Source organism: Hypanus sabinus, chromosome 18 (assembly GCF_030144855.1).
Source record: "Hypanus sabinus isolate sHypSab1 chromosome 18, sHypSab1.hap1, whole genome shotgun sequence".
NCBI lineage: Eukaryota > Metazoa > Chordata > Chondrichthyes > Myliobatiformes > Dasyatidae > Hypanus > Hypanus sabinus.
The window spans coordinates 41,740,246-41,812,334 of record NC_082723.1 but is presented as its reverse complement, the minus strand read 5'-3'; the positions used below and the strand labels follow the sequence as shown (position 1 = coordinate 41,812,334).

General features: G+C 40.8%; 1 long non-coding RNA gene across 1 annotated transcript; it reads right to left on the bottom strand.

Annotated features, from left to right (window-relative positions):
• Positions 1-14,284: 14,284 nt before the first annotated feature.
• LOC132407563 (uncharacterized) lies at positions 14,285-67,154 on the bottom strand. Its single transcript, XR_009516509.1, has 4 exons — positions 66,468-67,154; positions 65,719-66,392; positions 29,239-29,427; positions 14,285-19,885 (listed from the first exon to the last, which is right to left on the bottom strand). It is a non-coding gene; the product is annotated as an uncharacterized LOC132407563 (long non-coding RNA).
• Between the last annotated feature and the right edge of the window lie 4,935 nt (positions 67,155-72,089).

Genomic DNA, 72,089 nt, shown 5'->3' with positions numbered 1-72,089 from the left:
AACTGTCCACTCTAAGCATGGTGTGGTGTCTAACAGCCTCACAAGTCTGATGCTAGTTATAAACTGTTTGGCAACAGCCTCCTGCCCCATTTAAGCAGCATAATGTCCCAAATAAACAAAGGCAATCCCAGTCACTTTACCGATCATTTTCTTTTCTTTAAGAGTTGTTCCAAATAAGCAGCTGCCCAATTAACCAAAGGCCCAATTAACAGGAATCCACTGTTCATTAATATATATTATTTCTCAAATATTTAATTACTGTCTATTTTAGCAGTTCATTTTGTGCTTACTCCAGATATGCTCTTACCGTCTTGGCACCATTCTGCTATTTTGTACTCAACCCTGTAGTTATTGTTGTATTTATTATCACCATGCATATCTTGTTTCACATGAGCAAGGAATCTCATTGCACCCTGGTGAACATGACAATAAATTCATCTGAATCTGAATCTGAGAAAGAACAGGAGGCAGTGTAGATGAAAGAATCTAATGTCCTGGCTACGTCTTCTGTTTGTGCGAAGGATGTGGATGTGGTAACAGGGAAAGTTTATTTTCTGTAAAGGTACAGATGGTAGGTAATGCCAAGAATATCCAAGTAGATAATTCCAAACTGTTTCAGCTGGCAATATGAAGCATTTATTCTTTTCCTACTGAAGAATACTTGAGTGAGTGAATCTGGGCAGATCCATGAATATCCATGACTCTTTCAGATGACAATCAATCATATTACCTCCCAATTGACAGACTTTGAAGCAATACCTTAAATTTACTGTCTGCAGATCTGTGAGCAGAAGATTTATGATGGAGAGTGCCATCCATATGAACCTCTGAAGATCATGGTTAAAAAAAAATTATCCATATGGTCAAACCGATGTTTGACCAGTTTAAAAGCTGGGCCAGATTGAAAAGGTCGAATACAAGCCGAATTGAGAGCGTATCGAAGAGGCAGGGCCCAGGTCTGAAAGCGAGGAATGACCTGCAGATTGGCCAATATAAGCAAAGGCCAGATTGAAAACCTTAGGGTGTCAGAGCTGGAAGAGTCTGACGGGCCAGTGTTCATCTCACTGCTTGTAAGGTTTACTCGTCTCTGTGTTAACTGAGGCTGTAGCCTGCAACTAACAGTCTCCTGGACTGGCTGCAGCGGTTGTGAACTCATGTTCATGAATTTCAGTTCTGAGTGTTACTTATTTATTTTTATTGTTTGCATGAGTTGGGTTTTTTCTGCACATTGGGTGTTTGACAATCTTCTTTTTTAACAGGTTTTATTGGGTTCCTTTGTTTTGTGGCTGCCTGTAAGGAGATGAAACTCAAAGCTGTATATACAGTATACATACTTTGATAATAAATGTACTTTGAACTTTGAAAAAATAAAAAAGTGTGGTGTCAGTGTTTCCAAATTCTATACAAACACAGGATCGTGTGGTTTCATTGAAAAGGTGATATGACGTTATTGTTAATCGAGCGATACTTTAGGATATGATAAGGGTAGACTTCTGCAGAGTTGATGAGTTCTCTAAGCTTTGAAATTAAGTTGCATTCCTTTTGAACATGGACACAATGGATGTGTTCATGCTTTGTGTATTATAATAGATAATCCTAGTACCTACTGTACTTGACATTGTGGAAGATCATTCAGGTACTTCCAGTCCATAAGGACAAAGTTAAGTCCTCCCTGGGCAATTACCACTTCAGAAGTCTACCATCAACCATCAACAAAGAGAGGGAAAATGGCATTTATAGTGGTTAAAGGCAACGTTGACTCACCACTAATGTGCACACTGGTCGTCAATTCAGATTTCATTTAAAAGATTTTGCTCCTGAAATTAAACCTGGATCAAAAAGTTGGATTCCAGCGGTACCACAGGAATGAATACCTTCACAGTATTTAACCAGATGCACCTCCAGCATGCCTTCTAAAATTGAAAGAAGTTCAAATCAATGAAAGAACTCGCAAGACGCTTGGGGATGTTGGAGATTAGCTGTTTCATCTTTAGGATAATACCAGTGTTCTGTGCAATTTCCGCCTCTACAGAAAATAAAGAAATCTGTGCCAAAGATGGGAAGCCCATGCAGCAATCAAACATGAGCAAATGTATGAGAAGAAATGGTCTCATCTCACAAGTGCCCGGACAGTGAGCAAGTCCAACAGTGGCCTTTAAGCACCTCTCCATGACCTTCAGTACTATCACTGTCTGACTACCCACCCTCAAAGTTTTGTGGTTACAAAAGCTGACTTGGACCAGCCAAAAAAAAGAGAGTATCTTCAAGACTGAGTCAGTGCCTGGCTATTCTATGGTGACTGACTCATCCCCTGAGTTCATAAAGTCTTTCTCTCATCTGCAAGGTACAGTCAGGAGTGTGACATTTGCCTGGATGACTCAAGAATCTTAGGAGAAAAAAAGAATATAACTTTTAATGTTAATATTACAATTTAAAATGTATTACTAAAATGTTATTATTAAATTATTAATAATTTTATTATTAAAATGTATTTTTCATTTAAAATTAATTTACATGTTGCATTGCAACGATTTTGGAAAGTATCTGCAACAGCATCTGTCTAACTCAGAACCACCAACAACTAGAACGATGTTCACCAAGGTCATGAGGGCACTGCCACATCACTGTCGTCAGAACCGCCTAAACCTCAGAGTTCCCACCTGGTGGAATGCTCAAACATAACCGGAGTTAGGCACTAAATGAGGCAATACCTAGATCCCACGAGTGACTAAAAGTGATGATAGAAGTTCCATGATGGTTTTGTTATTCTTCTCCACACCCTGTGGCACACCAGGCAGCAACCTTGCTGTTTCTTTAGCATCTTGTCTGACACTCAACAGGCATGCAAGGAACCAGTAGGATTCGAACCCAGGACCACTTACCTCGAAGTCCGGTGCTGATGCCAGACTAATGGAGATGGTATGGCAGGACTTCAGTTCAAGTGAATAAAGGGCATCACATTATAAAAGCAATAAATGAAAACATTGCACCATTGGAATATTCTGAAAATATGTGAGAATATATCAAATGATTAATTGCTACATTTTAATTATTGTTCAAATTGCTATTACATTGAATAAAAGACTTTTCTTAAGACAATGCTCTGCACAGTCTTGAACCACACTTCCCATTTAGTCCAATGCACAGATTCTCACTATTATTGAGATAATAGATCACAAAAAATACATACAGGGAGAGGTGAGAAGCAAGATGCAGTTTCATTCTTACAAAATTGTACAAAATCAGCAGAAGTGTAAATTATTCTGAAAAAAAATTGCATCAGGAGGCATGCCTTTCGAATTTTTATCTTGTATGAGAACTTCAGATGCATGGAGTCCCATCAGTTAATCATATCAAATAAGTTAAACAACACCCAAAATCACTTCTGAAGCATTTTTAAAGGTATCAAACTGCTTATGTACTATAAATTAGCAACCTATAGGTACCTAGCATTTGGTGCTAACTGTTTAAGGTGGATATCTTTAAAAATAAATAGACATTGTTGATATTCCTCTTTATAAATAAAGCTTCTGCCTCCATTTAGAGGAAATTCTGTTTCTAGAGCGTTTAACATGCAGTTCGTCTGGGAAGAGAGAGAGAGAAAATGCATTTCACCTTTACTTATATTCCCACTCCACTTTGTTGTGATATACTGTATATCATTTTAATGTTAATTTGTCTGAAAACTGGCACTAAAATCATTAGTTACACCCTGCAATTTTTGTGAAAGTATATTGCAAAAGCAAAAAGTAATTATCAGAGCAAGCACTTTAAATATTAAGCAGTAAGATCTAGATGTATTTATTTATCACAATGGATTTAATTTTCTCAATATACAAAGAGAGTAAATATCCCAGATGAATTGCAATGCAAGTAACAGATCAAAATCACAATCAAATCAGAACACACGGGCATAGTTCAAAGTTCAAGGTATACTTATTACTTAAGTACATATATGTTACTATAAACACATTGAGATTCATTTTCTTGTAGGGATTTACAGGAAAAAATGCAATAGAATTTATGGAAAATTCAACTCAAAAAGATAAAGCTTGACAAACAACCAATGAGCAAAGGAAGAAAAACTGCAAATAAAAGATAAATCTGAAAAAATGAGTTGCAAATATTTCTTTGAAGGTGAATCTGTAGGTCATAGAATCAGTTCAAAGAGTTGCTGATTGAAATTGTAGAGTGATAACTAGTCCTGAATCTGATAAGGCCTCTGTTCCTCCTGCCCAATGATAGCAACAAGAAGAAGCCATGGCCTGGATGGTGGGGGTCTTTGCTGACGGTTGCTGCTTTCTTGTGGCAGCACTCCATGCAAATGCATTCATTTGTAGGGAGGGCTTTGCCTGTAATGGATTGGGCTGTGTCCGGCAGTTTCAGCATCCTTTTCTGTCCCTGGCCATTGATGTTTCCATACTAGCTTGTCCCATAAGGAGAGATTGAACAGGATAGGTCTATACTCTTTCAAGTGGAGAAAAACAGAGGAGACAAGCAAGATTCTGAGAGGAGGTGGGACAGAAAATACTCTCTCCCTTGTCTGAGACTCTAGAATCATGTTTCATGGTCATTTCGAATGAAGAAGAATATTTTCCTTTACATAGAGGTTTTTAAACCTTTGGGGATCTTTGGAGGATTATGAATGCTCATTCATTAAATGTAATCACGAATGAGATTAAGAGATGTCTCTTTATTAGTGGAATCAGGGAAGGAATATAGTGATATCAAAATGTGATAAAGTCAAATATAACACATAATATTATTGAATGGGTTATCTCCCTAAATGATTTACAGTAGAAGCATTGCATATGGGCAAATAAATGGAACATTTCAGAAGTTGAATCTTGTACTTAGTCCTCTTTTATTAACTAAAATTGTGGAATTTCTTTATCACCTTCATAGAATTAATTATTTGCTTTCTAATCGAACTGGTAATCACTTGGCACCAACACAAATGTCACCTTTATGAGTGATGTTATGTGGGGTGAAATTTTAAATAAAAATTAACATTCTGACTCAATCCTGCACCACAGGAAAGTTTCGAATTGATACATCTGAGTCAGAATTCAATAGTCATTGCAATCAATGTCACATCTTTTTTTTGGATGAATCAGTCTTTACTGATATCATGACCAAGCTTAAATATTGACATCGGAAGCAATTGAATTCAAGACTAGCACAATGATGTCAAACCTCAGATGAGTGATCACAGCACTTTGAGCATCCTTAGATGTCTGCAATATTTAATTGTAAAGGTATCTCTGCACGTAACCACTGCCAAAGTAGCAAAAGTTTAGCTGTGGAATAATAAAGAAAAACACAAAAATAAGCAAGCCTTGTAAAACAGGACAATCACACTCTTGATGAGCATGTGACAGTCAAAGGTGCTCCAGTCTGTATCATTTACACTGACTACACTTTCCATGAAGAACAACCCCCATTCAGGCAAAAGCCATGTAATTATGGATAAAGGGCGCAGCCTAAGCAAGCACTACTGGTGATAAAAGTGGATGAATGTTTGAACAGGAAGAATTGTCACAAGTATTTGTTAAATATCTTAAACACAAGAGATTCTGCAAATGCTGGAAATCCAAAACAACACACACAAAATGCTGGAGCATGCTAGCAGGTCAGGTGGCATCTCTTCATTGCCATAGATGCTGCCTGACTTGCTGAGTTCCTCCAGCATTTTGTGTGTGTTGTTTTGTTAAATATCTGCTCACTGATATCACTAAGCTTTCAGGTTAAAATTTTTAATCAAAGTTTGATTAGATTATTTTTAGGTGTATTGGATTTGATGGGCGGATGGATGAAGAAGGGGGGATTTGGGGGATACCAATATATTCACTCTGACGTATTGGCATTTACTCCTGGAACTGAACTACGTGACATTTCAAAGCAGCGTACTGCGTCATAAAGGCAGATACAATTACAATTACTCCTTAGTGATAAAGAGTTGATGGGCACATGAGAGAGAATGAGTGGCACTATATGAGAAATAAATTATTTCCTTACTGCCCATTACACCTGCTGGTGTTATGGGCAGCAATGAAGGTCCTCCATCTCTCTCTGTCCTGAGCCACTCAGATGCAGAAGGATTCCTCACTGCTGTTTCCATGACAACTTTGTTTGACCAGTTAGTGTTGTTAGCCCTGAGTTGAACCTCTGAACATGGAGGACCAATGGACTATACTTTGTCTTCCCTCTACCCTTTGACCTGTTTGGCATGGGCGGCCCTACCAAGAGCCGAAGGATAAAGCCCTGACTCCAGCCATCACAGCTCTCCGGGCCATTGAAGCACTCAAGCCTCCAAACCCAACGACAAGGCTGTGGACCTCTGGAGGAGAAAATTTATCACGCTGATAGCATTGCTAAGGTGCTGAACAGCACAGGACCCAACAGGCTGAGTGGCCTCATTCTGTGCTTTAACAATTAAGTATTCCTTTTTCATTACAGAATTAAGGAGCAGGAGAAGGAAGAGGTTTTTGAGTATGCACTGTTATTCATTTAGATTATGGCTGACCTTTTACCTCAGTGCCATGTTCCTACTCATCCCCATATCCCTTGACTCCCTTAATATTCCGTTATTTGTTGGAGTCACTGGGAAACATATGCTTATGTTAGAACGATTTTAATATTCTCAGATGGAAGTATACAACAATCATCAGCCTGACTCACAGCTGTGCAATTAAGTATATTAGTCACTTTATAAAAATAGAAAGGCAACATTACATTTTCCAATTGTTGGTTAGTCACTGACATTGAGAAAAACTAGGGAAAAACAAAAAAAGATTTGTACTAATATCTGAAATGCTTAACTTTATAATTGTAACACGTGATTATTAAAGAGGGATCAACTTGTCAGCTATCTATTTAATGCCTGAGTTAATGCAAAGATCAAGGTACTTATTGAATAGCAAAAAAGCTAGGAAATCACTAAATTGCTAGTGGATAGCCATGAAAATAAACTGAAATGTGCAGTATTTCGTCATCTCATGAAGGATAGTGGTTATCTTACAGTAGTGTTACACCTCATCCAGAATTCTGCAGCAAGATCTGGACACTCCTTCTTAGAAAGGGCCCATTAGCCCTGAAGAATGAGACACACAACTTCAATAGAATCAAAATAGAACCAGGCACACAAAAAAAACTTGCATGTTGAGGGAATTTTGTGCCATCCAGAATTTAATTCCCTTGCTGATAGAAAGTTGAAGGGTGAGGATGCGAGATATAATTTTAACTGCTAAAAATACAATGGAAATTAAAATCACTCTTTAAATACTCTTTCAGAAACACTTCTTCACAGGAAGTAAATATAAATCTGGAATTCTCTCACTAAAGAACTGCTAAATTCTGGGCTGATAGATTGCCACACGATATTATGCAACATAGATAGACATAGAGGTGGTTCAAGGGACTGAATAGCTCATTCCAATTTTGCGGTTCTACATCAAATCATAAGATTCCACCTCAAGCCAACGTCAATCAGGCTTTAGATGATCTGAGCAACGGGATCAACATGCACAAAACAATGCGCCCTAAAGCCTTCGCCATAGTTTTGGGGGGTTTTAACCAGGCCAGTCTAAAGAAATCACTGAACAATTACCATCAATAGATCATTTGCAATGCCAGAGGAACCAGCACACTGGACCATTGCTACACCACTGTGCTCTTCCACACCCTTGCTTCAGGAAGACTGACCACCTGGCTGTACTTCTACTCCCTGAGTATAAGCGGAGACTGAGACTGCAGCACCAGCAGTGAGGACCAAGTAAGTATGGACAAGGGAAGCACAGGAGCACCTACAGGACTGCTTTGAATCGGTGGACTGGACTGTACTCGGGGATTCATCCTCGAATCTGGATGAGTATGCTGCAGTTGTTACTGACTTCATTAAAACCTGTGTGGATGAACGTGTGCCAATAATGTACATTCCCAAACCAAAAGCCATGGATGAACCAGGAGGTACATTGTCTGCTGAAGGCTAGATCTGTGACATTTAAGTCTGGCAACCCAGGCCTGTACCAGAAAATCAGGTATGATTTGCAAATGGCTATTACAAGGATAAAGAGACAATTTCAAATGAGGTTGGAGGTGACGTTGAATGCATAGCAACTCTGACAGGGTTTGCAAGACATTAGTTCCCACAAAGTGAAGCCCAATAGCATGAATGGCAGCAATGCCTCACCACCAGATGAACTCAACACCTTCTATGCCGGCTTTGAAAGGGAGAATATAACTGCAGCTGTGAAGATCCCTGCTTCACCTGGTCACCCTGTGATCTTTGTCTCGGAGGCCAACGTTAGACTATCTTTAAAGAGGGTAAACCCTTGCAAGGCGGATGGTCCTGATGGAGTACCTGGTAAGGCTCTGAAAACTTGTGCCAACCAACTGGAGGGAGTATTAAGGACATTTTCAACCTCTCACTGCTACGGGCAGAAATTCTCAATTGCTTCAAAAAGGCAACAATTATACTAGTGCCTAAGAAGAGTAACATGAGCTGCAATAATGACTGTTGCCCAGTAGCACTCACATCTACAGTGAGGAAATGCTTTGAAAGGCTGGTCATGACTAGACTGAACTCCTGCCTCAGCAAGGACCCTAGACCCTCTACAATTTGCCTATCGTCACAGTAAGTAACGGCAGATGCAATCTCAATGGCTCTTCACATGGCAATACAAACATCAATGTCAGGATGCAGTTCATCGACTATAGCTTAGCATTTAATACCATCATTCCCACAATTCTGATTGAGAAGTTACAGAACCTGGGCCTCTGTACCTCCCTCTCCAAGTGGATCCTCAACTTCCTAACTGGAAGACCACAATCTGTACAGATTGGTGATAACATCTCCTCCTTGCTGACAATCAACTCTGGTGCACCTCAGGGGTGTGTGCTTAGCCACTGCTCTACTCTCTCTATACCCATGACTGTGTGGCTAGGCATAGCTCAAGTATCATCTATAAATTTGCTGATGATACAGCCATTGTTGGTAGAATCTCAGATGGAGATGAGAGGGCGTACAGGATTGAGATATACCAACTACAGGAGTGGTGTTGCAGCAACAACCTTGCATTCAATGTCAGTAAAACGAAAGAGCTGATTGTGGTTTTCAGGAAGGGTAAGACAAAGGGACACATACCAATCCTCATAGAGGGATCAGAAGTGGACAGAGTGAGTCGTTTCAAGTTCCTGGGTGTCAAGATCTCTGAGGACCTAACCTCCCAACCTGTTGACGCAGATATAAAGAAGGCAAGACAGCAACTACAGGTATACTTCATTAGGAGTTTGAAGAGATTTGGTACGTCAACAAAAACACTCAAAAACTTCTATGGATGTACCATGGAGAGCATTCTGACAGGCTGCATCACTGTCTGGTATGGAGGGGCTACTACACAGGACAGAAAGAAGCTGCAGAGGGTTGTAAGTTTAGTCAGCTCCATCTTGGGTACTAGTCTACAAAGTACCCAGGACATCTTCAAGGAGCCGCGTCTCAGAAAGGCAGCGTCCATTATTAAGGAGCCCCAGTGCCCAAGGCATGCCCTTTCCTCATTGTGAACGTCAGGTAGGAGGTACAGAAGCCTGAAGGCACACACTCAGCGATTCAGGAACAGCTTCTTCTCCTCTGCCATCCGATTCCTAAATGGACATTGAACCCGTGAACCTACCTCACTTTCCTAATATATATTATTTCTGCTTTTGCACGATTTTTAATCTATTCAATATACAAATACTGTAATTGATCTAATTATTTAATTTTTTTCTTCTGTACTATGTATTGCATTAAACTACTGTTGCCCAGGCCTGCGCCCTGGAGAGGACACTCCAGTAGATTTTCCAGGCGCAGATCCATGGTCCCACAAGACTAACGGATGCCACCACCGCTGCTGCTAAGTTAACAAATTTCATGACACATACTAATGATAATAAACCTGATTCTGATTCTGATTCAGGGCAACATACGAATGAGAAATACCAGTCATATTTCATATGTTTTATTGCAGAAAAATGTTATGCTGTGTTCAATTATTTCTTAAATAATGTTCCAATGTCCTGGACAATAATTACTCATCAACCAATATCAATAAAGGGCTGATCATTTTGATGTTGCAACTTCTATATCCTAATTGTGACTATAGTCCAGAAATTACCTTTTATAGCTGTGCCCTTGTTTATTGTTTTCTTCCTTCATCGATATGTTTCACTCAAAGCATTGCATCTGGGCTCCTTACCCTTGTTTAGTTTGCTTGTGGTGTTAAGGATTCTATCTTTCCCATGCTGTTCACTGTATCAATAGTAGCTGTAAAACAGAGTATCGACTATCCTGTTTCAAGGTGGAAAGGTCCATTCTTTTAAATTAATACATTAGTTTATGATTGTCATATGTACTGAGGTACAGTGAAAAAATGTGTTTTGCAGGCCTCCCTAACGGATGATTTTATCACATCAGCACATTGAGGTGCAACAAGAGAAAAGCACTAACAGAATTGCAAAGGTAGTGTTGCATTTACAGAACAAAGTCCAGTGCAGGGAGACAAAACGGGTAAGGCCTTGACAAATAGAATGTGAGGCCAAAATTCCATTTTTTCATACAAGAGTCCAATTCAATAGTCTTATAACAACAAGCTTGATTGAAGAAGTCCCTGCCCAGTTATCATCAGCATATAGCCTGTAGCACCAGAGGTCCCAACACACTAGGCCACTGCTAAGGAATGGATACTATTCCATGCCCAGACCGCATCTCCAGAAATCTGATCAGAAATTGGCTGCCCTTCTCCCTGCGCACCGGCAGAGGATAAAGAGCAAGGCTCAGAGATTAGGGCAACAAAGAGGTGGTCATGGGAGGCAGAGGAGTGGTTGTGGGATTGCTTCAAGTCTGTAGACTGGGCTATGTTCATCTGTGGATCTTAATGAAACCACTGTGATAATCATGTACTTTATAAAAACAGCTGTAGATGAGTGTGTCCCCACAAAATCGACCAGAATCTTCCCCAACCAGAAGCCATGGGTGTACCATGGAATCTGCTAGGTAAAAGGCTTTCAATTCTAATGACCAAGAAAGTTACATGAGGCCCAGATACAAACTCTGGAAAGGAATCTCTCAGGCAATCTGGCATTTCCAGACTAAACTTGAATCAATGAAGGATGTTCAACAGGCTGTGGCAGGGCTCTTACAAAATGAAATCAAGGGACATAGACAACAACAGGGCTTCACTTCCAATTGAGCTCAATGCCTCCCATGTTCACCTAGACCATCAAAACATCGCAAACTCCCACAGCTCCTGATGATCCTGTGAGCTCAGTCTCTGAGACCAAAGTGGAGGCTTCTTTCAGGAGGATGAACCTATGGAAAGCATCTGTCACAAATGGGGTACCTGGCCGAGTACTAAAGACCTGTGCTGATCGGCTGGCTAGAGTGCTCACTGAGATCTTTAACCACTCGCTTCAGCAGTCTGACATACCCTTCTGGTTCAAGCTGGCTTCAATTATACCGGTGCCCGAGAAGAACATCGTAACCCGCCTCAAAGACTGTTGTCCAGGAGCACCTACGTCCACAGTGATGAATTGTTTTGAGAGGTTGGTGATGAAACACATCAACTCCTGCATGAGAAGTGACTTGGATCCACTCCAATTTGCCTACCAACAGAACAAGTCCATGGCTGCTGCCATTTCATTGGCTTTTCACTCAACCCTGGAATATCAGGACAGCAAAGATGCATACATCAGGATGCTCTTTATCAATACAATCATCTTCTCAAAACTAATCAATAAGCTTCAAGATGTTGGCCTCAGTAACTCTGTACAATTGCATTCTGGGTTTCCTTACTTATAGGTGGCGGCGAATTTTACATAGGAGGGAGATTGAAAATCTGGCTGAAAGGTGCCCACAACAACAACCTCTTACTCAATATCAGCAAGACCAAGGAACTGGTTATTGACTACAGGAGAAGGAAATCAGAGTCCATGAGCCAGTCCTCAGCAGAGGATCAGAGGTGGAAACAGTCAACAACTTTAAATTCTTCAGTGCTATCATTTCAGAGGACCTGTGCTGGGCCGAGCACGTAAGTGCAATTATGAAGAAATAAGGGCAGCGTGTCTACTGCCTTAGGAGTTTGCAAAGATTTGGCATGACATTTAAAACTTTGACACACTTCTATAGATGTGTGGAGGAGTCTGGCTATATTACAGCCTAGTATGGAAACACCAATGCCCTCGAATGGAAAATCCTACAAAATGTAGTGAATATGGCTCAGTCCATCATAAGTAAAGCCCACCCTACCATTCAGCACATCTACACATGGAGCATATACGCACCATCAGTGGTCATGCTCTCTTCTCTCTACTGCCATCAGGAAGAAGGTGCAAAAACCTCAGCACTCACAGCACCGGGTTCAGGAACAGTTATTACTCTTCAAACATCAGGCTCCTGAAGTAGAGGAGATAATTCATTCAATTTCACTAGTCCCATCACCAAAATGTTCCTGCCGTCAATGTATTCATTTTCAAGGACTCTTCATATTCTCAATATTTATTGCTTATCTGCTTATTTTTTTCCTTTCTTTTTGTATTTGCACAGTTTGTTGTTTTTGTCTGATTAGTAACTGATTGACTCGGGAATTCTCAAGCAACAGAATATCTGCAGATGCTGGAAACCCAAGCAACACACACAAAATGCCAGAGGAACTCAGCAGGCCAGGCAGCATCTAGGGAAAAGAGTACCACCGATGTTTTGGGCCAAGACCTCTACACTTTGTGTCACTCGTGCATTCTATAACTTCTTTTAGAATTCACTGTTTATGATAGATATATGTCAATGTTCATGTGGTTATATTTTAAGAACAGTTATAAATGTTCAAAGAAAACATTTCTAAGACTCCCAGAATGGTAAATAAAAGACAACTTTGGATTTTTCATCAACAACAAACTTCTAATTCAAGAATGTCTGTGTATTCAAGAACACAAAAAGTTATTGATTATAATGTTATTAATATTATCACTACATGTTTGGATTATATCTTACAATTTTAATTATAATATTAATAAAATATAATAGTTTTATGCTTGATTATTATTTAATGTATTAATTATAAATTATAATTATGCATACCATGAAGATTTATTATTTCAAATCATAATAAATATTATTTTATATGATATTTGCACAAATACAAACTTTGTAATTGAATACTGTACCTATAAATTGACTGAATGGCTGGAAGAAAGGAAATTATCTTGTACCTATCTTTCTATTTGTGATTCCTTTCTGGGTCTGCTGGACTTCATTCAGCATAGCCTAGATGATTTTCAGCAGACAGAATTTCATGTCTGATTTGGGAATTTGTGGACATTTGTGAGTCCCCTTTGCACTTCATATGGAGTCTTATACTGGAGAGCACTAATCAGCTGAATGGAAAATTAAGACTTTGGCCTTTACTCCTGAGTCCTGAACATCCATCCAGTTATGTAAGTAGAAGTCAGTAATACGGAGAAAAACTCTTGGCTTTTAAGTGTAAGATCTGGTCCAATATGCGAGTTGAATTTTTAGGACCTAAACACAGTTCCCATTCTCTAGCACAATGCCAAATAGAATTCTTTGTAAAATATTCCTCCAGAGCTCATTTGTTCTAATCAGACCCCAAACACCAGCAACTTCTGGGCAGTTGGTACAATCAAATAATGTCTATAAAGTACAATTTCCAGCCAAGCATTTTAATATATTCCAAACTATTAAACCTGATATGAAACATTTGAACTCTATGTAAATAGTTTAATAAATCACTATGTACTCTAAGGCAAAGTAGCCAGTAAGCAAATTCAGCTATACTTTTGAAAGGAAATTTTTAATGTAATATATTACGTCCATCAAGCATCATAATCCACTCAAAAATGCACCCGTTAAAAAGATTTAAGGTCAAAACCTAGACTGAATTATCCTTGATATTTTTTCAAGTTTAAAATGCAGTCCATCAGTTTCACAAAAATCAAGTTTTACTCATTGGTATCCTAATTGTTTATGGTCCATTTTATATTGTCTCGATGCTTCATGTTCTTTGAAATCCTGAAAGTCAAAAGATGATCTTTTTTCCAGCATCCTCCCTGTAGAGATATTATAAAATTATTATGACAGCAGTTTTTGAGTAAAATGTTATGTTAATGATTTCTCGCTGTTCATTCTCACACATTTGTTTTCCTATTACATTCTGAAGTGATGATACCCAATCTTCTCTATGTTTAATTTAATCTTTAAAATACTAAACCAAAGCTCACTAAAAAGGGATTTCATGAGCTATTTAATGATTAGACTCCTAGTCCCTGCCAGTTCAATTTGTATCTCACTGAAATCTTTATGATTCAAATGGTGGTGGATCAATTAACACTTAATATATAAATGGCTGTTAATGCTTGGGGAATATGTGGCTCTTAGCCATATATTTACTACCTAGAAAACCTTAGCAAAGTTATGCAAGGAATGATCCTTCAAAGGGTATTTAAACGTTTAAGGATAAAGTAATATCTTTTGCATCTTATTGCAGGATTACAAGGAAGATATGAAAAAGTCAGCCAATTCAATCTGTCTTCCCTTATCCATCTAGCAGCATGAAGAGGTTTCTCCACTTAGTAATATATGATGGAAAGTAAACAGGATTTCTTTTGATAGATGAGATGCTTTTAGAAGTTTCTAATGGACCAAATCCTGCAAAATTATTTTCTGTTCTGATACAGGAGAAATAAAAAGTGACATTTAGAAATTCTTATCATAAGTGCAATTTCATTTAATGTCTGTTCATTGTAAGTTCATCTCTGAAAGCATTTGCCCTTCACAAATGTTGCCTGAGTCAATGACATCTATTCATCACACCAGCTACAATTCACAAGCTCATACGATGTTGGTACATTTGCAGCAGGTGCTTACCTCTGTGTTCTTACATTCAAGCATTTGAAAACAGAGCCAAATTTAAATGCTAAGTTAACAACATAGGTATATTCACTCATACTGGATCAAAACCATGCTTTCTTTTCATTTACCCATGAAAATCAAACATGCCCACATTTACAGAATATTATATTGCATTCAAAAGTACCAATATTAAAAATACATGTTTGTAGATGTCTTGGTATAAAACTTTTCTTTCAATTTTCTGTTTAGCTGACCTGTTTTTTATTCCTATTAAATAGCATCACTTAAAAGCAAATTAAAATGCTAGTAGTTATAATGCTGATCAGTTAGTTCCTTTATGTTGTTGACTGTGAGTACTGTTGGCAAAATAAGATTACACTGATAATACATAACTAGCTTCTTGAAATGCTTGAGGCCTTGTTTTGAGAGAACGTACATGATATTGTTGAAGAGATTTCCAGGATTTTAACCCAGTGGTAATCAGGGAATTCCATGTGTGTTAAGTGTCTTCAAGAGAAATTCAGTGTATCCATCTAGTCCTTCTAGGCAGCTTTAGGAGAGGTATTGATAAAGTTGGGCAGCAGGGTGGATATACTGTACATCGCTCCCAAAGGAGGTGTAAGGCGCTCCTTCCTTCCGCTAGCCTGCAGGTCGCCCTTGGGCAAGGTGCAGAAACTGCTTGCTGCTCCCCCTCCTCCCCAGATCAGGGTCACATGAAGCCATGGGAGCAGCTGGTGGATGATTGTATGGGCAGCCGGTGCACATCACAAGTCCTGGTTACGTGACCACTGACACCAGGCAGGCAATCTCTGAAGAGTATTGATAATGTCTGGGGCCACCCGGCAATGGCAAACCACTTCTGTGGAAAATTTGCCAAGAACAATTATGGTCATGGATAGAGACAGCTGGAAGACCATAATCGCCGATGTCATACAACACAGCATATAATGATGTTGATGATAACTGGCAAAGGCTTAGCCGGTTCCTTCATGGAGGAAACCCCTTTGGGAATCTAGAAGTGGCCTGTTCATCAAAATATGCAAGCCTCTGATATACAGTTCATCTCGCAGTATTTCTATGGTTGGTCAAGTTTTTAGTCGGTGAACAACTTCATCATGTTAATGATGAGATATGGCAATTGAAATATCTTGAACTGTCATAAAGGAAGTATTTAGATTCTTTCTGTTTTCTGCAGTCACTGATTGGCGCTCATACAACATCAATGCTAATTAGCTCCTAATCTCCCAAATCTGAGCCCAATTCTCATCTTGCCAGATGGTGGCTTCACTAAATGTGCAGACGTTAATGGAACTGATACAGCCTGCAAACATCAGCAAACATCCATATTTTGACATTATCATTGGAGGTAAGGTCATTGATAAAACAGCAATAGTTTTTACACTCTAATGAATAACATACCTTTCTCCACATCTAAGAACATATTACATCAAAATACCATATTCATAAGTTCAACTAATTATTGATCCATGAATTTTGATTATATAATTATTTTCTAGGAAGATGTATTTTTCATAAATCAAAGAATTAATGTATCTGATTTCTCCCATTTTGCATGCTATTAACTGACTTGATTACATTTTTCCAACCTTTCTCTCTGCTCTTTTAACAAACTGTTAAATAAGAACTTTATTTACTATCTTAATAATCAATAGAAATATTATCCTCAATTTGCCTTCTGGTTCAGGATGTCTCTTCATTGGATTAATCCAACAACAAACAGATATGCTGTTAATTACTCCATCAAACACTAAGAACTGAGCATTGAGTTTATTAATGATAAACCATCTCAAGTTGTTATGCTGGTGATATTAAAACTTAATCTGATTCCCACTGCGCATGCAAATGAAGAATTCTTTAATTTTTTACTTAGCATAGGTGGTTAGGTCTATGTTCCTAATAGCTCATGGTTCTTTAAAACCACTTTGTTTTAAATTTGCCAAGTAATGAAAATCCTCTTCTACAGTATGTATATAAAATTGGAGGAAAATTATACTTGAATTATATTTGAAATTATACTTGAAAATTATACTTGAATCACCACTAAAGACCTTACCCTTTCGGCTTGAATGGTGACTTATTCTCCTGCTAAGGTTAAATAAATAGTATTTATTAATGTTTTTGCACTACTGCATTTACAGTAATATAGAAAGAAAATCGAATTATAATCAATTATATCATAGCTATTCTCTGAATTGCGAAGTGACGCACAGGAGGGAAACAATTACGTAATTTGTATAAAACTGTTTATCAACAACTCAAAGACACATAAATCCTATTTTAAGGTTCTAATACTCTGATTAATTGTGTTTTTGGAGCTCAACTGCACCTATAAATTACTTATAAAATCAAGCTTTTTTCTAAATTATTAACCCAGTGAGATTTGTTCTTTGTACAATGTTTAAACAAAAAATGAATTTGTTATTTTTTTCAATAACCACTAACTTCATGTTTTATACTACATATCAGTAGAAAAGTCCAACAGGCTACTTGTACCCAAAGTTTGATCCCATTGTACAACAGGGAGGATCTGACTGAAAATAGCCCAGGTATGTTTTCTTCCTGTTCTCTGACTTCTTATCATGTGCAGGCAGTTAACACCTCTTTTCAGTTCACCCACAGTGATGCTTACTGATCTCAGTTCCTGGAGTTTCAAATGGATTTTCTGTCTGGTAGCAGGACATTGATTTGGCAGTTAACATGGAAATGCTCCTCCTTGCTGTCCCACCTGATCATGCCACTTTGACAACTTCCCACCCCTTTCCTTCCCCAAATTCTCTCCTCCTTGCCTATGCTACTCTTGTAGGAGCCGTAGAGCTGAAAGTGCCTGTCTTTTGATTCAAAGATTCGGAGTACATTTATTATGAAAGTATGTCTCCAGTATACAGCTGTGTAATTTGTCTTCCCACAGAAAGCCATGAAACAAAGAAAATCCTGAAAAAAAAACAAAGAAAAATATCAACCCGCCCCCCAGCCAGAAAAAAACACATTGCACCAACAGCAAAACAAAGGAGCAAAAAACAAGGAATATAAACCACAACATCGAAAGAATCCAGGCATATTCAGCTCGGATCTGCAGGCCACCCCAATGAAAATCGCCCAAGAAGTAACCAAATAGTAGTTACCAGGAACCAGAAACATGTCATATCGTGAACGTGACTGCAGAACAAATGATAACCAGCCTGGGACAAGTGGGGAGTGAGTCAATCATGGAGCATGCCACCTCCTTTGGGTGGAACAGCCAAGATTCAATTCCAGTGCTGACGATATCAGTCAAGCCAAACTTACTGTCATGTGTACAAGTCCAAGTATGCACGGGTCCAATGAGAAAACTTACCTGCAGCAGCATCATTGGCCCACGGTATCAGAGACACAACATTCAAAAGAGTAACACAAAGTAGGTTCCTCCTGTACCTAATAAAGAGGCTACTGAGTATATGTTGTCCACAAGTCGAGCAGCAGACTGAATGTGAAACTGTAAAGTGTACCTCTGTGGGTGGTCAGTGAGGAGATGCCGTTATCAATCCACGCTGATTGAGGTCTGTCAATGAGGATACAGCACTGATGTATCCGGTGAGAACAGAAGGAAGTTTGTAAATATTAGGTCTTAAAATCCACAATTTACCAGGAGACTCCGATGAATAAAAACAAGAACAGTCAGGATGTGAAGTGACTACTTCCCTCAGGCCATTAGGCTTCTAAACTCTCTGCCGCATCATATTCAAAGTGTCACAGGTTAATCTGTTCTGTACCTTGCAGTATAAATTTATGCACTTTCGTTCATTACTTATTTGTAATACCTCTCTAGATTTTATCCTTATTTTCATAACTTACTGTGTGTTATGTGTACTACTGTGCTTTGCACCCTGCTTCAGAGAAACATTGTTTCATTTCTATATACATTAAATGGTTATAATCATTATATACATGTATATAGTTTCATAAGTGACAATAAACTTGACTTGGCTTGACATGACAATAGACAATGACACACTGTGAAAATGCTCAGGTACATATACATTAGTGATGGTCTCACTATTCAGCAAATTATACAGGCTGCAAATACTCGTATCATTGCACTGCGTAATCCTTCATCACGCTCACAGTCGTAAAAGTCACAGGGTTTACATAAATCATTCTCGTCAACATTATTTAGATTTCAAATATGGTTTAATAAACAGCATGCTGCAGGAATGGCTAAAGGACACAACTGTAAAGATTGCCTCATGGTTTATAATCAATCAAATGAAGGGAAAAGGCTGTTGCTGCACTAATAGACTGTGCACATTGACCCTGTGGGAATAGTCTTCTTTTTCTAATGCACTTGAGTATTACTGCTTTTGGAGAAAGGCAGAGAGAGAATTCAATCATCAAATTAGGTCATCATTTTCTAAGTAAAATAGATCTGTAGTAATCTGCTTAGCATCTCCAACCATACTGACGTGCTTTCTAGGAATTTAATATATCTACTTAGGTTGTTTTTGCATTAATGGCTTTCAAGTAATTTATCTTAAAGTAATTTTGGATCACGTCTCATTGTTCACGGAAAAAAATCGCTCTTAATTAACAAAGCTGAAAAAAAAATTGTCAGCAATTTCCTTGAATTTGCACAGACTTGTATATTTGAACCCTGTCAAATTTATTCTTCTTCCTTCATGGCATTTTCACAATGTTTTGTTTATACAGACAATTGTTATTTTGATAGCTTCTCGTGAGTGTGAACATGGCTTTTCTACGAATTTAGACTTTCTTTGCCATGCATGCTATTTCTTCCTGACAGATCCTGTCTAATTACAGACTATGTACCATTTCAAGGACTTTAAACTCTTCCACGCAATTCAATTAGCTCAGCGTTTATCTGGCAGAGGGAGAGGAGCCCAGTGTTTCAGTGCAGTAGAATCCTCTTCAGGTTCACTTGGCCATTGCCTCTCACTCCAAATCCACTTGGGACAAATCCAAACCAACCTAAATCCAAGAGATAAGAAATTCTTGACTAAGGTTGAATATGCAATTGTAAAGCATTAACCAAAGACAGACCCAAATGACACTGAGGCAGGTAGAAATGAGAAATCACCTAACACTGCACCAGTCCAGCCACCAAACAGTCTCATCTCTGCACTTCACATTCCCACAAATCTTCAAGCTCCAGCAGACAGACCAAAAGGATACCTTCCAAATTCTGTCCTACGCTCAATAACCTCAGAGTGAAGGTGGAAGAACTTGAGGCCTGGTTCCATGCAAGTAACCTCTTCCTCAGTGTCAACAAGACAAAGGAGATAGTTACTAGCAAGAGGGGACAGGTTTAAGGTGCTCAGGAGTAGGTACAGAGGAGATGTCAGGGGTAAGTTTTTTACGCAGAGAGTGGTGAGTGCGTGGAATGGGCTGCCAGCAACGGTGCTGGAGGTGGATATGATAGGGTCTTTTAAGAGACTTTTGGATAGGTACATGGAGCTTAGAAAAATAGAGGGCTATGGGTAACCCTAGTAATTTCTAAGGTAGGGACATGCTCGGCACAAGCTTGTGGGCTGAGGGGCCTGTATTATGCTGTAGGTTTTCTATGTTATCGACTTTGGCAGAACTCACACCACTCACACCCCTCTTTACATTTGCTGAAGGCTCTCAGCCCAAAACACCGACTGTACTCTTTTCCATCGATGCTGCCTGGCCTGCTGAGTTCCTCCAGCATTTTGCATGTATTGCTTAGAGTTCCAGCCTCTGCAGATTTTCTCTTGGAAAGTTCACCAATGCCTCTGCATTCTGAGGAGGCTGAAGAGAGCTGGACTTTGCACATCCATACCCACATCATTCTACAGATGCGCAATAGAGAGCATCCAACCAAGCTGCATCACTGCTATGGAAACTCCACTGCGGCCAACAACAAGGCTCCACAACAGGTAGTCAAAATTGCCCAATGCATCACCAGCACCAGCCTACACAATGTCAAGGACATATATACAGAAAGGTGGCAGAAAAAGGCCATTAACATCATGAAGGATCTCAACCACACTGCTCAAGGGCTGTTTGTCCCACTCCATCAAGGAGGCGTCCATGCCAAGACCACCTGATCCAAAAAACAGTTAGTTTCCCCAAGCAATAAGGCTGATCATTTCCTCCGCCCACGAACCCACCCCTCTACATCCCCAAACACCATTACTTTATCACTTCTTGTCAGTCACCTTATGTACAAACACTCCCGTGCCTAGTGTCACTTTGTGGATATACAATCAATATGTATATAACCTGTTTATGCTTTTATATTTATTACTTTCTTTATCTCATTGTGTATTTTTGTGCTGCATCAGATCTAGAGTAACAATTATTCTGTTCTCCTTTACACCTATGTACCAAAAATAACATTAAACAATCTTGAATCTTGATGCAACTTTCCCCTGCATTTTGTGTGTGTTCCTCAAAATCCTAGTGCTGGACTTTCTCCTCTTTACAACTGCGGCCTTTGTCAGTCCACAATCCAGAATCATGAGTACTGTTTTCATCATCTAGTCTTCTGTGTCATTCTGCTGCTTTTCCTTCGTGTCATTTAACACAAATTCTCTGAAAGTGCTTCACAAATTGTTCTTCTATTCTTAATGCTTGCCCGTGACACTAATTCTGAAGCTTTTTCAGAATCAGAATCAGAATTAGGTTTACTTTCATTGACGTATGTCACCTTTGTTGTTTTGTGGCAGCAGTGCAGAGCACAACAAATATTTACTATATGAAAAAAGTGGAATAGCAAAGACCATTCGGAAACCTGAAGGCAGAGGGGAAGTTGTTCTAAAAATGTTCAGTGTCGGTCTTTTAGGATCCTAGACCTTCTCCGTGAAGAGATGAGGGCATGTCCTAGATGGTGAGATTAGTGAGGCATCCATCTTGAAGATATCCTCGATGTTGAGGAAGATTATGCTCGTGATGGAGCTGGCTGAGTCTGCAACCCTCAACAGAGCGTTCTTGTGATCAGGGTTTCCATACCAGACAGTGAGGCAATCGGTCACAACGCTCTCCACAGAACCTCAGCAGAAATTCTACAACTTCTGTTAGAACTGTGGAAGTTCCAGGGACATTTTAAGGTGTTAAAGAAACCACCATAACATGCACTTTGGAAGCACCCATGGCTAGTGTCAGATTGGATGTGGTTAATTTAACACTAGTTATATGTTTCACAGCAACACACAAAATGCTGGAGGAAATTAGCAATTTGAGCACCATCAGTGATGGGATATTAGTATTTCTAATATGATACTCAATTGGAAAAGAAACTACTGTTTGCTGCTGCTGTTCATTGAACCAGTGAACGTTGAAGGGAATCCATGTGGGAGCATCCTTTTCCAAAGTAATTATTTAATGGATGAACTGGATTGATTTTATCTACAACCTTAAATTAATTAACATCACTGTGACCTGTCTGAAAGTGAACTCCTTTCATTGCAGGAGGCAAGTGATATGAAAATTGGTTGGGTTGAGGAAACAGGAAGGCTGCAGAAGGACCTAGACAGATTAGAAGAATGGACAAGAAAGTGGCAAATGAAATACAGTGTTGGAAAATGCATGGTCATCCACTTTGGTAGAAGGAATTATTTTTCAAACGGGGATAAAATCCAAAAACCTAAGATGCAAAGGGACTTGGGAGTTTTTGTGCAAAACATCCTAAAGATTAACTTGCAGGTTGAGTTGGTGGTGAGGAAGGTAAATGTAATGTTAGAGTGCATTTCAAGAGGTCCAGAATATAAGAGCAGGGATGTGACACTGAGCTTTTATAAGGCCACACCTTGAGTATTGTGAACAGTTTTGGGCTCTTTATCTAAGAAAAGATGTGCTGGCATTGGAGAGGGTTCAGAGGAGGTTCAGGAATTATTCCAGGAATGAAAGGGTTATCGTATGAGGAACATATGAAGGTTCTGGGCCTGTGCTTGCTGGAATTTAGAAGGATGAGGGGGGATCTCATTGGAACCTCTCGTATGTTGAAAGGCCTGGACAGAGTAGATGTAGAAAGGATGTTTCCTATGGTGGGAGAGTCTAGGACAAAAGGGCACAGCCGCAGGACAGAGGGGCGCCTTTTCAAAACAGAGATGTGGAGAAATTTCTTTAGCCAGAGGGTGCTGAATTTGTGGAATTTGTTACCACAGGTTGCTGTGGAAGCCAGGTCATTGGGTGTATTTAAGGTGCAGATTGATAGGTTCTTGATTGGCCATGTCATCAAAAGTTATGGGGAGAAGGCCAGGGAGTGGGGCTGAGGAGGGGAATAAAGGATCAGCCATGATTGAAAGGCAAAGCATACTCATATGGCCTAATTCTGCTCCCATGTCTTATGGTCTTATGGAACCTAAAGACCATTTTCCTTTGTGGAGTCAAAGAAGCACAATTTTTTAAATTACTTCTAGGAATGGTAAACATTAACACACTGGAGCTTTGTAAAATGATGTTAGCTGTCCATTTAAGAGAGAACACTTGCTAAGCCATCTTTATTGTTGTGAAATGATTTCACATGGAATATTAATGTTGAACTCAAGTCAAAATGCTGTCCTGATGTGGCGCAAAGATCCACTCCAGTCCCTCTGGTACCCACCCGTCACAAGAGGATCCAATCATGCGGCACTGGATAAAAATATGAAAATTGCAAAAGCTAATTTAAGCATCTGTCATCACTGCATTACTTCTTGAGAACTGAGTTGCAATTCAGTCCCAAACCAGGTGATTATAAAGATGTATGTCTTCATTGGCTCCTGAAAATTGTGAGTTAAACAATTCCTGGCAATTCCTGGCAAATTCAGTGTACTCCCTGTGGATTTAGACAACATTGTATTCAATATTTATATAATTTTTAATTTCAACAGTATCTCAATTTCTGGGTAGAGGGCACGTGAGCCGGGGGGACTTTGATCCTTCAGAAGGAAACTCGGATTTCAGGAACAGAATAATGTGCCTGTCCTGAAATTCTGGTCTCTGGCAGCAAGCACATTCATTTATGGCAAATGACAAATGCTTTCCAGTAAGTTATTAAGTTTGATCTTTTCAAAAGAAATCGTCCTTTTTTTGCATGTGTCAGCCACATGGATGGAAATGTCACTATACAACTCCCCCTGGTGTGTTCATTAAAGTAAAAACAAATTTTTATCAGATCGATGTGTTTTAAGTTTCAAAATCCAAAGGGAACCAAAACTAAAACAAAGGGAAAACGATGGAGCCACACTGCCAATCTGCTGTGCAGAGCAGAGATGACAACAGAAGTGGGCGAGAACACAATCTGAGCTGTTCATTATTGCCGTTATTCTGACCCCCAGGTCCGTGAACTGAAATTTCAACATAATGGTAATAGATCTAGAAAGTCATAAACAATTCATTATGCACAGCATGCTGAGCTGATGGAAGCAGATTTTGAAAACAACTTTCAGGAGAAAAATAGAATTGCTGACCTAAGCAAAACAAATAAAGAAATGGGATTAATTTGAATTAGTCTTTCAATCATCTAGCATAGGCTTGAAGGGTTGATTGGTCGCATTCTGTGCAGTGATGAATATATATTGTGAAAGTTAGCTGGGCATGACTTTCTACCCCGTTGCCCGAAGCCAGCCTGGTAACAGCCCAATCAAAGCATTTTGATTGTGACTCTAGTGGTCACATTAATTTGTTTTGGCTCAAAGCGTTAATTTACTGTGCTTCCTGAACTTTTGATGACTGCCCGATTTCAGAAGTAAACACAAAAGTTTGAATGGAAGTGTGAGGTAATCTGGGTTGATCTCTCACAGTCCTCTCATTCCATAGACTTTACGTCCAGTACCTTAGTTGTCTCATGCTGAACTGTGAACTGCCCATGTCCCTCCATCGATGCTGCCTGACCCAATGGGTTCCTCCAGCTGCTTCGTGTGTCACTCCTTAATTCTGTCATGTTTCTCAACCAAGTATCTTAAAGAAAGAAATACCCTGTTTCCCTCAGTGAGATCGGATCAGCAGCAGAAAGGGACTTGCAGATATTACAGAGTACAGCTGACGAGCAGGTCTTTCAGCCCACAAGAACACAAAATTAAAGAAATTCCATCTGCCTGGTGCATGATCTATATCCCTCCATTCCCTGCCTGTTCACATGCCCGTCCAAATGCCTCTTAAATGTCACAGTTGTATCAGCTACCATCACATCCCCTGGCAATACATTTCAGGCTCCTGCTAGTCTTTGTGTCTAAAAAATATCAGGCCTCACACATCTCCTTAAACTTTTCCCCCTCACCTTAAAGGTGAAAATTATTTGACTTAGTACATTTATTTACCTATATAAGTATTTGAATTTGCACAATTAGTTGGCTCCAATCACACGTCAATTAATCATATCAAGGTACATCCTGTCAGATAGTAAATGTGGTCAACAATGCACATTCACTGTGTTACCTACAGAGAATAATTAAATTACCATAGTACCAATTAATTGAAGTCTGGAGCCAGCAAGCAGTCTCTTTAATTTCACATGATGTGCTTCGACAGATTTCCTTCAACTTCACGTTAAATATTCTGCTGCACTTGTGAAGAAATTATCTTAATGAACCTTTGTCAGAAAACAATATATTTTGTGAATGTTTCTTGTGTACAATATGCTTGTACTTAGGACTGGTTTTACTCACAGATCCGTGATGGTTCTTCAGTCCAACTCATATAAGGACAAAAAACTTCCATGTGCTTCTTCAAATATGCCTCAGGAATTTTTTCCTTCCACCCCATGCCCTACCCTTCTCCCTTCTTGGGCGGTCCCCTGCACAAAACAACCCCTCTCAGACCCTTTAATCAGAGCAGAGGCATCCACTTGTTGTTTTGCAGGGAGCCTCTTCTTGTGTTCAATATTGCTACCTAGTGGCTAAATCTTAGAACAGCAGGCATAACATCAGGGTAAATTTATTCTGAGGATTGGTCAGGATATTGTGCCAAAATACAGGTAGTTCAGTGCTGGCTGTTTATCACAAGACACCCAAACTGAGGAAAGCTGGCTATTCCATAGAAATACGGCCAAATAAATTACAAGACTCGCACTTGTGCCATTTTCAATGGAAAAACATATCCCATTAAGATTTCCTGGAACAACAGGGATAAGAAGTATAACTTAATAGTTCCTTATATATGGATGCTGTGTAGGAAACCTCTCCACATCAGCCCTCAATTACTTAGGGTCTTCCACTTCTACATTTGTGCCAGGTAGCCCATAAGTGCTCAACGCATCGGAGATTAGATGTGCAACTGACCTCCTACAGTACCACTGCGGACTCATCCTATTTAGATCAGATGATGTTTGGATGCACTTTGATTGGTGTACATAAAACGACCCTAGTTGTTGGAGTGATGAGGTCATTGACCTTCTGTGACAAGGTAACATATGCCAAGTTTTTTGTTTCATTTCAATCTACACTTATATTTTTGAATCAATACAAATGTAACAGGATTTTTATTTTTAATTATTAAAGAAACATTATTTTAATCCAATACAAGTGTATTATATACTCGATCAGAGACATTACAACAATGGAAATGCCTTTGAGATCAGGATCTGATGAGACAGTGTCAGAAGTGGGACCCGCATTCAAGTCTTAATAAAGGGCTACAGAGGTAAAGAGACTAACCTGTAACTGTTGTATCAGATGTGTGCACCTGTAGGATGGATTGGGGAATTTGTATGTGTCTAGCCAGTAGGCTTATGAATTATATATTCACTGGGCTACGTCACTGAACTAAAATCTGTGTTGTTAGATTTTGTTTCACTGATGTTTATTTTTTTAAAAATCCCACGGTGTCAAATAACTTTAACAAAGAGAACTAAAATCAGAGAACACACACAAACTGCTGGAGGAAATCAGCAGGCCAGGCAGCATGTATGGAAAAGTGTACAGTCGAGACTTCAGCAGGGCTCAGAGAAGGTAGTTACCAGAGAACATCGATTTCAGGTGAGGAATAATAAAGCTGGAGGAGATCTGAGGATTGTTCTTAACCTAGAAAGTGGTTGCATTGTCAAATACACTATCTGAGAATCTGAGGGAGGCAAGTAATCTCACAACATTTTTAAAGTATCTGGAAGAGCATTTGAAGGCATAGAAGGCTACAAACCAAGTGCAGGTTAATGGGATTAGTTCAGATAGGTGCTTGTTAGTCAACATGGACCTGGTGAGTTGAAGGACCTGCTTCTTGTTCTGTGACTCCATAAACTATGCAGGAGATAATCCCATCACCTATCACTTAATGGACATCTATTTTAATAAATCTCATCATAATCACATCCCTATTTCTGGAAGGTTGCTGTACAAATGATTGCCAGATAAATGGTTGCTGAGTTTTGTTCATTAAGTGCTGACTCTACCCTAAAAATGATATAAAAGCCTTTTGAATTCAGGAACAATTCTATTTCAGTGCAAGTTCAAAGTTCAAAGGTTCATTTTATTGTCAAATTACGCACGTGCAATACAATTCTGATATTCATCTTCTTCAGATAGCCATGAACTCCAAAAAACCAAGGGAGTTATTGAAAGAAAATGTCATCACCCCCAACCCTGCACAAAAAAGTAAAAGAAACAAAGCACCCCCCCCCCGATCCAATCCCTCACACAAAAATCTAACATGGAAAATGGCAGCTAGAACATCAAACCCCAAATCCTCACCCCCACCCCCACCCCAACAATCCCCTGCCTTGCATAAAACCTAACAGAAAACAGCAGCTGGAAAATCAAAAACCCCAAACCCTCAACCCCCCTCCCTCGCAAAATAAACAGCAACAGTAGCATCAAGCCCCCAACCCCCTCTCTCACACACTAGAACTTACAGATCGCCCGCACAGAAAAAACATCGGAGCTCAAATCCCCAAACCCTCCCTCGCACAAAAAGTAGCATATCGCCCACCCATCAATCAGCAACAAGAAAACACAGCAAACCGAAGGAGACCAATATAAACTACATTATAATCTAATAGTTCATTCTTCTCTGAATAATACAGAAAGTCTCTTGAGATAAGTTCATTCAATCTCCAAGGAACACCACTTAACAGTATGAAAAAGACATATGACTGCAGTGTAATGGTGATAATTCCCAATTTACCTTATATTCGAAAGGTTAATTTGACATCTCCTGGCGAGGCTGGTTCAATGAATTACAAACAGCAATGCCTACAGAAAGCATGTAAATTGGACTGAGTTCAGCAGGGAGTTTCCATGTTACAGATGGTTTGAGTGGACACAGCTGGTTGTCTACTATTCATCTTTATATACATACAGATGACTGCACGCACATGACATCTTGAGAGTTCCATCGCCCTTTGAACACAGCCAGTATAAATTTGCAAACTTTGTTCACATCAACTAAGCTGTCTACCTGAGCTTGGCCCATTTGCCTGTATTTGTCCCATGTCCTTCCAAGCCTTTCCTATTTCTGTCCAAATGAATTTTAAATGTTGTGATCGTACCCACTTCTACCACTTCCTCTGGCATCTTATTCCATATACCCACCATCCTGTATGTGAAATAGTTGCCCTTCAAGTACTCTCTAAAACTTTCCCCTCACAGCTCAAATCTATGCACTCTAGTTTCAGACTCATCTAAATTCGGAAAAATACCATGACTATTCCCTCATCTATGCCCCTTGAGGTTTTATACACATCTGTAAGGTCACCCCTGTCATGAACAGTTTGACAAATACCTGGGGTCTTTCCCCGAGGTAAAAGAGCTGTGAGTTCCTAATTGTAAATATCACCAGTCACTTCAGGTCCAATCACATAGACAGTATGGCCTAGAAAGTACACCAGAGCCTCTACTTTCCTAGAAGGCCAAGGAAACTTGGCATGACCCCATTGACCCACACCAATTTTTATACAGTGGATGCATCGTACCCCAATGCATCCCAGCTTGGTGGCAACCACTCTGCCCAGAGCTACAGAGAGCTGCTGACACAGCTCAGTCCATCACGCAAACCAGTCTCCCCTCCATGGGCTCCCTACCCTTTCAGAAAAGCAGCCGGCAAAATCAAAGACCCTTCCCAATGCAATCAATCTCTCTTCTCCCTCTTTCCAGAATGCAGGCTTCAAAACACACATAACCGGGCACAAGGACAGCTTCCATTCCTGCTGTTATAAGATTCTTGTATGATAAAGATGGACTCTTAATCTCTCAATCTACCTCGCTGTGACCCTTCCAACTTATTTACACAGAACCCTCTCTGTAATGGTAATACTATATTTATTCTGCATTCTGTTATTGCTTTTCCCCTCCATAATGTTCTTATGTTTTGAAATGGTCTGTATGATGGCATGCAAAACAAATTTTTTCACTGTATCACAGTGCACGTGACAATAATAAACCAATTACCAGTTCAAGAAGATCACTGCATTTTGATTGTCTCATAGCTCCATCGGTCTGCATCCAATGCTGACCTCCACATGTGCTCTCTGTGACAACATAGGTTTCACCTGCACCCTATAGGTGTGTCCTTTGCCTGCTGTAGGTTACCCCAGGTGTAGGCAGGTGGCAGATAAATCGAGGGAAGTGCTGATGAGCCTGTCAGAGAGTACAGATTGCAAGGAAATAAGTGAGGAGATGCGATTGATAGGCTCACTGTGAGAGCTAAGCATGGATGGAATGGCCTGCCATTTTTATCGACACATCATAAAAACTTAATTTGATGCAGGATGCGATAGGAAGTGTATTAAGCAGAAACTTGCTTTAAAAAGTTGCTAGTTATTTATACGGTATATACTGTATTTGATAAGTTATATTCTTAGATGCACTGAAGCTCAAACCATATATTGTTCAAACAACAAATTAAGTGAATTTGGCCACAGCATCAAACATCAGGGGCTGTCACACTTCTCTGCATCTCTTAAATGTCTGAGCAATCAGGTTGCTTTACCTTCTAGAGACAGACTGCAGCAATTCACAAATTGGAGGTTGATTGCTTAAAACGTTTACCAGAAACTGGAGCAGTCACAAGGAACGCCAACTGATCTTTAGCACACAAAGATATGCACAAAAAAGTGTGGAAAAACTTTCTTGTCTCTTTCCGTTATATTTTTGCTCATCCATCATTTTGAAACTAACCAACTAGGGAAAGATAATTCATGCTACATATGCACAGCAACCTGACCCCAGTTTTTGTCTCGATACCACTTACAATCCCTCTGAGTTGTAAAGTGCAGACATTGCACGCCAAAAGTGTTCAAACTTCTTGAAGTTCATGTTGACAATGAATAAGGAGGTAGACTTTGAATATTGAGTTACAGTATAACCTCCCTTTTGTGAATGTAGCCATAGCTATCTAGGTCTTCATTTGAGCTTAGTACTTCGTGGTCAGCAAACACAGTATCATCCGCAGTTGTAATTTCCCTTTAAGAAATGTACCTTACGAACCACCTAACCAGACTAGTGATTTTACAGCCTCCTGAAGGATTCAGCAAACTTGACTCTCAGGAAAGCAGATGCAGCCGTCGCCAGGGACGGATCTGCATTTAGATTCAAAAGCAGAAAATGAACCCATCTGCCTACATTTGACCTGTCTCCTCTCTTCTTGCCACACGATCAGGCAGGGAGGTGCAGGAGTGTTGGGTTTCACGCCAGGTTTGAGACCAGTTGTTGCTCCTGGACCAGCTTCACTCACCTCCATGCTGAACTGCCTCCGCAGCTCTGGACCCTTTCCAGGACCCTGCGGCTCGTGTGCATTATTTCTTTACTTGTTTGTTACTACTTGCAGTCTTTTTCACATGGATGTTTGGCAGAGTTTATTGTGCGTGGTTTTTCATGGATTCTGTACTGGTTCTTTGTCCTGTGGATGCCGACAAGAAGGTGAATCTATACTGTATACATACAGTACTATGATACTAAATTTGAACTTTCAACTCTGAACTTTGTACACTGTGTGAGCCCACATACTAACCTTCCACTTGTGCCAGACAGACCTTAAGGTTAGTTAGTTATGGGCAGGACCATAGACTATTGTCTTTCCACACCATTCATCCCTCTGCACATTGGAATGTGTCCATCTGCAGGATTCGTTTGTAGGCAGCTCCTTAGACTGGAACACCAAGAAACTTTGGGGCAGACCAAAGTGCTCATTGAGTTAATGACCTTTTATCAGTCTTCGATGTTTTTTTTCAGTTTGTGTCTCTGAGAAGAGTCTACAAAGCACTCTGCAGCTGCTCAGGACAAAACTCAGCAAAGATCACTATGTCCTTTTCCAGTCATCCTTGGCAAGCAACAGAGTCCACAAGGAGATGGATGGTCTTCCCATTATCCAGTATACATACTGAGGCAGACATCGACGGCTGCTGGAAGATCACCAGCTTGAGGGCACAACAAAGTGGGGCTGAGACTCCAACTATGCATGAACAACTTGGTGGTGGGCACCTCTCTCATCACAAATGAAGCGAGGTCTTGAAAAACATACACAAAATGCTGGAGGAACTCAGCAAGTCAGGCAGTATCGATAGAAGGAAATAGACAGTCAGCATTTCGGGCTGAGAGTTCTCATCAGGACAGGAAAGGAAGGGGGGATAATCCAGAATAAGAGGGCGGGGGAGAGGAAAGAGTACGGGCTGGTGAAACCAGATGAGGGGCAAGGTGGGTGGGTGAGTGGGGGGATGAAGTTAGAAACTGGGAGTTGGGAGGTGGAAGAGGTAAAGGTTTGAAGAATAAAAAATCTAATAGGAGAGGACAGTGGACCATAGAAGCAAGGAATCAAAGGGAGGTGATGGCAGGTGAAGTGAAAAGAAGGGATGAGAGGGTAACCAGAATGAGGAATGGAAAAAGAGAGAAGCAGGGAGGAGTAGAACATTTTGGAAATGAGAGAAATTGATGTTCATGCTGTCAGGCCAGAGGTCACCCAGACAGTATATGAGGTCTTACTCATCCAACCTGAGTTTGGTCTCATCACAACAGCAGAGGAAGCCATGGGCAAACACATCAGAATGGAAATGGAAAGTTAAATTGAAATGGGCCACCTGGAGATCCTGCCTTTTGTTGCAGACAGAGCAAATGAGGTCTTGATTCTAATTTGAGAGTTCTAGTGATGAGGTGTTATGGAGAATGATCATGACTATCTGCTCAAGAAGCCATATGAAAGGATCTTCCATCTGCTTTCACAGAGCCTTCATGCAGACCCTGCTGATTCATGGTCAAAGATGCATTCTCACAAAAACTCTTCTATGAAGTATGGTTCAAGTCAACAAGCCAACACCTATCATTTGGTGAATTGGGAATTCAAGGTCTGGAGTTTTGGGTCCTCATCCAGGGTTCTTACTTATTGGTGTCCTAGCTTCAACACCGATGATCAAAGCCCGAAGATCAATCGGAAGCCCAGAAATCGAGGCCCAATAGCCAAAGCCCTGACTCTGCAGATCCTCTGGAGAAGCCCAAAGCCCCAACGTCTGAGTCCACAAGTCCACTGGAGAGAGCCTGTCCTGGAATTGGAGGACTGGTTGTGTGTGCACGTGGGTGTGTGGGTGGGTGGGAGGGAGGTAAGGTGCTTGTTTAGCTGTTGTTATTTAGTTTCTATTATTCTATTGTCAGTGTTGCTGCTTGTTTGTTTTGTGAACTTGGTGGACAAGTTCTGTTGTCATGGCCCTGGCTGGCATTTCCCACCTTTTCCCTTTCCTCCTTAATTGGTCCTTAATCCCCACACTTGATTCCCAATCTTTCCCAATTCCTCTCAATCACCAGCACCTGGTTTCCACTAGCCACCGGAGGATAAGACTCTGACAGCTCCGATCAGCCCTTGCCAGATTGTTGGTCGACTCTCAGAGAGAGGAACCTTGCTCCAAGTCTTCAACCCCGTATCTCTCCGTAAACCAAGTCTCCCAGGTCCTGATTCAGCCTGGTCCTGATCCCACACTCGCTACGGAGATTCTGCCTCCGCGTCGGAGTCCTGCACTTGGGTTCGTTTTCCTGCCACGTCTATGTCACGCTGTTGGTATCAGCATGCATGGTGACAGGAGGGCTACTTCCAGCACATCCTTAGTTGTTAGTGTAAATGACACATTTCACTCTACGTTTCTGTGAACACATAATAAATAAATGAATCTGAATTTGAATCAGGGAACAGTAGAACTTCGGCCCGTTGTGACACACGGTGTCTGTATACTCGAGCTACGCACACAGCCGTCACACACAAAGTTGACCACCAGGATGACGGTAACATTGGATATATCATGTCCCCTCTGACATAATGCCATATTAGCCACCAGGTGGCTCAGGTGGCCCAAGTGCATCAACAGAATACGAACCTTGCCTGCCCCATCTACAACAATATTGAGAGCACCTTGACCCTGATGATCAGGTTCTTTTCCATCATCAAAGCAGATCATCGCACCCACCTTCCCCACTTGTGCTGCACCTTGGCTCATTCCGGGCTTTCACTCTGGCTCCTCCAAGACAGCTCCCAGCCCCTTCAGGAAATCAGTCCTGATGGTGGAGAGTGAACAGAGGATGGGTCAGACCAAAACCAGCATGACATTGCTTTTCCTGACCCTGGCTCCTGGAGCTATTTTAGCGATTGATCAACAATATAGAAGGCTGGGCTATCAGTTGCTGTCCTGTGCTACATAGAAGGTCTTCAGGATGTCCAACTGTGAGGACATTACTAAGCTGTCCTAAGGCTGCAGATGAAGCTATCAGAAATAAAGAGAGCACAATCCATCCTGCCCTGTGGACCAGACTCTGGATTCGAAAATGATCTTGGAGGACTCCAAAGCTAAGAGCACAATCTGCTGGCTTTCTGTCTCTCCGTTCCTCCTCCACATCCACTTCCATCAGCTGCAGTGGGGGCAGATTTGCATGCTTTCCTAAAGTTCCCACTAATTATTTCTCCCTGCCTGAATGCTTCTGAGGATAAAGAACCTTTTGCTGTTTGCAGCAACACACACACAAAGAGCTGGATGGACTCAGTGAGCCAGAGGCTGATAAGGAGGAAAATGGACAATCAGTGTTTCCGGTCATCTGGATTAAAAGGGAAGAGAACCCAGTATAAAAGAGTGGGCAAAAGGACAGGATGGAGCAAAAGCCAATAGGAGATGTGGATCCAAGGTGTGGATGAGAGGGTGATAGGACAATGGGGGAGGGGATAGCAAGGATGGCACCAGGAGCTGTAATGTCATAGGCCAAAGTGACAAAGATAATGGAATCTAAGAGGAAGCTGGAGAGGCCAGAGGGAAGAAGGGGACCAACATGCCAGCTCAAAGATGTTGGTGTGGATAATAGGTGAAGTAGCATGTTTGGCAACCAAAACAGCTGGATGGCCATGACTCACAGAGTGAACGTAATTGGCCGAGCAGTCAGCCAGTTTGCCTCCAGTCTCACCAGTGTAGAGGAGGTCACTATGGGACGGCACAGTAGCATAGTGGTTAGCACAAACACTTTAAGGTACCAGTGACTTGGGTTCAATTCCCACCACTGCCTGCAAGGGGTTTGCACGTCCCTGTGACTGCATGGGTTTCCTCCGGGTGCTCCAGTTTCCTCCCACAGTCCAAAGACGTACTGATTAGCAGGTTAATTGGTCATTGTAAATTGTCCTGTGATTAAGCTAGGATTAAATCGGGGGGGTCAGTGCCCCTTTGACTCAGGCGGGTTGCAGGATCCATAACCGTAACCATGAATTGTGGGATTACAGGGTGGCCTGGCTCAAAGGAACAGAAGGGCCTATTCTGCACTGTATCTCAATAAATAAATAAACAAACAAACATTTGACATTTATCTTGATTGTCTTGCAATCTATTCTGTAAATTGTGCCATCCTTCCTAGGTGGCTAAAAATCAACTCCTACCATGAGCTGCAGATAATGTGGGAGCTCTGACCTTCTATACATCACGTGGTGGGCGGGTAAGCACATTATCCCCAGAGCCAAGACTCTGTCAAGGAATCCATCAGTCTAGACAAGTCTGGAAAGCAAATCGCTCTGTTGAGGTCAGAGTGAAAAAAAAACACCAATCTCCATGAAAAACAAGTGCTGAAAACAACGTCTGCATTCTGGAAGTATTGAAGCAACTTTTAACGAAAAGCACACTATCCTGTTTATTACAAGCAGACTTGGTATCACTGCTGTGCAGACTGATAAAGTTATTTGAACATGCATACAGGTATGTCACCAATTAGCCAACCATGAACAATATTTTCATGGTTAAGTAAAAGGCAGCAAGGGTTAGGAGAATAGTGTGTGTGTTGTGGAGGGAAGAGCCCGTTCCTAACCACAATATGTGTCAATATATCTGTTAGTGAAACTGACAAATTGTTAAGATCTCATATTGCAACTGTTTGTACCAGTGATGCCGGATATTCCTCAGAAATTGGGAGGAGAATGATACTGCGAGCAATCTGATTAATTAAGATTTGGGTTTTAATTTATAGGGGAGGGGTTGAAACAGTAAACTGTTTCCAAATGAAGTCTTAAAATCATCAAAGATTTGAAGATGTTGGAGAACACTGCAGTTTCAAAGCAAAGCCTCTTACTATTTTTAAACAGAGATGAAGAATTGTAAGCATCATAATTTTGAAGAGGCTAGTTTTATACATAACGTTCTTCCATTGTATGTCTGACATATACATTCAGTAACTATTTTACTGTGTACAGAAGTAGATCCCAGTGTACTCTTCTACTGCTTAGCCCATCCACTTGAAGGCTGGACATGTTGTGCTTTCAGAGATTCTCTTCTCCACACCACTGTTGTAACGTATAGTTATTTGAGCTACTGGTGCCTTCCTGTCAGCTTGAACCATTTTCCTCCTGACAATTCTCATTAATGAGGTATTTTCACCCACAGCTCCGCTGCTCACTGGGTGTTCTATTTTTTGTTTATCGCACCATTCTCTGTAAACTCAAGAGACTGTTGTTCATGAAAATCCCAGGAGACCGGCAGTTTCTGAAATACTAAAACAACCCCAACTGGTATTCCACAATCATTCCCACAGTCAAAGTCATTTGGATCACGTTTCTCCCCCATTTTGATGTTTGGTCTGAACAATACTAAACCACTAGACCATGTCTGCATGCTTTTGTGCGTTGAGGTGCTCCCACGTGATTGGCAGATTAAGTATCTGCATGAACGAGCAGGTGTACAAGTGTACCTAATAAAGTGGCCACTGATGTGTATCTGATGAGCTGAAAGTTTTGATTCATTCTTTGCAGGAACGTGGGTTCCAATATTTTGAGGAAACAGACAAAATTGTTGCATTCACGAAGGTGTACTTTTCTCCAGACCAAGATCATTCCAAATGATTGAAGAACAATACGTATCTGCTTTCTACCTCAGCGACTGCCAAAATATAGAAAACCTTTCACCAGCAGAGGTCACTTCGCTTGTGTTCATTGAGTTCTTGGGAGACATAGCTAGAAAAAGAATCCTTCTATAAAGTCCTGATAAAGAAAAGAAATTGCAATATCACAAAAGGTATGCATCTACGAGTCTTTCAGTAAATAAGTGCTTAGATTCACAATTAGACATATCCACACACTTGTCAAGTTCAGTTATCTGGCTGGGTCGTGGGAAATCACACAAGGTACAGGTTGTCTTCTCTTTAAAGTTCAAAGTTTGATCATTTATTATCAAAGTACTTAAGTGTCACCAATTACTACCCTGAGATTTACTTTCTTGCAGGCATTCACATTAGAACAAAGAAATACAATAGAAGCAACGAAAAGCTACACACAAAGACCGAGAAACAGCCAATGTTCAAAAGAAGACAAACTGTGCAAATGCAGAAGACATACTAATAAACAAGTAAATATATAAAACTGAGAACATGAGTTATCGGGTCCTTGAAAGTCAGTCCACAGATTGCGGAATCAGCTCAGAGTTGTGATGAGTGAAGTTATCCATGCTGGTTCGGGAGACTGACGGTTGAAGGGTAATAACTGTTCCTGAACCAGGTGGTGTGGGACCTAAGGGCCCAGTACCTCCTTCCCGATGGCAGCAGTGAGAAAAAAACACGGCCTGGATGATGGGAGTCCTTGATGATGGATACAGCTTTCCTGTGGCAGCGAATCCTTGTAAATGTGCTCAAAGGTAAGGAAGGTTTTTCTTAGGCTGTACTGGGTTGTATCCAGCACATTGCACAGGATAGTTGCTTACAAACAGTGACTCTGAACTGTCCTAAGTATTTCAGATCAATTACAATTGATGGGATTGCTCCAAAACTTTGCTGAAATAAATGAAAAGATGCTTTTGAACATACCAATGCTTTCTTTAAAGAGAATTGTTGTTGAAGAAATGCCTTGTAGCTGAGCTGTGCAAAACTCTGAAAGCTCTTGTTAAAACTGAGGATTAAATCAAACAAAACTGTCAAGAATTTAATATGATTTAGAATCTTTGACATAAATGGACAGTGAGCACATAGATCAGATTTACCACGCGGAGTTTATTGGCTGGTGTGTGGAAAAATGTTGGCTCATTACAGAAACTTTAAAGTGGGTTGGCAGATTTATTTCTGAAAAAAAGATCTGTTTCATACATGACTTGCTTCTATTGCATATCTGGCAGATATATTTGATCAGCTGAATGTTTTCAATCTAATTTTGCAGAGAAGAGGGTACCAATATTTTGAGCGGATTAACAAAGTTGTGATGTTGAAAAACACATATTTCTCTTTGGACACATAACATCTCACCTGATAGAACGGACATGTTTCATAAAATACAAAAAAGACAAAAGAAAATGGCAAGACTGATCTAGTAAAGAAAAACTGAAGAAAGCAATAGATAAGGTTTTGACTAAATTATGCAAATATCTTCAAACACCTTCCTGCTTTAGCAGCACTGAAAAGGACGGAAAAAGGGTTGCTTAAGACTGCATTGGAAGACCTGCAAGAAAGAATCTTGACTCATTCTTGCATTGGTAGAATGCAGAAGGAATTGTACTGGAATGAACCTTCCCTGCCTCTGCTACAGTGCTACTGAGAGTTATTTCCCGATCACGCTGTTGGAATCAGTTTACCTGCCACAGAACGACACACTTCTGCACATACCAGACTCTCCACCTGAACTCAACAGAAACAGATTCTGTTTTCATGACCATTGATGAGCTCAAGAAAGAGATACAATCTCAACTTCTCCATTGAACGAATACCTGAGCTGATTTGCTGTCAAAGTGTAGGTACCATATTTGTGCAATTGCTACATTTCAAAGCAATGTACTGCTACATTTAAAACCCCTTAGTGGCCAGCATCTGGCTTTATTTTCACATTGAACAAGGAGTAACCGAAGGTCATATGTTGGTCATATGTTTACCTGTTGCCTTTGACTTCAGTTTTCAACATTACGCTTATCTGTGATCGTAAACAAATTGGGACCAAAACACCTATGTCTTCTACTAAAACTATTTTCTGAATTGGGACCAGCCATTAACACCAATCCACCTGACTGAAAATGACTGATAACCAATGACTAGTTCTGATAGAGATTCCCTGGTGAACGTAAGAAGCTGATAGTTAGCATCTACGCTCCATTTTAACAGTGCTGACTTCTAGTCAATATTACAGCTTGACTGGTTGTTCAGAGACAACAACACTTAACAGGTAGAATTTGCTTCCTAATTTGCCAACCAGCAGAACTCACAGCACAGACTTGCACATATGCTTTGGTGACTAAATTAAGGCTTGTAGCTAAGTTTGTAGCTGAAGGTGAAACTTGCCCTTCCTTGAGCTGACTTCATCGAAGTTTACTCGGCATTTGGCCTCTTCACTTGATTCTCCAAGCTGCGTCACCGAAGCCTTCACAAGCTGTGTGTTACCTCTCCAGTTGCTTTCTGTACAACCCTGGTTGCTGGCTGTGTACAACCCTTTTCCTCAGCAAGGAGGGATCAAGCTGATGAAGCAAATCACACCAATGCCCCATCCTACACCCACCCTCAATCTGCTCAGGGCAGCAAAAAGCTTAAGTTGCTGAGCAAGCATCATGGGTCATCCATTCAGAGACTTGACTCTGAATCCCTCCATGGGAAACTTAAATCCAAATTAAATGAGGCTGGAACTTAAAAAGTACTAACCTCAAAGACATTAAATACCAAAATGGTGAACCTTGATGAAAGTCCATCTGGTTCACCTATATCATTCAGAGAAGGAAGTCCGTAATCCATATTCACCCCAGAACCCACCAATGTAATTACTTTTCAAATTACCTTCTCACTTCAACCACAAATAGGGATGGACAATACAAGCTGACATTGACCAAGAGCTCTGCAACCTGAGAGTAAATAAATAATGATAATTCTCAAGACTGGAGACATTATTTTAATATTCCTTCACAACTAAAGCAATAACTGCCTTCAATAAGAGTTTAGTATCATGGAGTTGATGAGTGTGGTATTTACATTGTGAGTCATGGACGGAGTAACTATCTTTAGAATGAGACGGTAAGTAAATCCTCACTTGCCCTCTCAGTTGGACACAAAAGATTCTAGCTACTTTACATTGAAAAACCAAAGTACTCCCACCAGGTCTTCCTGGAATCCAAGCCATATTTTTTCACTTAGCCAACATCACTAAAAATACAACATCCTCTCCTTTTTGGCGGCCCTTGCAGAAGGGAATTTGACTGCTGAATTTTCCACGCTACAACAGTGATTATGCTTCTCATTGCTTGGAAGACACTTTCAAAGCTTCTGCAATCATGAAGGAACTATCAAAATTCAATGTTTTTCTTTTCAAAGAAAATTGCTCATGAGTTGTGCAGTTTTGCAGTTATCCAGAAAGAGGGTCAATATTTCATCATTTGTAATTATTATACAAGGGGAAGGTTTGTACTTATGTAAAGTCTTTCGCCTTCCTTTTAGAAAGATTCGCAACACTGCAGTCAACTAGTTTTGAAGTATACTTACTGCTGTCGTTACATAAAGCAACAATTTAAATGCAGCTAGTTCCCCAAACAGTACTACAAGAAGAATGGTAACCTTCGACAACTGATTAACTACTGTGGGGTCATTCATACTGTGGGCTGTCTTACAAATAGTCAAGAAGCAACCTGCTCTTAAATTCACCTGAGGGAGCAGATGGGGCCTTTCTTTAGCAGCTCAGTAATGACCCTCTCACCCAATCACAGATGATACAAACAGAGCTGGAGCTGCAATTGTTGAGACAAAAGAGAAATCCCTTGATCATGCAAACATGAGGAAATCTGCAGATGCTGGAAATTCAAGCAACACACACAAAATGCTGGTGGAACGCAGCAGGCCAGACAGCATCAATAGGGAGAAGCGCTGTCGAGACCCTTCATCAGGTCACGTCACACACACACACACACATACACACACACACACACACACACACACACACACACACACACACACACACACACACACACACACACACACACACACACACACACACACACACACAACCTTTCATTAACTACTTAAGATTCCAACAAGGGCTTGACACTAATCGGATACGTTTTGAAATTCAGCTTTACGTTAACTTCCCTGCTTCCCAGCAGTACCAGTCTAAAGAGCTGTGGTTTTTGAGGGTGTATTCTTTATCTGTATTCTTAGTAAAAAAAAAGGCATTTCAAGAAAAAAAAGCAGTTTTTGTTTCTGTCAGTCAATATTAGATCAACATTTTCAATATTTTTATTGTTCATTTTCAAAGCAGGTGGCCATGTTGTTAATTAACCCTCGTTCCTATCTGTTTTGCCAAACTGGTGGCAAATCTGTTTGAATAACTTGCTCACATGAAGTGTCTCCTCTGGCTACTTTTGAGGAAAGTTAGTAGATTTGGAACAAGAGTCACATAGGCCAGAATAAGTAAACATAATTCTTCTGTATGTATCATTGTAAAACTGGGATTTTGAAGCATAATGGTATTTTTTGGCTCTGAGCTATTTTATTTTATTTTCCTATTTTAAATCAAAATTTACATTTGCAGCCACGCTGAAATTTAAGCTTACCTAATGCTCCTGGAATGCCAATCTAGTGGTTAACCGTTATCCAGCTGTACACCAGGCTTTAAGTGGGGGAGCAAGTCTACAGAAACAACATAAAACCTGCAGGCATCATCAATGGACCAAGAAATCAATAGAATATTAGGAAATTGTCACCCTGATTGGAAATGTTTCATCAATGTGGTATCAGATGGTTTTCTCTCTGACTGGAGGCCTGTGACTTCTGACATGTTGCGTGGATCAGTGCTGGGTTCTTTGTTGTCTATCATCCATTTTAATGATTGGATGATAATGTGGTAGACTGGATGAGCAAATTTGCAGATGACACCAAGATGGAGAGATAGTGGACATGGAAAAAGGCTATCAAAACTTGCAAAGTGATCTGGACTAGCTGGGAAAATGGGCTGACAAATGGCAGATGGAAATTAATATGAGGTGAGGTGTTGGACTTTGGGAAGAAAAACCAAAGTAGGGTTTACACAGTGAAAGGTAGGGCACTGAGGTGGTAGAACAGATGGATCTGGGAATACAGATCCAGAATTGCTTGAAAGTGGCATGGCAGGTAGAGATAGGGTCATAAATAGTGTCTTAATGAGAGCTTTTGGAACATTGGCCTTCATAACTCAGGGCATTGAGTGCAGGAGTTGAGATGTTACATTGAAATTGTATAAGATGTTAATGAAACCCAATTTGGAGTACTTTAAGCTTCCAAAGTACTGTATTTCTGGTGACCTACCTACAGGAAAGATATTAAAACATTTGAAAGTAATTGTTATCTCATTTTGGATGCTGTTGAGGGGGGAGGTGACCTGACAGAGGACTACCATAGCAATCGGGTCTCTGGCACTGAGGGAGAGATGGTGGTGGCATCCGTCGGTCTCGAGAGACCATGGATCTGCGCCTGGAGTTTCCAGGGCGCAGGCCTGGGCAGGGTTGTATGGGAGACCGGCAGTTGCCCAAGCTGCAGGCCTTGCCCTCTCCATGCCACCGATGTTGTCCAAGGGAAGGGCACTAGGACCCATGCAGCTTGGCACCAGTGATGTCACAGAGCAATGTGTTGTTAAGTGCCTTACTCAAGGACACAAACACGCTGCCTCAGCTGAGGCTCGAACCAGTAACCTTCAGGTTACTAGTCTGACGCCTTGCCCACTAGGCCATGCGCCAACACTGAGGGAGAAAAGAAGATGAGGAATGTGGTAGTCATGGGGGATTCCATAGTGAGGGGAACAGTCAGGAGGTTCTGTCAGTCTGATAGAGATACTCACATGGTGCACTGCCTCCCAGGTGCCAGGGTACGGGATGTCTCAGATCAGGTGCAGAGTATTCTGAAGGGACAGGGTGAACAGCCAGAAGTCTTGGTTCATGTTGGTAGCAATGACATGGGTAGAAAAAGGGAGGAGGTCCTGAAGAGAGAATTCAGAGAATTGGGTAGGAAGCTGAAAAGCAGGACCTCCAGGGTTGTAATCTTGGGATTGCTGCCTGTGCCACGTGCTACCGAGTGCAAGAATAGCATGGTCAGGCATATTGATGTGTGGCTGAGAGACTGGTGTAGGGGGCAGGGCTTCAGGTTCCTTACACCTGAACCCGAAAGGGATCCAATATCCTAGTGGGCACATTTAATAGAGCTATTAGGGAGGGTTTAAACTAATTTGGCAGGGGGATGGGAATCAGAGTAATAGGGCTGAGGAAGGGGAAAACAAATAAATCAAAGATAACATGCAACAGAGATGATAGAAAGGACAGGTAGGAGATGAGGCATAATCACAGCCAGTGGGATGAGTTACAGGGCAAGAGAAGTGTGAAGTTAAAACAGAAAGCAACAAATAATGGTCTGAAAGTGTTATATTTGAATGCATGCAGCATAAGAAACAAAATGGACCATCTTGAAATTCAGCTACAGATTGGCAAGTATGACATTGTGGCCATCTCTGAAACTTGGCTAAAGGACAGCTGCCACTGGGAGCTGAATGTCCAAGGACATACAGTGTATCGGAAAGATAGGTTAGTAGGCAGAGGGGGTGGTGTGGCTCTGTGTGTAAGAAATAATATTAAATCATTAGAAAGAGATGACATAGGATCAGAAGGTATAGAGTCTCTATGGGTTGAGTTAAGAAATGGTGAGGGTAAAAGGATCCTAATGGCAGTTGTATACAGGTCTCCAAACAGCAGCCAGAATGTAATTACAAATTACAGCAGGAGATAGAAAAAGCATGCCAGAAGGGTGAAGTCATGATAATCGTTGGGGATTTTAACTTGAAAATTGATTGGTATAATCTGGCCAGTACTGGACCTCAAGAGAGAAAACGTAGAATGTTTAAGAGATGGCTTTTTAGAACAGCTTGTTGTTGAGCCCACTAGGCTGTGCTGCATTGGCTGTTGTGCAATGATCCAGAGGTGATAAGAGAGCCTAAGGTTAAGGAACTCTTGGGGCACAGTGATCACAATATGATAGAGTTCACTTTGAAATTTGAGAAGGAGAAAATTAAATTCCAATGTGACGGTATTTCAGTGGAATAAAGGAAATTATAATGGCATGAAAGAGGAACTGGCCAAGGTTGACTGGAAAGAGACACTACCAAGAAGGACAGCAGAGCAGCAATGGCTGGAGTTTCTGCAAAAAATGAGGGAAGTGCAAGACAGATATATTCCAAATAAGAAGAAATTTTTGAATGGAAGAAGGACACTGCCTTGGCTGACAAGTGAAGTCAGAGCCAAAGTAAAAGCAAAAGAGAGGGTATACAAGGAAGCCAAAGCTAGTGGGAAGGTAGAGGATGGGAAGCTTTTAAAAACTTTCAGAAGGAAACTAAGAAGGTCATTAGGAAGGAAAAGATTAATTATGAAAGGAAGCTGGCAACTAGTATCAAAGAAGATACTAGAAGCTTTTTTAAGTATATAAAGGGTAAAAGAGAATTGAGGGTAGATATAGGACCAATAGAAAATGATGCTGGAAATCTTGTAATGAGAGATGCAGAAATGGCAGAGGGATTGAATGCGTATTTTGCATCAGTCTTCACAGTGGAAGACATCTGCAGTACACTGGACATTCAGGTGTGTCAGGGAAATGAGGTTTGTGCAGTGAAAATTATGACAGAGAAGGTGCTCAGGAAGTTTAATGGTCTGAGAGTGGATAAGTCTCCTGGACCTGATGAAATACACCCTTGGGTTCTGAAGGAAGTAGCTGGAGAGATTGCAGAGGCATTAACAATGATCTTTCAAGAATTGATAGATTCTGGCATTGTATCAGATGACTGGAAAATTGCAAATGTTACTTCATTATTTAAGAAGGCTGGGAGGCAGCAGAAAGGAACTACAGACCTGTTAGCCTGACATCAGTGGTTGTGAAATTGTTGGAATCAATTGTTTGGGATGAGATTACGGCGTACCTGGGCACACATGACAAGATAGGCCAAAGCCAGCATGGTTTCCTGAAAGGGAAATCCTGCCTGACTGACCTTCTGCAATTTTTTGAGGAAATTACAAACAGGGTAGACAAAGGAGATGTAGTAGACGTGGTGTACTTGGTTTTTCAGAAGGCCTTTGACAAGGGGTTGCACATTAGGCTGCTTACCTAGATAAGAGCCCATGGAATTACAAGTGAGTTACTAGCATGGGTGGAGTATTGGCTGAGCGGCAAAATACAGAGAGTGGGAATAAAGGGATTCTATCCTGGTGGGCTGCCGGTTACCAGTGGAGTTCCTCAGGGTTCAGTGTTAGGACCACTGCTTTTTATGATGTATGTCAATGATTTGGACTATAGTATTAATGGATTTGTGGCTAAATTTTACGATGATACAAAGACAGGTGGAGGATCGGGTAGTGTTGAGGAAACAGCCTGCAAAGAGACTTAGATAGTTTAGGAGAATGGGCAAAGAAGTGGCAAATGAAATGCAATGTTGGAAAGTGTATGGTCATGCACTTTGATGGAAGAAATAAATGGGAAGTCTATTAATTAGATGGGGAGAGAATTCAAAATGTAGAGATGTAAAAGGACTTGGGAGTCCTTGTGCAGGATACCCTAAAGGTTAACCTGCAAGTTGAGTTAGTTGTGAAGAAGGAGAATGCAATGTTGGCATTTATTTCTGAAGGTATAAAATATAAAAGCAGGGATGTGATGTTGAGGCTCTCTCAGGCACTTGTGAGACCACACTTGGAGTATTGTGTGCAGTTTTGGGCTCCTTATTTTATATTGATATACTGATTTTGGAGAGGGTTCAGAGAAGATTCACGAGAATGATTCCAGGAATGAAAGGGTTACTGTATGAGGAACATTTGGCAGCTCTTGGGCTGTATTCCCTGGAGATCAGAAGAATTAGGGTGGATCTCATAGAAACATTTTGAATGTTTAAAGCCTGAGTAGCTTAGATATGGCAAAGTTATTTCCCATGGCGGGGAGTCTAGGACAAGAGGGCACAACTTCAGGACTGAAGGACATCCATTTAGAACAGAAAGGTGAAGAAATTACTTTAGTCAGAGGGTGGTAAATCTGTGGAATTTGTTGCCACGAGTGGCTGTGGAGGCCAAGTCATTGGGTGCATTTAAGGCAGAGATAGATAGGTTGGACAAGCTCAAGGGCTGAGGCTCGTCCAGCCCTGTCTCTTGGATGCCACTACCTGCCTCATTCGCCGTCACACCCTCTTGTCCCTGACCACAGACCGATTTTGGGGCAGCTAATCTAATGGGTGTTACTACCTCCTGAAGCAGAGAGTCCAGGTAACTGTCCCCCACCCTCCCCCCAATGTGCCACAGTGTTTGAGGCCCAGATTCCAGGTCATCAAGCGAACACTTGCTGCAGATGTGGTCACCAGGAACCACAATGGAGTCGACCAGCTCCGACATCCCTTTATTTAATTAGCTGTAATTCAGAGACTTTTTATTCAACCACTACAAAAGCCCTACTACTTACCTGCGCCTCCTCGCCAAAGCCTCAAGTTCCCACTCCTACACTGGTCCCCTCACAAGGGCCACTCTGATTTGATCCTGCTTTACTTTTATTTGCTCCTGCTAGTAAATCACAAATCGATTGGTCCGCCGCTAATGCGCCAAGCCCCACAAAACGCTCCTTTTTTAAACTCTTCTCCCCGACATGTGCAAAGCTCTCTCTCACTCCGAATCGATTGGTCCGCTGCTATTGTTTTGGGAGAAATGACTCAAGCAGTGCAACAGATACTTTCAGAATAACAAGGCAAGTTCAAACCAAAGTTCATAAAGGAGAAACTATGACTGGTACAGACTGGGCTGGCTGATGTGTCCGCACAGCACAATGACTACTAAGAGAGTGGTAAACCAGTCCCAGCTAAAAGAACAGGTATCAGACCTTGCAACAACAGTCCGATAACTCATCGCAGGCAGCCAGCATCAAGCGGTTGTGATTATTCCTCTCAGGGCTGCAGTTCAACAGCTTAATACCATCAGCCAGAATCACTGACAGCCATCACTGCTCTCACTGCCACAATTCAGCAGCCTTTCGCCAGTTCCACTCCCAGCATCTCCAAGATCCTCTTCAACAATCTCATCAACTTCGTCCACTAGTCCCCTGACCGGCCCAAAACCTCCAAGAGGCAGACGCTCTGATGACCCCGACCCCAGTGGCTGCAGGAAGTTTATTACCTCACGTGAGCTGATCTTCCTGGTCCAGCCTGGTTGGTTGGGTGATGATGCGCGGAAACTGGGGTACAAGGTGTATCTCTTAGGTAGGCCCCCTCCACTCAGCCTGCTCAATGTCCGACAGCAACACAATTCCCCTGCAGCCCAGTCGTTTCGGCATTTTGTTATCGAGTTCAGGAGAGTCTTCCTATCTTCCAGTATAGGGTCATGAAATGCCCACTGACTCCCGGAACTGCAGTAAGGTAGAAAGACAGTGGGGGACTTCCATAAAGTTCCATGCATTTGTGGTGGAGTGCCTTCGAGTGAGGACTGTGCGTAGGGGTCCAGCATATGATTGCAGAGTGTGATGAGCGGGACAGCCTGGGTGACCTGATTAATCTGCCCATTCAGACTGATAACTGAGCAACAGAATGACACAGAGAAAGAACGCCCGAGCTTCTTACTCCTTAGGTCACTGTTTGTCTGCAACCTCTCCCACATTACCCAGTACACAGTCTGTGGAGGAGCCAATGCAGGTGGGGCGCATGCCTCTATCTCAAGAGGGATGAGATTGGTACAAAGGAACAGGTTCCTGGCTCTTTTCTGGTGATCCAGGCCAGTTCCGGGCTTCATGTCCCAAGTACCCAGTAAAAGAGGATACCTGTCAGCAGGGAAGGGTGTTCTGATGGGTCAGTTCTTCCTTCAAGTATCTTCCCCTAATTTTATAATGCTACCAGCTTCCTTGTTGTGGGTGTCTCAGACCCATGGGCTTCATTCAAATTGTCTAGTGTAGTTTTGTTTTCTGTGTTGTTTTTTACATAGTTCAGTCTAGTTTTTGTATTGTGTCATGTAACACCATGGTCCTGAAAAAACGTTGTCTCATTTTTACTATGTACTGTACCAGCAGTTATGGTCGAAATGACAATAAAAGTGACCTGACTTAACTTCAAGCATTTAATGACTCCAAGGCAGCTAGGAACCTCATGCTCAAAGACAGAAAATTCTGACCCAGTAATTGAGAGTGAACATTGATGTCAAGACCCTGGATGGTTGGCCTCTGGTCACAGCAAGTTCTGCCTTCCCACAAAACCTCTCCAACTTGTACAAGAAGGCAACCACAGTGAGTAGCTCTCCTACTGCCTGAATGATTTACCTGAACTGCCACAGGTGTTTGGTCTTCCCTGGTTATCTCCTTACAACCCATGGATTGATAGGTCCCTAAAGGTGCTCCAAGAGTGGGACCTGTCCGTGTCTGGGTCCAGCTCAAACCCCTTTTAGTGTATTCCCACCTGTGTCTACTGTTAGTGTGGACCTATCTGGCAATCTGGCTGAATATGCTGAACTTCTTGAGGTCTTCAGTAAAAAGAAGGTCACCTCCCTGACCTCATCCCCAGTGCTAGTCCTCCCCAGGGCCAGCTCTTTTCGCTCTCTCATCCTGAGATGGTGGTAATAGAAGTGTACATCAAGAAGGCTTTGGCCTTAGGGTTTCTCAGTCCGTCAACCTCGCCAGCAGGGATGGGCTTCTTTCTCTGCAAGCATGACGGATGGCAAGCTCCATCCCCGTGTTGATTATTGGTCATTCAACACCACGGCGAAGAATTGCTGCCCTCTTCCCCCCGCTTACCTCTGCGTTCAAACATCTCCAGAGAGCAACTATATTTTCCAAGATTTATCTGCACAATGATTATAACCTGGTTCATATCTGAGAAGGGGATGAGTGGAAGACAGTCATTGGCCATGATCAGCACCTTGTGATGCCTTTCGGTCTGACCAGTGCCCCAGCTGTTTTTCGGGCCCCAGTCAAAGATCTGAGACACATTGAATAGTTTGATTTCGTGTGTTTGGATGGTACTGTAATCTCTTCCCGCTCCTGACAAGAACACGTCCAGCATGTCCAGAGGGTTCTCAAATGGCTCCTCACAAATAAACTTTATGCCAAGCTAGAGAAGTGTGGGTTCCATAAAGAGCAGGTGTCGCTTTTGAGCTACATATATATACGCACCCCTTCCAGTGCTCAAATGTACCTACTATATGTAAAGTTCAGGCAGTCACAGAGTGGACAAAACCATCTACAGTCAAACAGGTGCAGTTCTTCATGGAGTTTGTGAACTTTTATTGCCATTTCATCAGAAACTTCAGTTCTATCGCGGCCCCCATTAATGCACTCACCAGGAAGATCTCTGCAGGATTCCTTTGGACAAATAAAGCAGAGCAAGCATTCTCAGAACTAAAGTGATGCTTCTCCAATGCCCCAGTGCTGCAACATCCAGACCCATCCCATCCATTCATTACAAGGTGGATGCAACGGACATCAGCATTGGAGCTGTACTCTCTCAGCACTCTTCTATGGATAACTGGCTGCACCCTTGTGCCTTTTTTACTATGATGTTGAAAAGTGAGAACTTCTGGCTGTCAAGGAGGCCCTGGAAACATAGCAACATTGGCAGAGCTCCCATTTTTGGTATGGATAGATCATAACAACCTCTCCTACACTTGGGACATCAAGAGACTCAACTCCTGTCAAGCCCGTTGGGTTCTCTTCTTCATCCGGTTTAACTTCACCAACACCCACCATCCCAGCAGTAAGAATGCCAGAGTCAGTGGTCTCTCCTGGCAGTTCAATCTGTCTAAGGACAACGCCAATCCAGAGCCCATCCTTCCTCACCCGTGCAATTGCTGATTCCTGTGATTTGAGGAGTAGAGGTGGAGGTGAGGGCTGCACAACAGTCAGATCCAGGCACAGGTTGGAAACCTCGGAACAGGCTGTTTGTCCCTGCCACAGTGCATCCCAGAGTGACAGAATGAGGTAACTCTTCCTGTCTGATTGGGCAGCCAGGAATTGAATGGACCCTAGAATATATCAAGAGATGATTTTGGTGGCCATCTATGTCCCAGCACATCCACGACTTCATCTTTCCCTGTCCCACTTATGCCCACAATAAGATAATGCTAGCACCCTGCAGGGTTTGCTTCATCTGCTGTATGTGCCTCACTGCCCCCGGTCCCACCTTTTCATGCATTTCATCACTGATCTGCCTACACCTGTTGGAAACACTACCATTCTAGTTGCTGTGGACTGATTCTCCAAAGCTGCCTAATTTGTTACCTCTCCCTAAGCCCCTGCCAGCTCATTAGACAGCCACCCTCATGGCCACATATGTTCAGGCTGCACAGCTGCCCTCATGACATAGTGTCTGATCAAGGACCACAGTTCACATTCCCATTATTGGAAGGCCTTCTGTTCTCTTGCAGGAGCCACAGCCATCTCATTTGATTTCTACCCCCATTCTCACGGCCATACAGAGAATGTATCAGGAGTTGGAGGCAATCCAGCCTCTTCTAACCCTATGTCCTGGAACTCCCAAATGGTTTGGGCAGAGATCGCCCATAATAACCTCGTCACCCTCGACCAGCACGTGTCCCTTGGAATGTCAGAAGGGATTCCAGCCACCGCTCTTCCCCGACTAGGAGATTGACTTGGGACTTCCTGCTGCTGGACAGTTGGTCCAAAGCTGTAAGTGCATGTGGAGAAGAGATAAGGCTTCTCTGTTTCACACTCAGAAACAAAATGGCTGGCAGCCTGATCAGCTCTGCTGACAGAAGAGGACTCGCAAGCCAAAGGAGAAAGTCTTGTTATCAATAAGGTCTCATATAGATTGCAGTTACTATCATCAATGAAAATGCACCCAGTGTTCAATGTTTCCAAGCTCAAGCCGGGGACAACCTCCTCCTTTGCCCCATTCACCCCTCCCCCATTCCCCTCCTTCCCACTTGGTGGATTGGTCCCTGGTCTACTCTGTGCTGCACCTCCTGGCATCTCACTGGGTGTGGGGCAGGTTCCAGTATTTCATGAATTGTAAGGGGTGTGCCCTAAGGAATGTCCTTTGGTTCTGGCCCAAAACATCCTAAACAAGCCTCACATCCAGAACTTTCAGCAGGCACAGGTCTCTTGGGCCTCAGGAATTGTACCTCGGGAGGTGGGCCCTGTCACAACCACGAACTCTGCTTCGGATGTCTGTGCACCCTCACAGGCGGGCTGCGGAACATGTTCAGTGAATACGCTCATGAGCTTGCACTCTCCAGCCAATTAGTGTTTCATTGTGCTGGTACTTAACTCCCTTCCTCTTGTTTCAGTCTTGTCCAGACTTGACCAAAAGCACAACAATGTCAAAGCTCATTGCTTACCATTGTCCTGGTTCCAGGAAAGAAGACGCCCATTTAGACTGACACTGTTAGGGAGCAGTCTTGATTTATAATTGGGCCTCTGCTGCCAAACCATTGTATCAGCATTAGATTTAGTTTGAAAGTTCTAATTAATGATCAGTCGGTTTAGCATTTATTGTTTTTCCTTTATTTTTGCACAGTTCCTATTAAAGCCAGTGAACACTTGATGTGCTTCAGTGTCTCTGTCTTGGCTCTTGCGCCATAACCAAGAAGATGGATGAGATGGGCAAGGTTGGCTTTGGGTTTGGGTGCAGGTAGAAGGAACTAAGCAGAAGACCAGGTTGGCATATAGTAGATTAGTCAAAGGCCCTATTTCTGTGATTTAGTGCTTAATAGCTCTATAATAAAAATAAAACCATTTAAAAATGCAGACAACTGCATCACCACTGGCTTACATGCCAATTCTGCCTAATTAAGCTGGAGATCTTTGTTAAGGTTGTCTAACATTGAGCCCCCTGCCTGAATGCACCACTTATCTGGGCTGTCCATCAACCTTAACCTTCTCAGGTATGAAAGTCTGATCGAGATGACTGTCTCTAAAAGAGGGGACTCCTATGAGATGGAATGAGAATTCTATTTCAAGCAACAGAACCCCAGCACTTTGCTCCAGAACTCACCTCTGATGAAGGCTTTTGAAACAATTTTTAAATCCTTTCATTCAAAGAGAGTTAACTGATTCAAAAAATAAAAAGAAAAGGTAAAATAAAATAAATTCAAAGCAAATTAAGATATAAAATTATTAACAATTAATTAAAATAATAAGATAAAATAATATAGCTCAAACACTTAACTTTTTCACCTCTTCAGAAGCACAATCAGAATCAGGTTTAATATCAACGGTGTATCTTGTGAAATTTGTTGCCTTCCTGAGAACAATGAATGTGCTATAGTTCTTTGATCAATTTTGCTGATGTGCAGCTGAGGATCAGATGTGACGTGCATCCTGTTCCTCTCCTCAACATATCAGTGCAACCTCAGTGGCATTAATAGTGAAACCAGTTCTGGAGAGGCTGCCAGATGGACCGGCATAGGAGGTTGGCAACAGGATTGAAGTTATCCTGTGAATGTCAACTGGAAATGCCTGGTCAAATTTCTGGAACACAAACCCAATAATCATTTTTACACTGATTAAAGCATTGCTGTAAAATTTATTTGGGCAAATAAATATGTCTGTTGGATGCATCTAAGCATAAAGAGGAAATCTTGTCCCAAAATATTGCTTTTGTTACCCTCAAACCTATTCTTTCTACTATTTCTAAATAATTACCCTAAATTTCCTGCTGCCAGGAATACATTTCCTCTCCAGAGAAATGACTGGTCCTAATAATGTGCAACGCATGAAACTCCTGGCCCATCAAGAATCATATTTCCAATATGTCTTCTCCCCTGATTTTGCCTCAACTTTTTTCAAATGGTCAGTTGCAAATTCCGGTTCTTCAGTAAGCAATTAATGGGAAATTTGAGCAGGTTCTTCAAGTTGAGATTCATGAACTGTCATCATTCCCAATGGGATATGCCTATATGAGGAAAGAGGAAAAGCAATCAAGTTGTTCCAGCAGACAGGAAAGAAATAGAAGTAGGGGAATCAGATGATCCCACTTCATCAGAAATGGTTCTTAAAGAAGTTCTGTTTTAATTTATTTGTTTGACATTTTGTGGTAGTTCTACACTTAGTGGTCACTTTATTAGCTACAGGAGATGGCCACAGAGTCTATTTCTGTATGTTCGTGGTCTTCTGCCACTGTAACACATCACTTCAAGGTTCAACATGTTGTACGTTCAGAGATGATCTTCCTCACACCACGCAACGTGTGATTATTTTAGTTACTGATGCCTTCCTATTAGCTTGAACCAGTTCGGCTATTCTCTTTGATCTCTCTCATTAGCAAAGCATTTTTGCCCACAGAACTGCCACACGTTGGATGATTTTTTTTGTTTCTCGCACCGTTCTCTGTAAACCCAGGAGACTGTTTTGTGTGAAAATCCCAGGAAATCAGTAGTTTCCAAAATACTCAAACCACCCTGTTTGGTACCAACACTCCTTCCACAGTCAAAGTCACTTAGATCACATTTCTTTTCCATTCTGATGCTATGAATAACAACTGAACCTCTTCACCTTGTCTGCGTACGTTTATGCATTGAGTTGCTGCCACTTGATTGGCTGAATAGATATTTGCATTAATGAGCAGGTGTACAGGTGTACCTAATAAACCAGCCACTGAGTATATACTCCTTGACTGGAATAAGGTTATAACAGGAGACAATGAATGAAAGTCGAAAGACCTGAAAAAGGAAGTCTATTGTGGACTATGTGAAGGCCAGTTTAGAAGAAATAGCAGGTAACCAATATTATTATTTGTACGCTCCACCTTTTTTCAAGTTAGTTGATTTGTTTCTATTTACTGCTTCATTAGAACCAAATCTGCAAAATGTAGACTTGTTAATTCAAACAAAAGAATTCCATCTTCTCTCAGTGCGCCCCCATTCTTTTTGTATTAATAATGCACAAAAAGTCCCGTGCAATAAAATTTCAAGACCCAGTACCTCCCCAATCTCACAATGCTGACCTCCTTTACCATTGCAGAGGCACTAACTTCAAAAAGGCAGCAGTTTTAATATTTTCTGCAGTGTATTTTGGATAGTGGACCACAGTGGATGACCAATCAATGGATTGCACTAACTCCAGATAGAATTCCAGAGCTGTCTACGTCAGATTTTCTTTGGCTTATGAATGGACACATGTACAGCTTCTTCCTGCCGTTCTTAAGCTCCTTTGCTAGAAACTGTAAAAACAAATAGTTACTTTCATTTGTATGTCGCTCAATGTCATTAGATACTTGGCACAAAGCTACACATACACAGACTAGTAAGTGATGATGGGCAGCATTGATCAATGAAATTTATTCAATTATTCATCTATTGAGATACAATGTGGGATAGGCCCTTCTCGTCCTTGAGCCACACTGCTTAGCAATGCCCCAGATTTAATCCTAGCCTATTCCAGGGACAATTTACAATGACCAATTAACCTACCAGCCTGTACATCTTTGACTGTGGGAGAAACCCACATGGTCTTAGGGAGAACATACAAACTCCTTACAGGCAGCAGTGGGAATGAAGATCAAAGCTGCAGAAGTCATTAGGAACACAAACGTTTTTTTTATGGTGAGCTCTTGCAATGATTTGCATGAGTAATTATAATGAACAAAGGAGAGGTTTTGACCTCCATCAAGGTTTTAGGGATTAAATGCCAGTCCTGATTTGTCCGTGACTCCAAACCCAAAACAATGTGGTTGAATGCTCTGAAATGTCTAGGTAATCACTCGGCTCAGAAATAATTAGAGATGAGCAATAAATGATGCCTGTCCCAGTAATGCACATATCCCAAAAATGGATAAATGGATAAAAATATGTCCAGTGACCTATTCCAGGAATGGTCCAAACTCTGTGTGGTGAAATTACCGCTGTAGTTCAGATTTTTCCTTTTCCTATATCAGTTTGCTTTCACACTTCATTTCAAGGGTTTCTGATATCCAGCACCTCATCACACTGAAGAAGTCACAGATTAGGAAAGGGAAAGGCACATTTTTTTAGCTAGCATTTTAAAGATCTTACAGTATGATAAAAAGACAGAAATAAACATAAAATTAAGGCAGGAGCCAATATATTATAAACAAGCTTTTCACAAAGAGTTATTTTTAAAGTTTATTTTAAAAAAAATTAATTGAGGCAATTTCCCCCCACAAGTATAATGCTGGTCTGTTTTTATGGCCAGTGATTTCACCAAGCAGCAATTATAATTTAGTACAGCATTAAAGACTCACTTATCATGCAAAACACTTTGGGTATCTTTTGTGCATAATTTGTAATTATCTGAAAATTTCAGTAATTCACTTGAAAATACCAAAGAAGGCTATAAAATAGTGCAGACTGCAATGAGTCACTGACAGAAAGTTAGGGATTCCTCAGTTAATCTATGCCTGTAAAGATATCATGATGTTGGCCTCAATTTCACAATGTTGCAATGGCACACACCAATAATTTTCTTGTTAACACAGATCTCAATTCAGAAGAGCTTGTCTACAGCACCAATATGAATTTTCCCCTTCACCTATTCCTTTCTCTCAGGACCAAATGCTGAGATTGCCAGTTAGCATAAGAATGCTCAGAACTTTTGTAAAACTGTAGCTTTACAAATTTGCAAAGAGTAAACTTACCTTCCACTAGGCAAAGTTCAAACATGGCTGTAAAAAGGCTACTGTCACTTTTCATTATCTTCCAAAAAATTCATGAAGTGCAATATAATGAATATTAAACCTGAGATGTTATTTTACAAACTATTCACATTACATAATAATTTCTACCATTTCCATGTGTCATCATCAGTAATAATAGCTGACCTTGAGGAGAGTAATGTAATTTAGAATTAATTTGCAGTGAAATTTGTACTGATATATAAAAACATTTTTTTTAATTTAATACATTAAGTTATTACATTTTTTTCAGGCCAGTTGCAAGCTTTGAGTTGTGTTGTTCAATCATTCAGTTAAAACAAAATTCCAGTAAAAATATGTTATTATCCATCGGTTCTTTCCTAATGGTTTTGTTTCATTGATCTCCTGATTTCATCTCTTGATTGAGTTTGCACTCGGTTCAGACTCAGGGTCTTTCTCCTTCACTTCCTTAGTTCTGCCATAATGAGGCCCCTGCAGTTCATAATGTGAATTCTGAGTAGTGACAAGCAAAGGACTATAGGACAAACAACAATATTATAAATGATCTCTCATTAATCAACCATTCCATAAGAAATAGTGTTTATATTTTATTAAGATGGCCCCAAAATGTCACATGTGGGGATATAAATTGTGAAGCAGGTCATCTTCAGTGATTAAATCAACAATCTGGTACAAGAGTCAAATAGGATCATGACATTCCCTGTTATTAAGGATTATCAAGGGAGTCAAGTAAGTCACACAACTTCATTACTCCATGCATTTCTTATGTTACGATGCTACAAAATCATTGCTGTGTTCAGCTGCACTCAGACCACTGTGTTGTATGCCGGAGACCGTACTCTTTCAGCAAGTGAGAGAAAAGGCAAGACTAACAAAGGGTTCTTGCCTCTGAAGGAAGGACGTCGAAGTGATTTCAAGATGAGCAGGATAGCTCTAGGTATGAGTGTTGTGTTCCTTTTTTTTATTAGTTTTTTTATACACTTTCTACGTCACTACAGATTTTTAAAAAACCCCAGATCAAAATGAAAAACATTGATACAGTGCAAAAATAAGCATACAATAACAATATGATACAAAGAAAGATAATTGAAAAAGCACCCAAATTGAAGACAAGTAAAATTAGTATCCTCCCCAAGCTCCACAACACAATAAAAAACTCCAGACCAACCACAACACAATATAGAGAATATAAATCAGGACAATCAAACCCCCAAACTGTGAATACACTTAGCAACAGAAGATGATAATGCCTACGACCAAAAAAAAGGAGCTGAAAGCAAGGGACCGAAAATAAAACCTTAGTTAAGAGGAAGGTTATGAAAGTACTCGATAAAAGGTCCCCAGACCTTATGGAACTTTAAATCCGAATTAAGAACTGAATAATGAATTTTTTCAAGGTCTATGCAGGCCATAATATCATTAAGCCATTGAGCATGTGTTGGTGGGGCAACATCTCTCCATCTAAGGAGGATTAAACATCTAGCCAGGAGAGAAGCAAAAGATAATATTCGACACTTGGTCGAACTCAGACGTAAATCTGTCTCACCCAAAAAACCGAACAAAGCAATTAAAGGGTTAGGTTCTAGGTGGTGATTCAGAATATAAGATAACGTTGTGAAGACATCTTTCCAAAATTTTTCCAAGCTAGGACAAAACCAGTACATATGAATGAGAGAGGCCTCGCCCCTTTTGCATTTATCACAAAGCGGACTAATGTTAGGGTAAAATCGAGAGAGTTTCAGTTTAGACATATGGGCTCTATGAACAATCTTAAACTGTAAAAGGCAATGGCGAGCACAAAGAGAGGTTGAATTAACCGATTTGAGAATCGAGTCCCAAATCTCATCAGATAAGGAGGTATTTAAATCCTGCTCCCATGCCATTTTAATTTTATCCACAGGGGCACGTCGTAAGGCTGCTAATTTATCTCGAATAATTGATATTAAACCTTTACCTAGTGGATTAATGGAAAGAAATAAGTCCATAGCATTTCAGGAAAGTTAGGAACTTAAGGAACAATAAAGTGTCTAATTTGGAGATATCTAAAAAGATGAGCATTGGGCAGATTGAACTTAGCAGAGAGCTGTTGAAAAGAAGCGAAGCGATTGTCAATGAAAAGATCTTCAAAATGTCTAATGCCCTTCCTATACCAATCATGGAATGCTGAGTCATACATAGTAGGTAAAAAAAGGTGATTATGTACGACAGGGCTGGAAACGGAAAAGTCATGGAAACCATGAAAGTTCCTAAACTGAGCCCATATACGCAAAGTGTGTCTAACAAGAGGATTAGCTATTAATCTGGGCAAACTACTAGGGAGTGCAGAGCCAAGAAGTGCAGAGATAGATAATTGTTTAGTGGAGCTCGACTCCATTGCCACCCAATTAGGGCACTCGGGTTGGCCATGGAAAAAAGACCAAAAGGTAGCACAACGTATATTGGCTGTCCAATAATATAAATGAAAGTTAGGTAAAGCCATGCCACCCTCTTTTTTAGGTTTTTGGAGATAGACTTTATTTATTCTAGAGCGCTTATTCTTCTGCAGATATGACAAAATAATAGAGTCTAAGGAATCAAAAAAAGATTTAGGAATAAAAATTGGGATTGAATGAAATAAGTATAAAAGTTTAGGGAGAACATACATTTTAACAACATTAATACGACCTACCAAAGACATAGATAGAGGTGACCATTGTACCAGACTCTGTTTTATAGTATATGAAAGATTGGCAAAATTTTCACGAAAGAGATCTTTAAACTTCCTTGTGACTGTAATCCCAAGATAGGTAAGTTGATTATGGACTACTTTAAAAGGGAGATCACAAAATGTTAATTCTTGTGCTTCTTTATTAATTGGGAAAAGTTCGCTCTTATGTAAATTAAGTTTATAGTCAGAGATCTGGCTAAACTGGTCAAGAAGTGAAAACATTGGAGGTAAGGATGTAGATGGATTTGAAAGAAAATGTAATAAGTCATCAGCATAAAGAGAAACTTTATGCTCAACACCCCCCCCACCCCCCAAATCCCAGTCAATTCAGGACAATTTCGAAATGCTATCGCCAAAGGTTCTATAGCCAAATCAAAGAGAAAGGGACTTAAAGGGCATCCCTGACGGGTGCCACAGTTGAGGTTAAATAACTGGGATTTCTGAAAATTAGTCAAAACAGAGGCAGTAGGACACAAATACAGCAATTTGATCCAAGAGATAAAACTTTGACCAAAGTCAAATTTTTCTAAGACTGCAAAAAGGTAGTTCCACTCTATACGATCAATGCTTTCTCCGCATCGAGGGAAATAACACATTCAGGAATCCCAGTTGGAGGTGAATATAAAATATTAAATAAACACCGAATGTTAAAAAAAGGAAGACGGTTTTTAATAAAACCAGTTTGGTCATCAGAAATAATAGAGAGAATAACAGTTTCTAATCTATAAGCCAAAACTTTAGCCAAGATTTTAACATCAACATTAAGCAAATAAATCGGCCTATACGAGGAACACTCTGTTGGGTCTTTACCCTTTTTTAATAAAAGAATAATAGATGCCTCATTAAAAGAGAGTGGCAATTTGCCGTAATTAAACGAGTCAGATAATACTGAGAGTAACTGAGGAGAAAGAAGTGAAGAGAATGATTTATAAAATTCTACGGGGAACCCATCAGGTCCAGGAGATTTCCCGGAGAATGCAGAAATTGCAAAAGATATTTCTTCTGATAATATAGGCGCATTAAGTTTGGCTTTAAAATCAGATGAAAGTGAAGGAATATTCAGATTATTTAAAAAATGATCAACAGAGATATTGTCATTCAAAGATTCAGAGGAATAAAGTCGAGAATTTAAATGCGTCATTGATTTCTAAGTGATCCGATGTAAAGTCTCCATTCTCCTTCCAGATCTTTGTAATATGTTGTTTGGCTTTGGAACACCTCAGCTGATTGGCTAGAAATTTACCAGATTTGTCACCATGACTGTAAAAGCGACTCTTACTTTCGAGAAGTTGGCGTTCGACAGGTTGAGTAGACAGAAGATTAAATTTAGGTTGAAGTTCTACAAGCTTCTTGTATAGTTCAGGATTCTTAGTTGATCCAATTCTTTAATCTGGTTAATGAGGTCTAATCGATCTGCACAGGACTTTCTATTAAGATTTGCTGTATAGGAGATTATTTGATCCCTCAAATATGCTTTCATGGCATCCCAGACAATCTGGGATGACACTTCAGGTGTTGCATTGGTGTTAAAATAAAAGGTTATCTGATCCTTAATAAATTTTAGAAAATCATCATCCGACAATAAAGTCAAATCAAACCGCCAGTGTTTATTCCTCTGAGGGAGACCAGGAAAGTTTAAAGACAGAGTAATTGGGGCATGGTCAGAAATCAGTATACTCTGATAATCACAAGAATAGACAAATAGAATGAGTTGGATATCGAGTAAGAAGTAGTCAATTCTAGTAAAGGTATGGTGAACATGTGAAAAAAAAAGAATAATCTCTCTCAGTAGGATGAAGGAAACGCCATATATCAGAGATACCATAATTAGAGAGAAACGATTGGATAGCTAAGGCAGATTTAGTAGGTGGTCTAGTAACAGGGGACGATCGATCCAAATTAGGATCTAACCAACAATTGAAGTCACTACCCAGTATAAGAGAGTATGAGTATAAGTCTGGTAGTGAGGAAAAAAAAGTTCAAAAAAATTAACATCATCAAAATTGTGGGCATACAGGTTTGCTAGTACAACTTCAGTATTATATCGTTTACCAGAAACAATAATAAAATGGCCATTTGTATCAGATATCTTATTATGGAGTTCAAAAGGAATATTTGAGTTAATAAGGATGGAGACCCCCCCCCCCCCCCCAGCTTTGGCGGCAAAGGATGAATGAAAATGCTGACCCGTCCACTTTGACAAAAGCCGGGAGTTATCAAAACAACGAATATGAGTTTCTTGAAGGAAAGCAATGTCAGCTTTGAGTTGTTTAATATGTGAGAAGACCTTCCTCCTTTTAACAGGGTGATTCAATCCCTTTACATTCCAGCTCAAGAATTTAAGTGCACTAGCCATTATCAACTACTAATGCATAAAAGGCAGCAGGCATATAAAAAGTCAAGCAATACAATAACAGTCTGGGAGCAGAAATGTAAACACAGATTCGTAAAATCAAAACATAAACATGTCCTGAGCAATAAAGGAAAACAATAAATAGAGTGAGTGATGTTAGAACTGGAAAATCCACCCCATCCACACAACCCAAAACTAGACGGCTACCAAAAAAAGCAGCTAGCTCTACCAAAAAAATTAACCTAAATATAACTTCCAGATCTGTGTAATTAACAGCAGTTCCATATAAATACTATAGCAAATGGTAACTAATTTATGCACTACAAAACATAATTACAAATAGGAACAACTTCTGCATAAGTATAAAACTTAATACAAAGAAAATCAGGAGAAAACCAAAACTAACCTACCCGCGAAAAATTATAGAAGATTAAAAGAAGAGAAAAAGAAAAGGGAGGGGGAAGGGGGGGGAATTATAGATTTGAGGAGAGTACTTATCAACCACTTACAGAAAAAAAAGCAGCAAAACTTAAACTGTGAACCAACCAACAGGGAGGCCTTCGATAAAAACTCTAAACCTCCAAAACAAGTTAGAGTCAATTGTAGAACTCTATAGATAAGGTTATACAAGAATAGAATAGATTAGACAAGTACAATCTAAACATCCACAGGGAATCATTAAGCACAGAATATCTATTTAGAAAAAAATGCACCAAGTCCAGGGAGAGATTGTCTGCAGCCCTTAGAGTTTCTATAGATAATGTCTGAGTTATTCAAGTAAAGTCTGAGTCCGGAAAAAATAATTTTACTATGAGAGGTACTTATCCACCATTTTAGGAGGTCCGACCGGGTTCCGAAGAAGACTGGATAGCCGGAAGACTTCCAACAAATGCCTCAGCCTCCTTCACTGACTTAAACCACTTATATTCTCCAGTAGTAAGCGTAATTCGAAGGTCGACTGGGTTACGAAGGCAGGGTCTAAATCCACGATCAAAAAGCACTTTCATTACGCCTTTAAACTCAGCACGCTTTTTCAGAACCTGGGGGGGCAAAATCCTCCACAAAACTAATGACTGAATTTTGAAAAGCAGAAGTACCTCTGCGGCGTGCCTCCATCATCAATCGGTTTTTCACCTGGTATTGATGAAAGCACAAAATTACCGGCCGTGGGCGGGAACCCAGAATTGCAGGGGGAACGTAGACCCCGTGTGCCCTTTCAAGCTCAGGTGGATTCGGAAGAAATTCTTTCCCAAAAATCTCACAGAGAAAATCGGAAAAAAACTTCACAAGGGAACCCTGTTCGGTGGCCTCAGGCAAACCAAGAATTCGTAGATTGCAACGTCTGCTCCAGTTTTCAAGATCCACCATTTTGGAAAAAAGTTTACAATTCTTCTCCTCTAGGCTGGAACTGAGGGTCTCGAGGTATTGGACACGGCATTTTAAATCTTCAGAGGTCGAGTCGATGCGAGATAAATGTTCAGCATGTTCGTCCACTCTAGCGTTGATCCGATCCAATTTGGCATCCAGCTGGTTGAAAGAAGTTCTAAATTCCTTTAAAATATCTTCTCGATGTTGTTCCAGAGCAGCGAGAATCTCAGTCGGCAGAACCGTAGCTTCCTTTTTCCAGGATTTAGAACTTTTGGTAGACATTATAAGATAGATGTGTTCGCAGGCAAGTAAAAGAGACCTAATATAATACCTAACTAAGGTTTAAGAATGGAGACATATAGTGCAAAGATAGGGAAAATGACGGAGCAAAAGTTCGGAGCGGCTAAGCAATCACCATCTTACCGGAAGTCCTCGAGTGTTGTGTTTCTGAGGAATAGTCTTCTTAGTATCAGGACAGCAGCATTGGAATCAGGTTTAATATCTCCAGCATATGTCGTGAGATTTGCTAACTTTGCGGCAGCAATACAATGCAATACATCTTCCACCGAGATACAACACTGAACGTCATAGGAAGTCATTCCTGCCTGTGACAACTCCTCCCTCGGAGTGTCAGACACCCTGAGCCAATAGGCTGGTCCTGGACTTATTTCCACTTGACATGATTACCTTGTTTTTATTTAATTATTTATGGTTTTATATTGCTATATTTTTTCACTATTCTTGGTTGGTGCAGCTGTAACGAAACCCATTTTCCCTCGGGATCAATAAAGTATGTCTGGCTGTCTGTCATAATAATAGAGAAAAAAAACTGAATTACAATACAATAAGTATTCAATGAAATTATGGATGGCATTGCAAAGTCTTCCTTACAGAGTGGGCAATATGGAAATAGAATACCCCTAGGCAGAGTAGAATTGAGAAATAGGATTAAAAAAAAAGACATAGAGAAGAAACGGCAGGAGGATTGGAAAAATGAGTTAAAGGGAAGGCATTTCTTTTTTAGTCACCCTCTAGTTAAAAAGGTCTCAGACTGTTACTCTTTAAATCATAGAGATATAGCGAAATTAATAAGACTTAGGTTGGGGCATTGTGGGCTAAACTATTACTTAAAGATAATAGGAAAACATCCCACTGGATTATGTGACTGTGGTAGTCCAGAGACAGTTCAGCATGTTTTGCTGAGTTATAATTGATATAAAATTGAAAGAAGAATATTGTTCAAGAGGCTGTCTGACTTAAATGTATTTTGTTTTTCTATTAAATCTTTGTTTGGCCACAACCACCATCTAATTGAAAAGTTTATTATTCTGTTTCTACGTGCAACTGGTTTATATTTGAGAATTTGAGTTTCTTGAAATTCTATAATTAATTGTACATCCTGCAGAGGGCAGTAATATGCCTAGATGCATCTAAACTGCCAGAAATAGAAGAAGAAGAAGAAGAAGAAGAAGAAGTAGTATTTATATCTATTAAATAAGTAGTGCAAAAATAAAAATAGTGAGGTAGTGTTTAATGTGCATCCAGAAATCTGATGGCAGAGGAGAAGAAGCTGTTCCTGAATCTTCGAGTGTATGCCTTCAGGCTTCTGTATCTCCTCACAGATGGTAGCAATGAGAATAAGGCATATCCTGGGTGATGGGGGTCCTTAATGATTGATGCTGCCTTTCTGAGGCATCGCTCCTTGAAGATGTCCTGGATACCACAGAGGCTGCCCATGATGGAGCTGACTAATTTACAACTCCCTGCAGCTTATTTTGATGCTGTGCAGTAACCCCACCCATACCAGATGGTGATGCAGCCAGTTAGAATGCTCTCCACAATACATCTGTGGAACCTTGCAAGTGTTTTTGGTGACACGCCAAATCTCCTCAAACACCTATTGAAATGTAGCCAGTGGCATGCCATCCAGCATTGGCTACTCAATCAGAAAGGGTGCACCACTCTGCTGTGGCCTTACTGCTTTCTGTGGACTTTAGCTTCTCTTCCTGATGTCAAGTTCTCAGAATAGTCAAGATAATGTAATGTCTTAGTTTAAACAAATCCTGTAGTTACTACCTAATTGTGTATTTAGAACTATCAATGGATATCAATCTATCTGTTGATAGATTCATAGAACATAGGAAATAGGAGCAGGAGTCAGCTGTTTGGCTTGTAGAACCTGCTCTGCCATTCAATAAGATCACGGCTGATTTTCCCCATTACCCCTAATTCCCCTACTATGCAAAGATCTATCCAACTGTACTGCGTATGTTAATCAAAATGGCTTCTTTGTGGGTAAAAGTAATCTGCTTCTTTGTTATGGTGAGAGAGTGTTTCTTGCAGAGCATTCTCAAAGCTTCTAGCAGTTTGTTTAGTTTTAGAATTGCTGATAACGGGGATTGTATTCATTTGTTAACCAATGGGGAAATGTTATTTTGTCTTGTGGGTATGGGTGTGGGGTTTTCGCGGTCTTTTCAGGGGGTCAGGAAGAAGATGCCGAGGAAGGTGGGCATGCGCTGCACTGCTCAGTTGACCGCCAGGGCGGTCCCAGGTGCAAAGACGTGGAGGCTGGAGGAAAGCGACGAGGGGTCGAATGGTTCGATGGTTGAGCTCCAACGATGTGCACTAAGCTGACTGAACTCTGATAAGTTTGGCGCCTTTTACTTTATTTTCTTTTCCTTCATATATTGTTAGTACTGTTAGTATTGTTAGTACTCATTTAGTTTTATAAAATCTTTAAAGTATATTCCATAATGGTATCTGGTGTGATTTTGATATTGCGTGTGCGACGCTGCATTAACTTGATTCCCACAGCACATGCGTATACGGGAGGCGGGGTTGGAGAGAGGCTGGAATTTTTCCCCTAGACATTCACCAGCCTGTTGGGCAAATGTTACACAACCTTGTGTTAAATATATTTACTGAGGTAGCCTCTACAATAAGAACATAAGAAATAGGAGCAGGAAACATTCCCCTGAGTGAAGAGAATTTAATTGAAACCTCAGCCTACATCCCCTTGTAATTCTTTCTGTCAAAAACATAGCACAGGCTTTTGATACGGTGGAACTGAAGTTACAAACGTACACCTCAAAATCCAATCACACCGTATTGTCATGAATCCTTGTCCTGGCAGCCAAGCTCAAGGCCAATTCATGTAGCAATGGAAAACTTTTCAAATCAGGTACTGGAGGGTTCCAGTAGTGATGAGCCATCTTCAGGGAGCCAAAGAATTGACTCTTTAAAAAAGTATGCCAATCCACTCAAACAAAGTGGTCGAGTCGGTGACAGATTAGACTTGACACAGAACTCCACGACCAAACTTTGCAATGATAACGTGAAGCTCAGTAAAAGCAGGTGGAAACCCAGTCACAGACTAACAGATCACAGCAGAAAAGAATTGTTAATAGAACATTAAAACAAGTTTGGATGGTTAAATCAGTTGCTTGCTTGTCATTTATGATGTCAAAGTAACCACTCTTGTATTTTACAGACATGTAATTCACAGTCATTTTTTACAATATGTCCAAAATATATAACTTATTTATATACACAGTCTGCTTACTTGACAAGTTTAAAATGACCTTATCCAAAATGCACATGAATCATTTCACATGCATTAATATGACTAAAGAATGATTTAAACTTGACTGTTCAAATACCATCCCTTTATAAGATTTCATTAACCTAAAGTCATTAATTTACAATCAGAGAACAGCTGAGAGGTGACACTTGTCCTACTTAAACTGTCAACTCTCAGAATTACTGAGATGCAAAGGTTCTGTTCCTCATTTCTGACTTGGCCAGTTTTGTGCACTGGTTATCTGCATTAAAGTCACACTGCCTTATTAGTAAGCAGTGAAAGAAAATAGAAGTCAAGCTCAAAAGTCACTTTGCACAATGTCTACAAGCTCACATTTGTTTCAAATTTTCAGTTGATGTACTTCAAAGCGTGCAGAATAAACAATCGGGATCTATTCGCTTCTGACCACATATTCTAAGCATGCCTTTCTTTTCGTGCAACTCCATGCTGCAAAGTCAAAGATTTGCATCAGGCTTACATAAACAAATCTGTTCCATGTGAATCTGACTGACTTTACCTGTGTGTTGCTCCCCATGCAGGCAGGTATTTTCCATTCTAAAAACAATCACAGTTACTTGCTAGTCAACTCAACACATATACCGAGAGCAACACATCCAAGAGTTAATCATTTTAAAAGTTTATCAGATGCATGCTTCAATGCTACAAGTTGCTTCTTTAACTTGTTAAACTTTGCCCTAACACATATATACGGTATATATAAATGTCTTGCCCGTATCTAAGTCTTTCAGAATTGTCTCAAACCTCTTTTTTTACCTACAGCTTTTTTTAACTCGCCAAGATTTATGTGATGAATGAGCAAATTTTTGATTTCAGTAGATAAATGACAGTCAAATAAGTGAAAAATTCTGAGACGATCAAGTTCTTACCTCATGTCCACTGTAAGTAAAAGTGACATAGTGCAGTCACGGTCTCCACAGTGCCAGAAATCCAGGGTGTATGTCTCCCTGTGATGGCAAAGCTTTCCTCTGGTTTATCCCAATGAAGTGCTGAGTGGTGAGTTAATTGTCCTCTGTAAATTGCCCTTAATGTGTCGGTAAGTGAAGGAGAATTTTAAAAATAGGATTATGTAGGATTAGAGTAAATGCATGGTTGATGGCCCGTCCATGATGCTGAGGTACATCCGAGGATGTGCTGGGACACATCATCTGTGATTTAACTTGCGGTCATCAGGAGTTTTAGGTCTTTCAACATTAGAGACCATTGCCCAGGCGACCCAGCCAGGGTTGATCAGGCCTTGGTTTGTGTCCCAGCAGCACTCACCAGTCACACCTCTTGATCCATAGCCAACTGGAGGCTCGCTCAGCAGGCTCTGTGATGGCCCTGCTGGCTCTTCTCTTTGCGGCCCTAATAACAAAGGAGAGAGTAGGGTCTGCACTCGAGCAGCAAGCAACATCTCTACACCCCACCTCTATATGCCCTCATCGTGCCCTCCACTCCTGTCTTTGGCACTGCTCAGCCTGTTCCTGTATCTGGTTTTCTTGTGTTTGAACACCTCAGTTTAAGATGGCACTGGTGAATATCAGCGACTTCTGGCTGGTGGCTAATAAAACAAAGAAAATAACTAAATACTCGTTTTCTGGTAAATGATCATCATAAACATTAGCCTGTAACTTACCTTTGGACTTGGTAATTCAATGTAGCAGAACGGAGGCGAGACGAGGCAGCAGGCCTGTCGAGAGTGAGGAAGACCCAAGGTTTGATCGGTTTAAGTACTAAGTGAATTGGGAGGGTTGGGGACGGGCCGAATCGTGGCGGCAGGGTCCAAGCCCCAGAGCGTATCGAAGCAACTGAACCGAAGTTTGGACAAAGATTTAAGCACTGGGTCACATCAGAAATGTTTAACAAAAGAAAGTCTGCAGGTGCTGGAAATTCAACCAACACACATTGTTAGGCACAGGCCGGATCAAGGCAGTAGGGCCCAAGGTCCAGAGCCCAGTGTTTGGATGATTTCAGCACTGGGTCAGGTTGGAAAGGTCAGGGAGTCCGAGCCCAAAGCAAGTGACGGACTGGTTCAGACTGCTCTGCTCTGCACTGAGCTAAGTGTCTACGGGCAAGACTGTCTTTGTGGACTTGAGTTCAGAATGCTACTTGCTTGCTTGAACTTATAGTTGCATGATTTGATTTTTTTTCTCTGCACCTTGGGGGTTTCATGGTCTTTTTTAAGGTTTTATTTGGGGGGGTGTTCTTTGTTTTCTGGTTGCCTGTTAGCAGACAGATCTCAAGGTTGTACAATGTCTACACACTTTGATAGTAAATGTACTTTGAACTTTGAACTCCTCAATCTGGTCTTCCCAAGGAGCTGTCGGTTTTACCATGACCACCAGGCTCAGCCGGCTGTATCGCTTTTTGATACTATGGGGTTCAATTTATAAACCCCAAGCAAAATTGACATTCCCCACACAATGACATTTTCACAGAACAGTTCTGTTCCAATGTTTCAATCTAAAAAAGGTGTTTATTTGAAACTTTGAATACTTAGATGATTGGAACACAGATTTGTTTAACAGTCTGGGCAGTTCCAGCCTGATATGATAACACTATAGTAATATCTTCAACTAGAGGAGAAAAATACTCAGCAATTGTGATCAATTGCTGAAAAAAAATGTCATATCTGATCAGGACTGCTTAAAACAAGGGAGTAACTAGTTTTACAGCTTGGTCTATTCTCCAAGTAAGAAGGTGAAACAATCACTTGTTTTCATCTATCAAATTCATTCACTCATTCACTTTAAGAACTGTGTCCTCCAGTACTTTTGGGACATTTACCATTTTGTTTGTAAATTTAAATAATTTTCACCTAATTAGATAAAAGGGACTCAAAGTAATATTGGAGACAATTCAGAGATTGAATATTACTGAAGATTGAATATCCTTGAGATCTACCACAAAGAAGGAAAATGAAGATAAGATTCTTCCTACTGATTGGGAAGAAAAATAAAAGGGGGACATAACAGAAAATTTTAAAATGCAATGCAATAAAACGGAGTTATTTAATTTGTCTGCCTTCAAAAAACAAGACCTAGATTTAAGCCTAATAAGCTTCAAGGGATATCATCGTTAATAGCGGATATATCGGCTATGTATTTGAAGCAACACAAACAAAATGCTGGAAAAGCTCAGCAGGTCAGGCAGCATCTGTGGAGAAGAACAAACAGTCAATGCTTTGGTCAATAGCAATTGGTCAGGTGACATCTTCCAAATAGCCAACCTCTTCAATTATTTCACTTTTTATCCAGCTTCTGCTCGTTCTTTCCATCTTGATTATGTTACGGAATTGGGGATTTGATGTTATTGTCACTGTTTCTTTTCTACGGGAGGGGGCAGGGTTTTTGTTTCTTTTTTTCATTGCTGGGGAGAGTTGATGTCTTTTCTTTCAACAACCCCCATGATTTCTCTGTATTTCATTGCTGTCTGGAGAAGACAAATATCAGGGCTGTATTGCACATGCACACTTTGAATAAAATGAACATACCTATGAGACCCTTCACCAGGAATGTTTATGATTTGCTATATATTTATATCCTTTGTGATTTCTTTAACCTTGTCTGTACAGAGAAGTGATAGGGATGCCTTCAAACTGTCTCCTTTTGACCAAGAAACCTGCATTCATTAGGGAAAGGCAGACAAGGTTATTCTTGTCTGTATAGTTGCCAGAAGTTGGAACTGTCTTTCGGCAATCACGGTGAAATGGAGGAGAATGGTGAAATCATGGCACAACTCAGCTCCTGTTTTGAAAGGAACCTGAACGGAAATATCAGGGCCAGGTATACTAGAATCTAGGTCCTGAGATTTATCGAACAAGTGATAAGGTGGCCCTGTAGTGAGCATTGGTTTAAAGAAGGGAAAGGAATGTGAGCTACTCCTCAGAATTCACTGTAAGATTATTTATGGAACAAACTAATCCACCTGTAGATGCCCTCTCCAGCATAGTATAAGTCACTATGTTTCAATTTTGTCTCCTAAGAAATTGTCCATGATAATTCAGGGATGACATGAGGGGCAGATTCAGGGGAAAGTACCTCCACTGGAAGAAACACACACAAAATGCCGGAGGAACTCAGCAGGTCAGGCAGCATCTGTGGAAATAAATAAACAGTCAACTTACTGAGCCCGAGACCCTTGCTGCTGCTTGTGCATGGGTGGGGGATTTGGGGGGCTTTCGGTTTCTAATGTTTTAACTGACATTCATTCTTCAGAGAACTCCTCTGTTTTCATGGATGTCTGTGAGGAAAAAGAATTTCAGGATGTATATTGTATACATTTCTCTCACATTAAATGTACCTATTGAACCCTCCTTCAGGAGGAAAATGAAAGGGGGAAGATGCCAGAATAAAAAGGTAGAATGTAGATAAACAGGCCATATCATCTACAACCTTGAGAGCATCAGTGTTTCCCAGCTAGTCTTCCAGTAGGGCAGGGGTTCACGACCTGGGGTCCACAGAACCCCTCGGTTAATGGTAGGGGTCCATAGCCATAAAAAGGGTTAGCAATCCCTGCATTAGGGGTTTTCTTGCCACAGCACTGCTGAAATTCAGGGCAGCAAAGGACCTGTAACGCTATCACTCCTGACAGAAAGGCTTTGCCAGGTGATGCAGCCCTGCCCTCAGCCTGCACACTGTCCAAGATGGTATTTACATGGCTGTAAATAAGATTCATGAGCTTTCAGGACCACTCAAAATCTGTTAAAAACAATGTTTAAAAAACAGTCTTTTAATAAAAAATAAACTAGTTAAACATTTGAATGCTTCTAATTAAATCAAGATGTTGCTATCGCAACATCTTGGGCATCTCATACTTGGACCACATCACAAACGAGCAGGTCCGTAAGACCACTCAGCACAACATTGGCCCCCATGAAGACCTTCTCACAGCGGTGAAGAAAAGAAGGCTGAGATGGTACGGCCACGTAACAAGACCCAGTGGCCTTGCAAAGACCGCTCTACAAGGAACTGTGGAGGGGAAAAGAAGGAGAGGCAGACAGAGGAAAAGATGGATGGACAACATTAAAGAATGGACAGGGAAAACATTTGCGGTGACCCAGGCCCTGGCACACAGCCATGACAGATGGAACAGACTGGTGCAAAGCTTGACATGACAGTGCCCCAACAACTCCACAAGGAGTTAAGGGCACAAGAAGAAGAAGAAGAAGAAGAAGAATTAAATCAAATAGAAAACCACTTTATTTTCACCAGCAGCCAATTTCCCTTTTCATTCCAATGTGTATCTGTCAGGTTACCTGGCACGAGTTCAGTAGATAGAATCTGTGCAGTTGATGCTGCCTTCTTGAATGCCTTGAAGCTAGCATCCTAGCACCTACTGCTGAGCGGGAAGCTGCATTCCAGACTCCATGTGAGAACTGCCCTGCTATTGGTGTGTGGGTAGGCAGGACCATGAGGCATCAGTGGAATCTTGTGTTAGCAAGACAGTTGGTGCAATGGATGCCTGTTTCCCTGGTCATAGCAACACCAGTCAAACAGGGAAGTCTGCGACAACTGTTGCCAAGCATAAAGTTCCTAAGCTAATATTTAAAGTGAAATATTGTGCAACAAAAACCGAAAACACAGCTTATTTTAAATAGTGATTGCTTGATAAACCTGTTAAGGAGGTCAGTATGTAAAGCGAGACGCTGGAAAGGTTAGACAAAACTGTGTACACATCGCATTTGCAAAGATGGGGCTTTGATAACTTCACCTTTTTCGCAGAACACTTTCCTAATATTCAGGCATTTTTTGCCAAAATTTGTGTTGATTTTTCCCACAGACTTTTAAATTTCACTATAAAAACACCAGATGTTTCATTCATAGAAATCCTCAGCCAGTTTCCATTTAACAGTGTAGCTTTTGTGAATACCCTTTGGGTGGAATGAAATGTTGCAATAAAAAAGCATACTTTTTTTACTTTAAATTTCGAGTTATTTTTCTGCATAAGATATTCCTTTGACAGCTAGAAGTAAATATTTATTTTCTCCTTTACTTTGAAGCAAGATTTGCTTTATTAAAATACCTTTATTAAAAGGTTAATAAAATAAAATACAATAGAGCATCCTGAAAGCCAAATGCAATTGTCCTCTGTACAGTTTGATTTTTTTTTATTACATACAAAACTCATGAAACACAGTTAGTAAGGCCAATGTGTAACTGAACTTAATATATCAGAAAGGCACTGGGCTTAATTCCCGGTCTGCGGTGAGGCTGCTGATCACGGTGTACGTGTTAGTGGGAACCCGACAGCTGGTCTTAACACCCTGGCTTACTAGCGAGTGAAGTAAGTTCAGATCTGAACGTTTGATTAACGAACGAGGGCTGCAGATGTCAGGCGAAGGCAGGATCTGCTGTAGTTGTTGCCATTTTCATGGTAACAGAGTCAGAGGAACAGAGAGGGCGATACAGCATGGAACAGTCAATTTGGCCTGCTGACCATCATCCATCCATTTATGTTCTCCTATAACAATCCTACTGCTTTTAAATCTTAGCAACTTCCCCAAGTTCTAGCACTCATATATACCCATTTACAATGGGCACGACCTCCCCAACACACACGGCTTGGAGATGTAGGAGCACACAGAGGATATGAACGTCAGTGCAGGGGGAGCATCCGATCTCCATGGAGGCATGACCTGGGTCAGGATTGAACCTGGGTACCTGGTGCTGTGAGACAGTGGCTTCACCAGCCGTGTCGCCATGTCACCCAGAGGCTGAAACATGTACTTAGCTTCACGATATTAGTGTCTAATAAGTCAAGGGACAACTGAACACCAGGTCGTGACCTGAAATATTCACAATATCCTTGCCTCTACAGATGCTGCTCAAATCAGTTCAGTTCCTTGCAAGCGGAGCAAGTGCCACACCTGCCCCTTCATCTCCTCCCTCACGACCATTCAGGGCCCCAAACAGTTCCTTCTGCTGATTGTTCTCTGAACAATATTCCAGCATCTGCCGTTCTGATATGTGAGTCCATGGCCTCCTCTACTGCCAGAATGAGGCCACATTCAAGTTGGAGGAGCAACACTTTATATTCTGTGACGGTGACTTCCAACCTGATGGGATGACCATCAATTTCTCAAACTTCTGTTAATGGCCACCCCCACCCCCTTTACCATTCCCCAGTTCTGTTTCCCTGTCACCTTATCTCCTTACCTATCCCATCACCTCCCTCAGGTGCTGCTCCCCCTTCCCTTTCTCCATCAGCTTCCACCTTCTCCTGTCAGATTCCCCCTCCTCCAACCCTTTATCTCCTT